A 60,948-nucleotide genomic window follows, 5' to 3' on the forward strand; every position below is an offset into this window, starting at 1 on the left:
CGTGACCTCTTTGTACTGGAATATTTTCACTTGAAGCAATATACTATCTTTTGCTTGTCAAAAAAATTGTAGATACTAGCTAGTAATGGTAACGGGTTTAGCAGTTAATTCCAATGATTGATTGGCAGGTGCTCCCCCATATATGGAGCATCTATGGTGCAGGATAGGGATCTGAATCAGTATAGACCATCTTTATCAAGTACCAGCAAGCAACTGAGTTGCAGCCATCAGTTATGCAAATCGAGCACGAATTGCAAAGGTCCAGCGGAACCTTGCCCTTACATTGTTCAGTACAAGTCAGAAAATACTGCAAGCTCTGGATTTCTGATTGAGGATGTTTTACATTTGACATCTGCCAGCAAAAATACAGCACCTAGTTCTGTGCAGGCGCCAGTCATCTTTGGGTGTGTTTTCATTCAATGCTCTGCCTGTCTATTTTCTTTGTGACTGACTTGCTAGTTGGTATGCATGAATATAATAAGCGATGATTTGTTTGTTAGTTGTTACCAATGGTTGATTTTTTTTCTCTGTTTATATACTTTATTTTTCAAACAATGCAGCTGTGGTAGGAAACAAACTGGTGGCTATTTGGAAGGAGCTGCTCCTGATGGTGTCATGGGTTTGGGACCTGGGGAGATTTCGGTTCCGAGCGTACTTGCAAAAGCAGGAATGATCCAGAATTCATTTTCACTTTGTTTTGATGCCAATGGTTCGGGGAGAATTCTCTTTGGTGACCAAGGACATCTTGCCCAACAATCTACTCCTTTCTTGCCTATGGAAGAAAAGTAGTATGTGTCTCTTTAATTGATGTTGGTTTATTAGCTTTGTGACTTCTAGAGCTGCTCATAAGTCATATTTAGATGCTCTAGCTTTAAAGGGTATAATTTCTTTGTTATCTTGCTTTAGTGTTGCGTATTCTGTTGGAGTAGAGCAATGTTGTGTTGCGCATTCCTGTCTGAAGCAAACTGGATTCCAAGCTCTGGTTGACAGCGGCTCATCTTTTACTTATGTTCCAACTGAAGTTTATGAAAAAATTGTGTTTGAGGTGCTGCTTTTATATTTATTTTTTTTACTTATGTGGAATATGAATTTTATTTTAAAGGTTCCAAAACTTTGACCATTTGATGATAACAGTTTGACAAGCAAGTGAATGCTACTAGAATTGACCTCCAACAGTCCCCTTGGAAGTACTGCTATAATGTCAGGTTTGGATTTTACCCAAGGAGCTTTCTTAAAGCCTTTTTGCTTTATCTCATTTCTGTCAAACTGAATGTCTTGTTTTCTTGTGATGCAAAGTTCATTGGAGTTGCTTAACATTCCTACTATGAAACTCATGTTCCCTCTGAACCAAAGCTTTCTAGTCAATAAGCCAATATTTTCTGAGACTGTGGATCAGGTAAAGTAATTCTACTTCTTGAGGGCATTATACTTTCAAGGCATTTCATTTAGTTAAACTTGGTTAGATGAGAATCATTGAGCCTTGAGGCCATAGAGATGCTTATTGACATGGTTAGCATTTATTCTTTTTACTTAGTAACTTGTGGCTATGTTTTCTATATTTTGAAAATTTATAGTTGTGTTCAATTCTTGGAGGAAAATATTTCTGCTGAAACATATTCTTTCTTAATTGTCATAACCTGGGAAAAGATGTGAGATATTATCAGGCTTTTTGGAAAAATCTGTGCCTCAGTGAATAGTTTTACCACTGCTGTTTGAAAAATCGTTTTACCACTGCCTCCAGAATAGTTTTACCACTGCTTTTTGGAAAATTGTTTCCATAGTGCAGATCCAATTGGCCAAACTGTTCTAAATTTTGCTATATGTGTATGCTTCTGTATAGTATATAGTAGGGTAATTAACCTGGGTATGTTTGGATGAGGGTTTCACAAGACTCCAGGGATTGATGTCAAGCTACGAAGAAATGGACCATAAAATGTACCATGGAGGGGATTAGAGAAACCCATGTGGGAGGGATTTGCAAAACCCTACTTGGGAGGTGTCATCAACAAAACCCTCCCACATGCTTTTGTAATGCTCATGGAGGGTTTCTTTAATCCCCTCCATGTTACACTTTATGGTCCATTTCTTCATAGCTTGACATAAATCCTTTGGGTCTTGTAAAACCCTCATTTAAACATACCGAACTTCCGAAGTATATCTCAGCTTCATGCACTTGTAATTTATATCTTTTAGGATTTATTCTGTTCAAGGGCTTCAATATAAAATTTATAAATACATTGGAATTTTGGGTGCAGAAATATACGATATTCTGTTTAACTTTATTGCGGACAGATGATGAGTATGGCATCATTGGACGTGAGTAGACCTCTATGCCTGTTCCATTCTCTTGCTCTCGTTCATGCACACTATATTTTTATGACCTGGATAGCATTTATGTAGCAGAGAACTTCATGGTGGGTTATCGCCTGGTTTTCGACAGGGAAAATCTGAAGTTTGGTTGGTCCAATGCCAATTGTAAGTACCTAAAATTTACTGCTCATGCTGACTTGAAGTTTTAGTTCTTCAGCTATACACTTTGCTTCTCATCGACTTGAACTGGTTTTGTGAACATGTAAAATCTTTATTTTTTTTTCTTCATTCAACATGCAGAATCTGCGGACTTGTGTGAAGAATGGCTCTTTAGATATGATTATACAGTCAAAAACTTAAAAGTAGAAAATTGTCAGAATTATGTGGATGATCCTATATTGTTAGCTAGCTTATTGCATATGTCACTCTGTCTAAACTGGTTAGGAGAAATTGATGTAGAGACCTCCGGCCTGACTTTTAAGTGCAAATTTGGGCAGGTTTTTCCCTCCCTTTCTGTTCAAAATTTATCGACCTGCAAGCAGGACTTTGGTCCAAAAAGTGGGGCAATACCCTGCCTCCAATTCACAATAAGTAAAATAACAGTCGGATTCTATTGACCTTTTTGTTACCTAATTTTGTGCAACAAATTCATTATAGTTATGTTAACTTGATTTCTATGTATACTGATTTCTCATTTTAATTAAATTTTTACATTCGATTTTTGTTTGAAACAAAACCTTCGGATTGGGCTTTTCATGTTTGGATCAGTGGATCACGTTATTTTAAATACTACATCGCTTGGATTACAGATAAATTTCTACTTAAGGTTCTTAATATCAGTGGCCTCCAAACCCCCTCTTCTATGCATGTGGTAACACTAGCGCTTTTATTCTGCAGGTGAAAATAATATTCACGATAAGAAAGTTAATCCCGCTCCATCGACTAATGGGTCAACAAGCCAACTCCCAGTCCCAACCAATGAGCAACAGAACATCTCCAACCCTCACACCATTGCACCGGCCATTGCCAGGAAGGCACCCTCCAAACCCTCTGCAGCAGCATCCAGGCAAATCCCTCTTCTGCTCTGCTTGACAAGTTCTTTACTATTGCTAATGTGTCTATTAAATCATTAATCGTACCTAGTTGAACCCTTCGCACGTGTAAATAAATTTCTTTATACTATTATCGAGCTCTCCAAAATTCGAATGGCTTTTACTATTCCTGTTGGTTTTTGTATCGATGAGCACTGGGAAGATCTCCTTTTGTTGGTGTATCTACTTTGAGTTGGTAGTTACCTTTGTTTCTGTAGTGTTGTGCATTTTTTATGTTGCTAATGGAACACGTAACGTTGTTTATTAGCTCCCTAGATTTGATTTATCTTAATTTTTGTCATAATATTGACAAGTATCCCAACTAAATTACGTATTCAGATAGGAACATTGACAGAGACATTATAGTTTTATTTTTTAATGTTGTATTATTAAATAAACACTCTGAAAGTCAAGAAAATCATGGTTCCAGGATCTGGTGACCGCTTAAATTATGAGGTAATTACACTAAATAGATTGAGCTGTGTCGGAATTTCAATCCCATGGTGGAATCTGGATTCCGATCTTGATACATTTATGGTTTGAGGATATGATTGTGATGGCTACGCGAGTTCTTTAAGAAAAAGATGATCAGATGGATGAGTTGTTCTTCTAGTCTCTTTCTTTGCTACTTGCTAGTCGATCATCACACACATAATTTAGCGATTGTGACACATTGATTATATAAATCTCTCATTCTGAACACGATACTTTTATTAGGAGATCTCATAAACTGAGACTCAAATCAATTAACCGTGATGATTGGTAAATCTCGTATCATGAGGCACGTGACGTGTAATTAATGAGTAATTGTGACACATTCATAGATCTCATATTGAGAGGTTTGCTCCGATTTACGAATTTGCATTTGGATAGTTGAGGTTAAGATTTATATTTATTTATAGTTATACTATTATTTTTGTTACAAGATTTTTCATTTCTACCCAACCCGTTTTTGGCTAAGGCAAGTAGGTTGCCCCTCTTGCAAGAAGCCTACTCATATGTTTCTTCTAATCTTGTGGTCAAGTTATTTTTCTAAATATTGGCTACCAACTGCATCTAATGTCTTGTTCCCTTCACATATTTGTTTGTATAAATAAAAATACATTTTATTCTTTATGTTAATATGATTTAGGATTTGGAATATTCACTTTTGAGACACATTTTGACATCAATTTTTGTGGGACTCACTTTGTAATATATTTCAACGATTCACCTGTCTATTTTTTATGTCTTATCTCAAAAATCATGCCTATAAAAAATCACCAAAATATGAAACCTATTTGACCGTTGGATTAAGTTTAGTGTTTCTTTGTAGAACTGTATTCATCTATTTTATTTTACTACAAATGAATATTTTAATAGTTTTGAATTTGTCTAATTTTTTACAAGGATTATCTATGAATAATGTATTAAAATATAAATGATTTGAATTTTTGAATTACACTACAAGGTAAGCCCTACAAGACGTGTGTCAAAAACGTGTATTTCCGAAACCTATATATATATATTGTCAATGCCTCACCACTTTAATATTGGGCATCTTCCACAGTACCCAAAAACCATCCTCGAAATGAACTTTGCAGAAAGGGATAAGAAATAAACCCTAGACGACGGAGGTATATGTCATGACCCGTACGTGTGAAGCCATGCATGCATGCACCAATTATGAAGCCAACACTGAATAATGTGTGTTCCTTCGATATTTATATACCTACCAGAATAAAGGTGCCACCTGATGTTATAAAAGCTCATAATAATTGGTCGACAAAGTTTAATAATTGGTTGATAAAATTTGGTGACGAGGACACCAATTTATAGGGATATAGCACACAGTCCATTAGCTAGCTAGGCATGACGGTAAGGGACATAGTTATGGAGATTATATGAATATGGCACCATTGGACGCTTTCATTGGCAGGCCCCGATGTTTGCGGCTTCACACTTTCTTCCCTACTGATAAGTACTTATATGAGTTCACGGAGGAAGTGAATGGTTTTTCATTTGGACACGATTATAAGAAGATTAGACTCTTCTATAATCCTACCATTTTAAGGAGGATTTGAATGGATAATTTTATCATTTTTCTCTTTAAGTGGTCATAATTTTATTATTTTTCTCTTTAATATATATTTATTTTAATATTATATATTTCGGTCTCACTATTAGAAATAAGGCGTTGTCTTACGAATTTTGTTTAATGAATCGCTTTTGATCAGGTAAAAGGACTTTACTTGACGATTTTTTCAATTAGTAAGGCAAAATTGGTCAACATTTAGTATTTACTCAAAATCTTTAGAGCAAGTCCAACCCTTCTTCAATGGCCCGGCACCAAGTGAAGAAAATGGCCCGGCACTGAGTCCATCAGCTCCAGCCCGGAAAATAGGCTGGCACCCAGCCCGTGCTAGTCAAGAGGCCAGCCCAAAATGGACAGACCCAGAGGCCGGTCCGTTTCTTGGCGCGTGCACAACACGCGGTGGAGATGGCGAGTAGCCGACAGCGTCTGCAGGCAGTGGGGCCCGTAGTGCAGGGCAAGTGGACTGAGTCTGTGAAAGGGCTACGTGGCCCTCCTCAGAGTCGTTGGATTTCCAACGGCTAGTTTTTGTAGGCCGTTGGATTTCCAACGGTAAAAAAAATTTAAATTTAAATTTTAAATTGGACCGTCCGATCACAGATCAACGGTCCAGATTAATTACAACATTAAAATTTATTAAAAATTAATTAAAAAATGTCAAAATTTTTTTAAAAAATACAGAAAATTTAAAATTTTTTTTTTTCTATAAAAAATGTTGGGATTGGTTTAAAATCTTAGCGGAAATCTATTCAAAAAATAGTACGTTCGGATAATGACATGTGGCGTGACGAGATTGGTTAAAAATCCTATCCGAAATTAAAACTATTTTTTTTATTATTTTATAAAAAAATTATTTAATATTTTAAATGGACTGGGTGCCAGCGCATTTTTAGACTAGGTGCCAGCACATTTTTTTTGGGGTGGAGATGCTTTGGCCTATTACTGTTCATTGGGTCTATTACTGTTCAATTAAGTGGATAAATGGGCTGGGTGCTGGTGCAAAGTGGATAGGGGTGGAGTTGCTCTTATGACCAAAGGCAGTCGTAAGGTAAGGTCAAATTCAATGGGCAACTTTTTGGCGCCAAAAAGAAAAAATGAGGCATAATATCTGAAGGTTTGCTTGATGAAATTGAGATTCATTGGTTAGATTTACGTTGCCCAGCGGCCCAGCTCATGGGCACAAATGTCAGGTCGTCAGGAAAAGACCTACAATGATGTGTAAAAAAAATCCACCGACACGAACTTTGCTTGACGATTTCTTTGTGGTTGCCAGACGGAATGGTTTGTCAGTAGGGGTGGGTTCGGTTCAAAACGGTTCGGTTTTTTGCCAAAACCGAAACCAAACCGAAATTTCGGTTCGGTTCGGTTCGGTTCATTTTTTTTTCGGTTTTTTTTCGGTTCGGTTTTTTTCGGTTTCGGTTTTTTCCGGTTCGGTTTCGGTTTTTTTCGGTTTTTTATTTTTATTTTTAAATGATGTAAATGGAAGGAACCTACCTATCAACCTCCCAGTTCTCATATATCAGAGAATTGAGAGCCTCAAAATCCTGAATATATTCAAGTAATTCAACTACTTGTGATCAAGCAGAACGAATTCAAATTTTCAAAAGTTAAGCAAATACATAAACATATATTCTTCAAGGAAATGTACATCGTCAGGATTCAAAATTCAAAAACTTTAAAATTTACAAAATCATGAAATAACTCAACAAATTAACTGATCGATGCAAATCGAAAAAAAAAAAGCAATTGGGTTCTTCTAAATACCATAATCGGACTTCAATAGCGCGTGCCCAGTGCCCACATTCAAATTCATAGTCAAGTCCACAATAGATCTAGAAAATTCCAAAACATATTTAGAGAAAAATACAAACTTTTTCACCTTAAATTACATAAATTTCAAATGGGTAACCATACAATTAAAAACCTATGAACTGACAAATAAATAAAACCACAACCTTTGTTGCAGCGATATAGCCATGATCGTCGCAAGCTCTTTCAATTCCTCTTTTTGTCGGATCTAGAAAAGGGCGAGGGAAAATCATGGTTTGGAAGAAGGAATCCGCGAGGAGGACAGGAGAAGACTGGAGAGAGAGTGATTTGGAGGAAGAGAGGAAGGAGAGGGAGAGGGAGGGAGAGAGAGAGAGAGAGAAAGAGAGGAAGCAAAGGCAAAGAGGAAGCAGTGGACGGAACAGAGAGGTGTTTGAGATCTGAAATGAAATGGGAGTGAGACAGCTAGGGTTTGTAAAGTTAAGAAATTTTATAAAGCATTAAACATAAGAAACCTATAAATAAATTACTGGTACAATTATAACAACACAAAGCCTACAGTCAAGTTGGCTTGCAACAACCAACCCAACCCATAGGGAAAGGGTTCAAACCCCGACGGCAACATGTATTTTTTAGTATTTATATATGATTTTTTTTTTCGGTTCGGTTCAATTCGGTTCGGTTTGGTAGTTTCGGTTCGGTTTGGTTTTCGGTTCGGTTTGGTAGTTTCAGGCAAACCCTTATTTATCAAATTGGTATGTGCCTTCTTCTTTTTATTTGTTGAATAAAGTTTTATTGAATGTGTGATTAATTAATTTTAAATATTGTAGGTTTGTGATTGGATTGGAAAAAAAAAAAAATAATTAAAGGAAAGGCATGTATTTGTCTCTTAACTATAAATTAGTAAGTTTGAGTTTGTTAATTGTGGGTTATGTGAAATTTTGAGTTTGCATGTTACTGAAAAATATGTAGCATAGGCAATCATTAGTCTAGGAAATCATGGTGTGAAATTTGTTAAAATTGTGTTCGTTTATATAAAATTAATTATGTTCATTAACTTCATATTATAAATTCAAAAAAACTTAGACTCGTTTGAGAGTCTGCTGGATGCGTGTGTAGATGGAATATGCGGCTTCGCGATTTATCTGATTCTTGAATTGTCCATTTCCGACAGTTCGGAAGTGCACTAGTATGTGTTTAGTGTTTGCAGTAAACGTGGCTAAGTTTTGTTTGTCGAAAGTTCGGTTGTATCTCTTTAATGTTCTTCTAGTGCATACTATCCGAAACCTTTTCGGAGTACAGAGCAACCACATTGTTCACCTACCATTCAAGATGTCAGGTGTCTCCATGTCAAATTATCAAAGAGATGGGCCAAAGGCCGCTTCCAAAAATATCGATATTGTCCCTAACTTATTAACTACCATTTGCACAGTTCGACAGCGTAGGGTTTTATCAAAAGGCCTCAGAATTATTTGGAGTGGAGTTATGATATTTTAACTCTTTTTTTCTCAGAGATACGGTTTATGTGGGATATTTCAACACGCCCTTTCACATAGGACCCATTTAGTGGGTCCCACGTGAGAGATCTACACATCGACAACCACGTGGAGCTAAGGGGACTAATCCTACAAGCAGGGCCAAGAGACCCACCATCATCATGTGGGGCCAAGGGGACCCACCCATCAAATGGCAATACGGGTCTGCTACTTGGCTTTGATACCATGTCAAATTATCAGAGAGACGGGCCAAAGATCCACTTCTAACAACACCTGATTTGTTCAAAATTTTTGTTTTAAGACCATTTAGCTCACCTCTCATATTACTAGCTCAATCATAGTCTTGTCTTCGTAACTAGGACATACTCAAGTTTGTTGTAACAAACAATCTCTCAATGACCTTTCCAAATTTGCTACTAGCTGTAGAGGAGACATATTGAGACTCAAAAACCTTTAAATTATTTCTCCTCTTTTGTTCACATAACGCAATATCATGACTATTTGCTCTTTAGTTGAAACATCAAGTGATTCATCAACCAAAAGAGAAAAAAAAAATGCACCTTCAATATCTTTATTGATTGCATCAATTGTTTCTATGGCACAAGTATGGACAAGATCTTTTTGAATATCAGAAGAAATATACTTCAATTTTTTTAGAGCATTCTCAAACACAACCTTCCTAACGATCATTAGTTCCAGATAATTCCCCAATTTCTTTATTTCAACGATTCATCGTGGCCACGAAAGGAAGACCTTGTCGCAACAACCATCTAGTGCAATCAAGTGTGCCACTCAATAAAATGTGATAATTAAATGTGAGCTTCATTGGTTTTCTTGATCAAAAGGGCAAAATGTAGCATCGTTTGTTATACCATACTCCAATCACTCAGATAAATCAAACCAATAGGTGATAAAACATCGATTGTCCCTTCCTTATAACTTTTCTTTGCATTTTGTGGGTTTAGGTTGACAAGGACCCATTTGTAGATAATGTCTACGGATTGCTTTGTGATAATTAGGCTTATAATCAATCATTCGAGGTCTAAGTCTAGGTTCTACAAGAAGATTAGTCAATATTTCATCCAACTCAGTGACTTCACTTTGTTGTGAACTACTCAGAATATTTAAAGGAAGATTTTGGACTAACCTGGATTTGAAGGAGGATTACCCAGAATATTCGAAGGAGGATTTAAGCATTGTTTCATATAGTATCGTTCCATCACAGTAACTGTATATGAGAAAAAAGAGTCTTAGACTCTTAGTCCTACAATCTAATATGACTAATAACTAATTAAACAACAATTCAATTAATCAATAATCATATCAAATAATCAATGACCATATTAAACTATATCAATTAGACAAAATTTCATATTAAATTATCAATTAGGGATTTAAATTTGAATTTTTTTTAGAGATTTACCTCAAAATTGGCGATTCTTGGTGGTGGGACTGACAATTGACGACGACGTGGAGGGCGATGGCCTATGAAGAGGAATTCGGCGCATGGCTAAGAGGTGGTGCCCTATTGCTTGAAAGTTGGGCCAATACTGCCAGAAGCTTTTGCCTTCTTTTTGTCTCGAGTCTATATCCAACTCACTAATTGGTTGTATAATTGGGGACGAGTAGCTCCCTATTATGTTATATACATATTTTTTTATAAAGGAAATGATGCCGTTTCAAGTTTCAAGTTTCTCATTTTTTTTTCTCGAGTCTAACATGACGTTGCTTTGGCTTGGGTGTTAAAAAAAAAAAAAAAGAACAGCAACAGGGAAGATTGCAGGTTTTTCGTGCAGCTTCAAAGGAATTGGAAGGCGGATTATTGCTTTTAGGGTCGGTTTTCGACAACAGAAGGTGTAGCCGCACCTTCTTACGCCTCTATATAGCTTTGCCGATGGATGTAGTCAACCCAACTCTTTTTGATACCTAATTCTATGTAATTGTTGACCCTAAAACCTACTTAGCCTACATAGCGTCCAAGCTGAGTAACTAATGAGCTAACTACGTCATTCGGTTGAATATGGGGCTTGCCAACTCGTCGACCGAGTTCGACCGGGGAGTAAAATGAATGTTGATGTGGTGTTGGGTGCACTGCTGACTTCTTGATCTCACGACTACGGTCGAGGAAGGAACACGTCTTGGCCTTCGAGTTCGAGAGTATGAAGACAAGGCTGCTAGTTCTGCGAAGTTCAGTATCAAATTCGACTTTCAATGTGCCAAATGTAGTAACCTGGTAACACCTCACTTCGTCAAGAAAGCTGATGAGATGACCTCAAACAAGGACTCGGAAATCCTTGTTGACTGAGACTTAGATAAATAACCAGTCGGTCTCAAAGCAGTGCTGTTTATCCCAAACTGAAGGTGCTTATCGGTCGGTTGGTTCTACGGCTCCAGTGCTGTTTATCCAAACTGATGATGTTGCTAGTTGCCTCCACAATGTTGTTTATCCAAACTGAAGATGTGTTGGTATGGAAAAAGAAAATAAAATCTCAAGATGTTCGACAGGTTTGCGTAGGACAGTTGTGTGTTGAATTGGAGGGGCCTTGAATGATGCACCCCCCTCTCTATTTATAGTAGCGAGCGATTTCCAAATTCACTTGGACTGGAATTCCTCATCCCAATCCAACTTGGCCTTGACCAATCTAACCTCTATAGGACTCTGAACCAAGCTCTTTAATCATTCAAATTCATCCATTGAATTTTGGCATCTTTTCTGATTCAGAAGCTTTTAACCTCTAAAGAATCCCTCTTGCATTAGGATTCAACCATCTAACCTTTATCCAGGCGAAAATCATATTTTGATAGGACTTGGCCGAACTATACTAGGCTCGGCCCATGTTAAGATATTCTCGATACTCCTTATTGGATCGAGAACTCCAAGCTACGGCCCAAAATATCATTTTGGGCCCAAACAGTAGTATATTCATTCAACAGAAAAGAAATCTTAAGATATACCTCTATCATCGATCTACTTAATATATATTCATTCAACTTAAATAACTTCATATATCATGCACTATGTATACCTAATTAATTTGGCTTTTGATTACATAACCAAAATTGACTTCCATTGAAATAGGACGAGAAAATTCAACCATGCAATATTTTACTTTATCCATCCAAAAGGTTTTTCTTTTTCCCCTTATTTTCAAGGTAGCTAGATTTCTTAGAGCAAACCGACCAATTTAATTTAATCAGATATAAATCTAATCTAAAAAAATCCCAAACTGTTGGCGTGACTTAAGAGCAAACTCCTAATTAATTAAACTGTCAAGCCAATCCCTCCTCTCCTCCAAAGGGAACGGATTGATGGAGGAGCTTAATTAAACCTTAATTAGATTTAGTTTCATGGTGGTTTCAAAGGACAATGTTACAAAGATCCAATTTTTTAAAACCAAATTGGTAAATCAAATGATGTGGCTGTTGATAATTGAATTATTACTCAAGTATTGATTAACTTACTTATTTACTATTGGTGACACATCATTTGGTTTGCAAATTTGATTTACTGGATAATGCTAAGGAGACTTGATATTTAAACGAAATAATGTGTCACCAATAGAAAGTAAGCACATTAATTAACGTTTAAGTAATAATCTAATCATCATCTACCACATCATTTAATTTATAAATTTTGATCTTTCTAACATTATTTTAAAATTTTTAATTTCCCTTAAATTACTCTCTTTCAAATGCTCATAATCAGAGGACTCACAATCCTTGCTGCCACCTGCCAAAGCAGTCATGCACATTTGTAGCTTTAAATTTCATTTTTTTTATTCTTTATCTACTCTCTCTGTTTTTCAAACAGTCGCACCGCCCAATCACCAGTACACGTTCACAAGTGGACAGTTTGCTAGTGAACAAGTATATGAATGGTGCAACCACCAGCTCCATTTTGGAGGTGATTCGGCCACCTGGCTGATAGTCAGCCGTTGATATCTGTGTGGACCACCAAGATCTCTAACGTGGTAGCCGATGATGCCTTTGATTATTTGTTAACGTGGTAGCCGTGATGCCTTTGATTATTTTGTGGAATATTTTTGTTATGAAATCATACGTGTTACAGAGAGATTCAAAGTTCCGACAAAGCGTTACTCTCAAACTTTAAATGTGTTGTTTACCTTTTCTACTTTCGTGTACCCTAAGCATTGAAAACTTTCAACACCCAAAAACATCTGGGTTTAATTTGCTGGCGAAACTAGATGGCCAGGGCGGATCCATTCATGAATTCAGGTGGTCTGGGGATAACTAAGAAGTTCTGATATTTTTGTATGTTATATGTTAAATAATAAACTTAATTAAAATATAACCCAAATTCTCAATACAAGTATAGTTTTATTTAGGATAAGTTATATAAAACTATCTAAACTATTAGGTCATTAACAGTTTCATACCTCGTCTTTAAAAAGTTTCAATGTCATACCTCATTTACGAATTTTTTACAATTTCATACATTCCGTCAGTTTTCTGTCAATTCTTCAAATTAAAATATTAAAAAAATAATTAAATATTAAAAACTAAAAAATAAAATTATTTTCCTTCACCCCTTCTTCTTCTTCGGTTCGTCCCGTGTCCCCCCACACCCTCCCCAAGCTTCCTTCACCACCCCACCCTCAATCTCCACGCCTACAACCCACCCAAACAGTCCTTTAACTCCATCACCGCCGCCCTCTCTTCCTCATCCTTCAAATTCAACCCCACCATCGCCTTCCCTAACTCGCAGCTCGCCTACGCCAACACATTTGGGTCTCGATAAGGAGGAGGGGAGCGACTGGGATGAGTTTCCAAAGCGGAAATCGGTGGGGAGGGGAGGGCAAAGGAGCCAGGAATCGGACACCATTGAGGACGACGAAGCTAGGGATGGGGAAGAGGGGGAGAATCGATGCCGACGAGGGGGTTGATGCAGGAACATCGGAGAGGGGAGGTGGAGAGCCAGTGGCGCTTGAGAATAGGGGAGAAGGTGATAAAGGGGGTGGTGATGAGGAAGAAGTCGTCGGCGCCGAAGAAGGAGGAGGACTAAGGGGAAGGTGGGGGTGGGGTGGCCGAACCAGAGGTTGGAGATGGGGTCGAAGGCGAACGACTGGTTGAAGTTGGAGAAGGTATTGTGGAATCTGGGTTTGGGGAAGATGGGAGGGAGAAGAAAGGGTGAGGGGGATAAGGGGTGGGTTCACCTTTAAAAAAATTATTAATTTTATTTTATTTTTAGTTTTTAATATTTAATTTTTTTTATATTTTAGCAGAAGAATTGATAAAAAACTAACGGAATGTATGAAATTGTAAAAAATACATAGATGAGGTATGACATTGAAAGTTTTTAAAGACGATGTATGAAACTGTTAATGATAACTTACTTAAATCCGTCTAGGCCTCATCTTGAAGCTAGGCCTCATCTCGTTGCCCGAGTAGCACTTAGCATACCTTGATTGAGATTACTTGATGTTAGAATCCTGGATCCGCCATTGACAAGGTTTACTTAATTAATTCAAATATGCACCAATTTAGCCAAATTATACTCGAAGTACCTTTGTCCTTCATTGGTTATTTTAGGGGCTCACTGCGTTGTTATAGAAAATGACTTACATGAAATAAGTTCACTGTCAAATGACTTTCTATTCTAATAATGAATTGTTATGCATACGCTTCTTTCTACATAACCATGTATTATTACAACGGAATATCACAATAACTCTGAATCTAGTTCATGTTGATTAGTCTCATTTTCACGGCCACATAATTAATTCAAAAATGTTATTTTTACTATCTATTTGTATTATCTCTCTAATACAAATGAGACATACATACGTTAGTGGACTCTATCTCGATTAGAAAGATTGTAAAAATAATGATACAAATAGATATTAAGGGTAATACTACTCTAATAAATTCCAATTTAAGAAGAGATCGATTAATTATAACGATAGGAGCAAAAGTGCCTTACTAATATAGCATCTTTAAAAGGAATATTTTCTTTTGAGTTCTCATCCTCTTAAGAGAAAGGGAATCCACATGGATTGTATGAAGGTCAGTTTCCTATAGTTTCTAGAGCAGCTAGCTAGGCTTGCTTTTTAAATTATTTACTTGTTTTTTTTTATTAATTTCTCTTGGATATTAATTTCTATCATCTGTTCAACTCACTATAAAATCCAAAGAATAGAAGCTAGCAAGAGCACAATACCAAGTACCGGTGTCCTCCTCTTTCCAGTCACCCGTTCACCTTTTCTATTGCCTCCATAGCTCTCCTCTTTCCTTTCATGCACTTATTGGAAAAGAATAAACTAGACACGATCTTGTGGTATATATATGTAGCACTCTTCTTTATCAACACCCATCTCTTGCATTTCTCTAGTAAGTTAGCTCCTGAGTCCTTACATCTTCAAGTCTTCATCGTTCATTTTTTAGAGGAGGATTTCGAACTCTGGATCTTTAGCTATATATAAATATTTTCATTAGTAGCTAGCTAATATACATATATAAGCTTGTCCAAGACCAACAATTAACCATTCTAGCGTTTTGAACAATAAGCTGAAAAAATGGGAATTCAAGGAACTTTGGAGTACTTATCAGATGTACTAAGCAGTGCCAAAAAAGGCAAGAAGAAGAAGCAAATGCAAACGGTGGCCATAAAAATCAGGATGGACTGTGAAGGTTGTGCCCGCAAGGTCAAGAGTGTCCTCTCCGGCGTAAAAGGTGGGATTAATAAATTCATATTTTTGACAATGTTTGCTTATTAGACTGGTAATCTGAAACTTTAGACGAAAATTAATATGATCAATGATCTTATATAAGTTCTAATATATATATCACTATGATTAATAGGCTATCCTAGCCGCGTTTTAGGGAGTGTGTTGAGTGCTGTCCATGTCAAAAGAGCATCTTTGCCATAGTGATTTAAATAATTTTGGGCATCTCTCCTTCCTATTCACAATTAGTTCTAGCGTGGAAACTCAACTTCCTCAGGTTTGGGTGTGAATTAATTCACTTTGATGATTGTTTGTAGGTGCTAAATCTGTGGACATCGACTTGAAGCAGCAGAAGGCAACTGTGATTGGATATAACGTTGAGGCAAAGAAAGTGTTGAAGGCTGCTCAGTCAACAAAGAAGAAGTGTGAGTTGTGGCCTTATGTTCCGTACAATCTGGTTGCTCATCCTTATATTTCTCAGGCATATGACAAGAAGGCACCTCCTAATATGGTCAGGAAAGTTGCCGACACTTCAAACATCACTGAGACTGCCATGGACGACCGCTACACAGTCATGTTCAGCGATGACAATCCTAATGCCTGCTCTATCATGTAGCTAGATTATTAATATATATAATCAATATATCTAAAATAATCATATTTATAAATAGTGGATTAATTAACGAAATAGTGTGGTATGTGGGGTTGATATACGTGGGTTTTGTTCAGGGAGTTCGATTATTCAAGCTGTTGATTTATCTCTTTGGCTAAAGCTGTCATATTTGCGTGGAGCCTTTTGTGATTCAAGAGTAATATTACTAGCTCGTGTCTTTTTTTCATCTCTAGCAATATTGTAGAGATATCGAAAAGTGATTATAATTTAAGACATAAGCCCACATGTTGCTGGACTGAATATGCAAAGAACCTGCCCCTTTCATCCTAAAACACAAAAAGACAAAAAAAAAAAAAAAAAAAAAAAAAAAGAGGATAGTGTTACAGAAAAATGGTTTTTCACATAAATATAAATTAAATTATTTAATGCTGTTCAAACGAGTGATTCAAATTTATAGTTTGATAATATAAAAGTGTCTAACAAAATAAATCACTTTTTAGTTATGTGCTATAGATTAATTAATTTATTTGGTCATAGAGATTGAGCATGCAAGACGTTTATGATTTCTTTAGACGAATGTTCATATGTGAATGGAGCTTTCAATGATAGTTACTAGAATAATGCTACATACATATATGAGAAATTTTTTATTATGATTGGAATACTGATGATATACCACGTGTTTTATATAAATAGTAAAAAATTGTATTTTTTAAGTTATTAACTTATTAATACATATATCTCATATTTTATATAATAAAATGTGATGTACCATAATCTCTCTACATTTATGATCTATGATCTATGCAAACGCGAATAATTTCTGAACTTTTGAATCTCAAAACAGTGTTTTATTTGTTTGTATTATGACATTTTGAAGTTTGAACCTTTCATTTTTTTGTGATAAGAACCTTTCTAACTAAAGAAAACAACATCATGTCATATTTGCATCCCCAGATTCTCTCGTGATTCTTTTGGTGATGATCTTGATGATTCGTGAATTATGTTTGTTCATCGTATATCATACGGTCAGTTTTTATCAAGTACCGTTTACGTTTATTTTTAAATAAAAATATTTAAAATAATTTTTGACCGCACAATTTACGATGAATAAACAAGATTCACGGATCTTTGGGATCCTCACAAAGAGGATTTGGCGAGGATCCGGACTCTATTTGCATCTCCAGATGAGCGTGCATATTAGGATGTAAAACACATATACATCTCTTGTAGTAGAGATCTTGTGTTAAAAAACTAATAATTTAAAAAATAAAACTTCAATTTACTTATATAATGACACGTGAAGTATCAACCGTGGTCTGAACACGATGAAAAATGTTGGTCAAACATTTCTTCGATGAATAATTTTAAGGAGAGTAAAATATGCATCATCTTGATCGAAAATTATAGATAATAACTACGTAAAATTTCAACTCCCTTGACACCTATTTTACAAATTCAAAAAGAAAACACAATTTGCATTTCCCAAAATATAAATAAAAATTAAATGTGATTTTTACATCTGATTAGGGAGTTAGTGAGACTAAATTCAAGAATAAATTTAATTATTCAAATAGACGAGTTAGTGTGGATCGAATTGAGATCCAAAGGTATTGGTTGGATGAATTAGTGTGGGTTGTTATGAGACAGCAACTCATATCTAATCTCAATTATTGTATGTTGGTATGTGGGGCTTTTCTAAAAGGCGCTCTTATTTGTACTGTGGCAAGGGATTTGAAATTTCCTATATAAATTTTTGGATAACGTTAAAGAGACTAAATTTATAGATTAAATTTCGTAAAGAGTAATACTAGAGAGATTAAATTTTTTAAACCAAATTGCTAACCAAATAATGTGTCACAAATAAGAAATAAGCACGTTAATCGATACTTAATTAATAATCCAATTATCTCCAACCACATCATTTAGTTTGCAAATTTAGTTCAAAAGATTTAGTCTCTCTAGCATCACTCTTTCGTAAATTAAATGACATAGAAGTTGATGAATGGAGCAATGCTAGGTTGACTAAATTTGTAGGGGTAATGTTAGAAAAACTAAATTTGTAGACAAAATTTTAGAAACTAAAGAATATGGAAGTTGATGATTAGTTTATTACTTAAGCATTAATAAACATGCTCATTCATATTGATGACACATTATTTAGTTTGTAAATTTTATCTCCAGAATTAGTTTTCCTAACATTACCCAATTTGTAGACAAAATTTCTAAACTAAATGATGTGTCACCTAAGAAATTAGTATGTTAATCAACACTTAAATAATAATCTAATCATCAACTTCCATGTCATTTAGTTTACAAAATTTAATCTCTCTAGCATTACCCTTAGATTATTATTTAAGTGTTGATTAACGTATTTTTTTTCTTATTGGTTACATATAATTTATTTTATAAATTTAGTCTACTTAGCATTACTCTAAATTCTTAATTCATATTTGGAGTTAATATTAATTAATAATTAAGTTTACGTGGTGTTGCAAGAAACAAATTATCGCTACTAATTTATCCAGGAAGATCTAAGAAAGTTTGGTAATTTGCGTATTTTAATTAGAAAGATATTATGAATAACTCATTAATATTAAGCGCGGTCAACTACTGTATGAATTTATGGGAACGTAACTTTGAAAAAAGTAGAATAACTCATGATAGCTATTCTGCTTTTAGGGTGTGTTTGTTACACCAGATTATCTCGGACTGGACTAGTTTTAGGGACTAAGTTGGATTGGCTTAGACTAGACTAAACTGGACTGACTTAGTGAAGCGTTTGATTCAGTGTCGGACTAAACAACATGTTAACAACAAATTCTAATATTATATTTTTTTCATTCATATTTTATTAATATTTTATATTATTTAATACAAATTTAGTAATATTTTATTACTTCCATTGTCTATTTCTTTTTTTCATTCTGGAAACCTCCCATCTCCCATCCTAATTTTTTTTTACCTCTTATCTTCCTTTTTCTTCCTAATTTTGCTCCGACCCTCTCCCTCTCTTCATCTTTTTCTTTTCCTTTCCACTATCTCCTCCCTCAAAACAGCGTCATTCATCATCCCCCTTTTGTTCTCTCTTTTTTTCCTTTTCCTTTTCTTTGATGTTGTGATTCCTCTCAATTATTTATGGCACCATAGATTCTGATTTCCTAACTTCATTTCCCATGGAAAATTGAAATTGTGTAGAGACTCCTCTCTGCAGCGCCATGGATTTCACAACTACTATGTTTCTCGCCCATCGTTTGATTTTCTCAGAAAATCTCTTAATTTTTTGGGAAAAATGAAGAATTTTTCTATTGAGTTTGTTGTTATCGAATTGATTTTTTTTTTCTTTTCAAATTTTGGTGGTTGGATGTTGAGAATTAGGCGGTGGGTGTGGTAGGTTTCAGATCTGGGTATAGGTGGCCAGAGTTGCAAAGAAGCAGACGACTTGCAGCGTGCAGACTTCGTATGCAGAAGGCTTTTAGGTTTGGTGGTGTGATTTCGGAGTGAGGACATAAAGCTAGCAATGCAAGCAGTAGCAGAGAGAGGTCTTAGCAGTCCCATGGTTATTGGGGGGGGGGGGTCTCACTAAGACCTCTTAGCGAAGGGTTTTGTCCATGCAAGTCCCCTTTAGTCTCATTAATGTGAATCCTAGCATGAAACAAACAGGGTATTGGACTAACAGCTAGTCCAATCTAGTCTAGTCCCACTTAGTAAGGGTAAACAAACGCCCCCTTAGTCTCTGTTTAAGTATAGGATTAAGACCATGTTGTTAAGAAATGAACCACAAAATTTTAGATAACGAGGAATAGATTCGAGAGAGATTTGCTTATCACTATTTAAAAGATGTTATTTGTAAATTTCTCTTGCTCGCCTTATAATTTAGCATCAATCTATTGGGACTTTTCTTTTTTCTTTTTGCCCAATCTTGGGACTTGAAAATCTCTTACTCGAATTGCAAATGTAAGGATAGTATAATAGCATAAGTAAGGGTGTCAAACCACAGAGACTGTTTAGACCTCTACAAATTACTAGCTTTATGTGAACCCTAACTAAACAATGAAAATGCAATTTGAATTTAGATTTTTCAATTGAAAACTAAAATAACTTAAAAATGCAAGAAAGATAAAGATAACTGATAGGTTGATTCATAAATAATGGGAATGGAACTAGGGATACCGATTTCACCATTACAAGCCAATTCCATGAAAATTAAGTCAAAATGCATTCATCTCTCCAATCTTCAACTAGGGTTTGTTTTACTCATTTATGATCATCCATTTGATGTGTGGTTGTGATCAAGTACTGCTAATTTGCAACCTAGTTGTGATGTTCAACTTAGATTACCAAATAAGAATCCACTAAGAACAAGAGACTTCAAAGAACCAAAGAAATCACATGGTAGGATGTATGCAAAGCAGTTTCTTCATTCGTTTACATGTCCACCATGATTAAGCATGATGTGTATAACCTTGGTCAAATAATCTGTAAGAAACCCTAATGGTGATCAAATGTTAAGATAAACAAACAAATTAAACTATAAAATAAGTGAATGAAACAAGAAAACAAATTGATGAATCGACTACTTTAACTTAATAACATAGAATAGTTTACAAGGCTACATCGAATTCTCTTGCTATAAACTTAATACATATCATGATCACAAAAAAATATAAATAAAAAGCGTAACATGAGTGAAATTAAATTCATAGAAGAAATCCCTTGAAGCAATTCTAATGTGGAAATCTTTCAAGAATAGCACGACTGCGTGGTTTCTTCGGTGGCAGCGGCTGGTGAAGGGAAATAGAGTTTAGTTTATGGAAGAAAAGCCAAAGAAAGAGAAGAGAGAGAGCTCTGGGAGTCCCCCAAGGGGGGCTTGTGTAAAAGTGATCTGAAACTCTAGTATTTATATGCTAAATGGGGTTGCATCTAATTGCAAGGTGATCCCAACCATTAAGCCAAGGTTTTTAACGTTTTTCCTTATTTGGCTCCTCCAATTCATACTAGATATTCTAATTCCTTTCCCATTCTGCTTTTGATCTTCTAACCAGCCAGATTTGATTTGAATTCTTTATTTGGGCTTCAAAACAGGCCACTAAACTTCTTTCTACATTTGAATAAGGGTCAACCCCAAAAATGACATGTTTTCAGTTCTTTTGACTTCAAGTTGATCCTAAAATACATGTTACTACACATTGATACAAAATAGGATTAAATGCAATCGGTTTTACTCTAAAACGTCACAAATAGATTAAAAATAAATAACATAAATGCATGAAAAATATGAGTTATCACGAAGGTAGCCAATCTTTTTCCTTTTTTCTTTATCAAATCCTGCCTTAGTCTAGGCATGATGAGAAAACACATAAATTGAACGTATGGTGGCACCTGAGTTGGCAACTTTCCTCGCAACAGAATACATAAATAATATCAAAACCTACTATTTTACCATATAATACATAGAGAATATCGAAACCTACTATTTTACCGTATAATTACAAAGACCAAACCTATACATGCACTATATTTATTTGTTAATTGTGGTCTTTGTAATTGTACATACATTTTACCATATAATTACAAGGAACATACCTATACATGCACTATATTTATTGGTTAATTATGGTCTTGGTAGTTTTTACATTACACTATTTATCCATGTGTTCATGTTATGAGAGTATTAATTAATTTCACATTAGGAAGAAAATGGACATTGTATGTGCTTATAAGTAAGCTACTCTCTATACTGCCAAATAGTGATACTCAACTTTCTTCACCATGTACATATATATCATAATTATATAATTGAAGTTAGGTGAGGTGATTTTTAAGACATTGCATGTACTTATAAGTAATTGAGCTACTCTATATTGCCAAATGGTGGAACCTCAACTTTCTTCACCATGTACATATAAATCCTACTTATATAATTGAGGTTAGGTGAGGTGATTTTTAAGATCAGAGATTTTAGAGAGGTAGCAGTGGAGCAAAAAATAATCCAGAAAGTTCTGGAATTGGTACTTAGGATTTTGCCCACGAATGACTAGAACACCCTCACTAAATTGGTGAGACCCACATTCCCTTCACATGTAGTTCAACCACCAAAAAGACTTGAGCTATTAAGTAAGACTTCTCTAAGCTTCTCTGCTCATGGCAAGGAGATAAAGCAAGGGAATTAAGTTGAATTAATAACTATTTCTTATCTTTAAGCTTTCCTAATTGAAGACTTATTCCTTTAATCAAGAAAGAACAATTTATCACATCCAACTGAGGAGTCTCCAAAGATTAGTCTTAGATATTCCCATTTATTGAATAATATCGCCCCTAAGGATTATTCTCAAGCATCTTTAAGATAATTCAAGATCTTAACGATATTTTCCTACTGCATCCAATGGATGACACACTCTGGCCAACTAGACGCTGACAACATGGGATGATAATCTCTAAACATGTGGCAGGCTACATCTCTCTATAAATACCCCTTTGACACTAATTTTCTAGCAAACTTTTGCTTCACAATTAAGCCCTAAACTCTCTCTTTTAAGAGAAGCTGACTTGGACATCAGAGATCCATCGGCCAAACACCCCCACCCCACTCCTTGGACATGTGGCTTCGATCCTTGATTTTACATGTTTAATTTGATTTGTAGGTACAAATTTGTCAAGACTGAAGATAGATGATTTTTGCTACTACAAATGGGTGGTTTCATTGAGAGCTTGATTCAAATCTAAAAAAAGCTCTCGCAATTATTTTCTATATTTCCACCATTTTTGAATTTTTCTAATGCATCAAATCTTCAAATTTTTTTAATTCTCTGATTCGTATGTGACACACCCCGACCCAGAAAGTCCACTTGGACCCTGAATCGAGCTGTGCTGGCCGACACCTGGAAGGTGACGAAGCCATAAAATGTGATAGTGCATAAAAAGTGAATAAATTTGAATCTAAAAGTGTCTAAGTACCAAAGTGCGCTACGAGTGGGAGCGAACCCATTTCACGCGCGATGTCAGAGCATAAGTAAGGTACAATAATGTGGGTAAGAATTATACCCTCAAAAATATCCATCAATACTAAGATTCGCCACATATTCTTGTCGATACAAACTCAGCAGCTAAAACCTGGAGGGCACCAAACAGAAGGTGTGAGTAAGCAATAAAACCAAGCTTCCCAAAGTTACTACCTCTCAAAAAGTAATGCCCCTAAATGTAAAACCCGTATCGTTTTCCATAAGACAGTACAACATATATACATATATCCAAACCATACTCGGAAATGACCAAAACCACGGTTTGCCATCACATCCACCATACATTAATAAGTAGGCCAAATGAACTAAATCAATACAAAGTGATAAATCAGTCAGAGTCAGCTAAAATGACATGTTCAACTTATCCGTATCTCATCAATCATGGCTAGCATATAAGTCGGAGTCACCTATAGTGACCTGTACGACTTATCCATATCTCGTCAATCCTGGCTAGCATATAAGTCGGAGTCACCTATAGTGACCTGTACGACTTACCCATATCTCGTCAATCCTGGCTAGCATATAAGTCGGAGTCACCTATAGTGACCTGTACGACTTATCCATATCTCGTCAATCCTGGCTAGCATATAAGTCGGAGTCACCTATAGTGACCTGTACGACTTATCCATATCTCGTCAATTCTGGCTAGCCAATAGCTCAATAAGTATACCTGCACACGAGTCGGAACCACCTAAAGTGGTCTGTACGACAGGCCTGGGTGTAATACATATAAACGCTCTAGTGCTACGATCACGTGAAGGCTGTGCGAATAATCGCGGGTCACCTACGAGTCGGAACCACCTAAAGTGGTCTGTACGACAGGACTGTGCACCTACCTTGGATCCAAGGTGAGCGTAAGGTGCGGGAGGTGAACATCACGTGAAGGATTGTGCCCTGGCCACGGGCGGGAGCACTAACACCGAGGTGCAGGTTTATGAGCTCTCAATACATCTCAATATAACATGTGCAACTCATGGCAACCAGTACGACCGTATCGAAGTTGCCTAACTCATAACTGTAGTCATGCTATAACGCAATCGATTCAACTAGTACCATAAACTCACCTGAACTTACCTGGGTGTCCTGAGTTCACCTTTGTACTTGAAAGCATTCCCAATAATTATATGCAAGTAATATACATGTGGATATATCATGATGCAATCTACTACTCAACCATGTCGTAGCATTTTCAATTATAAACAATATGGTGTGAAGTGTACAATCAATAACGCCCTACTTCCAAACTACTTATTTTCAGGGATAATTATCCATAACAACCCAATTAACTCTAATTTAACTAACTAATTCACAAAACTAAAACTTGTCTTTACCAATTTCCTTCGCATTACTCAATTTCCCAAGCAAGGCTTTTGTCTCAAATATTTTATGGCTGCATCTAACGTCTCGTTAGACTGCCTACGTACCCTAAATAGGGATCAAGCCATTCGTAGTTCATATAGTACTTCAAGCATTCACAATAATTATATATGAAAGTAATATGCCTAATCAATTTAAAGGTGTCGATAGAACTCTCAATAATATGTACGATAAAAAGGAAAAGATGCACTCACCTGGAGTTCATGCTATGATTCTCTAGCGCACGCATCGAGGCGTCCTGAATGATTGGTCCCTGTGACCAATTATCAAATCACATCTCAGAACTCTTATCCGTAGAATATGTAATTCACATAAAAAACAACCTCAACGACATTCTAAAATAGTTTGAGACCCATTGACCACAAGTCAACCGTCGATCAAAGATCGACGGTAGGGTTTACAACCCTGTATAACCTGACCCGGAAGATCCGCATATCAGATTTCCAATCCGAAACTTCCAACGATCCACAATATGTTTCTAGAATAACATAATAAAATTTCATTACGATCCAACGGTCAGATCTCCGCCAATTGCCTAAAACAAGTGACCGTGAACATTTATTTTACTAACTTACAAATCCAATTCGGGAAGATCCGTACATCGGATTCCCGATCCATAAATTCCTATGATCTTTAAATATTACGTATTATAATGTACCCAAGTTTGGTGACGATCCAATGGTCGGATCGTCGATTTACATTTTCGTCAAGCAATGTATCGTAACGAATTTAGGTTCCAACGATCAACCTATGTCATTCAAATAACAAAACTGAATTCAAGACATTCGACATAGCCTAAAAATAGCATTGGCGGCCCACTGGCCACGCGCCGCCGCACGCGCCGCCGCGGGTGGCGGTCGGCCGCCCTGACTCGCCGGAAAATCCAACTATTTCCAAAAATTCTCAAACTTCACAGAAATGAAGATCTCAGTGAGTGGAGCAACTTTCATACCTGCCACGAAGTCCAAAAGTGGACGGAAGATGGTCAATTTTGCCCATGAAGCCGGTGGATGCCTAAAACTTCCTGACGTTGATTCGTCGTCTACGGTGGTCCAACGGGGTCAAGGTTGGTTGGGTTTTGCTCCTGGGATGATGGGCTACAAAGCGCAAGTGGTGGCATCGGCAATCGCTTTGCCAATTTGCCGAAAAATGGAGAAGGGTGGCCGGAGCACCATTGATTTTCGTCAACTTTCGTGGCCTCAAACCTCCACATCCCGTGGTTAATCAAGGTGGTTCTTGGGTGGGTTTTGTAGAGGGGAATGAGAGCTTCAAGATGGTGGTGGTGGCATCGAAAAACTCCACCGGAGTTGGCCGAAATCGGCCTTGGAAAATGGACCTGCGGTGGGTGCGGGTATGGGTGCACGGGAAGCTTTTCCCTTTTTTTTTTTTTTTTTTTTTTTTTCTTTTCTTTTCTTCTTTCTTTCTGATTGGGCTTCCCCCACAAAGTGGGGATTGAATTTAAATAAACACTAACCTTGAATAACCAATTTCGAACGTCCGTAACTATACCGTTATAATCCGGACTCGCAAACGGCTTTCGCCTATACGTTCGTACCAATGAGTACTACGAGGATATGCTTAAAGAATAAGTCCCACATCTTTCAAGTCGATGGTCAACGGAAGTCAAAGTCCTTGCCTCTAGGGCAATTTCGTAAATTCACGCTTTTAAAATAAAATAAAAACGTAAAATTTGGAACGGGTTGTCACAGTATGCCCTAGAGAAAGGAGTACATGGTTAGAAATTTTGAAACCAAAACAAACGACAATACCTACGTGGTTGGGTTTTCACGCACTGATGACAACCGCAACGTGACCTTGACCTTGTCGTGTGCCATCGCTCTTTGTGGTTGAGCACATAGGCTGGGTGGCCTCTACTACCAGCATCAGCAACAACAAGTGCTACAACCCAAAAACAAACCTAGCCCGCGTCAGTGTTAGTTGCAATTAGACTTGGTGATCGTGTTATGTTTATCGTGTTCGTGTCGCTTTTGTGACGTACCTAGTATCTTAACTGATTGTGTTGTTTTGAACCTGTTAAAATGAATGGGTAATATGACTCCACCCGAACTCGACTAGTTAAAATCAATGGGTAATGAGACTCAACCTGCTACCCGTTAAAGAAAATATATTTTACTTCAATAAGTAGACCTAACATTTATGTCGTGTTTCCGTGTTCGTGTCGTTTTCTTGACATACCCGATATCTTAACGGGTCATGTCATGTAACATTTGTTAAAATAAACGAGTAATATGACCCAACTTGAAATCCACCCATTAATATTATCAGGTATATGACCCAACCCATTACTCATTAAAGAAAATATATTTTAAATCAATGAATAATGAAAATATGAAAATTGAAATTCGGTGAGGAAAATAAAACGTAAACGACAATCGTGGGTTAAATTTAAATCTAAGGTTTATGAATTATGGTGTCGGTGTTGGATTTTGGAGTTGACCCCTTCAAAAAAGTTGTAAAGCTTGCCATTACGAGTGATTATATGTTTATTTTACATTTTTCACACTTCTACAATAATTATTATTAATTTTGCACTCAAATAAAAAACAATATTCATGAGATTTGGAGGGTTTTAAAAATCTAAATGACCATGTAACCATCATCTAAGCGTAGAGGATACAATCATGATTGTTTATATATGCTTTCACATTTTTCAGACTTATACATTAATAATTATGAATTTGATTTATTTTGAACCCCCTTAAAAATACTGTTCCTGAGGGGTTGTATAGTTTTAAAAATTCAAACAATCCTCAAAGAGTAGAGAATGCGATCACGAGCATTTCATATTTTTTTCACATTTTTTGCACTTGTAAAGTAATTATTATAATTTTTAATGTGTTTGGTATTTTAAAATTATTTGATATTTTTATTTTATAATGTATTTTTAATTTTTTATCTCACTCTTTGCCCCTAGTATACTTTAAAAATAAATAAATAAATAAATAAAACTTAAATTTTTTAATTTATATAGAATAATAATACAATAATACATATTTAATATACAATATATACCTTTTGTTCAAAAAAAAAAAAAAACAATATATACATATACACTATGGCTATTGTGTTTTATAGTAAGTTTTTTTAGTAGTTTAAAAAATTAAAATCATCAAAATAACTTTCTTCTTAATGTATCAAAATGGATTACCCACATGTCACCCTTATGTAAACCTGTTCAGGACCCGTTATTAACGGTGTCTTATTAGGTGACTTGATAATGACCCGATTAGTTCGTGTTGACCTGAAACCTGTTATTTTTGTATCGTTTATGTGTCATGTCAACAGGTTGTGTAAGAAATTGCGAGGCTTATCAATAAGTAATCAAATGAAAAACGACATACTAAATTAGTATCTGCATGCCACATTGTCAAAATATTACTTCAAATCATAAAAACTTAAAAACACATTTGTCTTTCAAGTATTACAAACCCCAAAATAAGAGCCTAATGAAAAAATATTAGTACATTACTACAAAACATCAAATTTCCAAAGATGCAAAATGAAGGGAGTTTTTTTTTAAGGTTGTGAAATCTTTCTCAAAAGTTAGAACCTTGCTAAGGAGACTCAAAGCTTGCATATTGGTGTTCAATTTTCACGAATCATCTAGGAAAATGGTATTGGAACTTTGGACTGATTTATTGTCTTAAAGAGTTAGATTCATAATGTTTTCAATAAGACTTTCCACATTAGCACTTTCTTCCACATAAACTAAGAATAGAAAAACCAAACATTATAAAGCATTAAAAATGTGAGTAGTTTACATAAATAGTTATGAAAATATGTAAAACAATAGTACTATATTATATAAAAGATGTAATACCTGATTTTCCAAAAAGTCAATCTTATGGCTATTGTAGTTAGGTTGTTTTAGTAGTTTAAAATTACAAAACTAACCTTTTTCTTAACGGGTTGAAATGGGTTACCCGTATGTAGACCTTAAAGGGTTCTTAATGAGTAATTTGATAATGACCAAATTAGTTAATGTGTTGACTAGAACCCCTCATTTTTGTGTTGTTTCCTATCAGGTTAACGGGTTATGCAAGAAATTGTCAGGTCTAGATGTAGCCCAATCAGGCAACCCATAGCCTTTAACACAGTAGCATATTCAACGTTGGCCCAAGCCTTCATGTGACCCAGTGCATTGTAGCTGCTTAAGGCATCGGGAGTTATCCTACTCTAATGACCCGTGTTTGAGCACTCGACCTGGAACCACTTCAGTTGAACTAATCACAAAAATGGTCCAACTAAACTGACTGGCGGTCCTTAGACCAGGCCACCCAACTTAGACGGCGAACCAAAAATGAATTGGCAACCATTCCAACATGTTTTTTGACGAATTTGACCCGCTCTAGCTAAAATTTTGTGCCCATTATACACTACACTTCAACCACTCACGAAGATTCCAATCAACCTAGCTCCTTCACCTAGAATGGCAATCCAAACCTATCCCAGCAGATCCCAGATTTGATAATCGCCACCGTATAGTAGGCCACTTTCTTGAGTCAGCTCATCGAGCATATTGAAATGAAGAGCACTCTTGACCAAGTGTCTCGAAACAGGACATGAGCTGATGACGATATCTCTTTCCAAAGGCGACGGGACAAACAACCACTAAACTAGCCTTGAACTAAGCGTTTAGGCAGAGTGCATTCCCCATTTGGCCTATGCGGAAACACTTTCTCCCATCGTAGCGTGCTGAGAATTGTTCATTCTCGGCTTCGCCTGTAAACCAATATACATTCATGGTTAGGTCCACACTTTGACAAACACTCAAGACCTGAGCCTAAGCTCATTGTCCACTTACGACATGGATCACATAGAATTTTTCCCATCTTACACTAGAGCGGGCAATAAAGAGAATAGGAAAAGACATGATAAATCTTAAATTGGCACTCAACTCCAAGTGCACGAGTCGTTCGCTCACCAGCCAGAGATGAACAACGAATTCCGCAGTTGCAAGACGAATGAGAAACCTATCGAAAAAAGTAGAACAAGCCTATATACTACCTGAGGCATTACTGCCTCAGTTGAGGTAAATCCATAAAAAAGTAAAAATGTTCTTAACTAAGTGACTAACGATTTTGCCATTGAAACCGTGGACAAGTACTCTGAAGAGACGTGACTAATATAGGCCTATCACTATTCAGTCTGGAGATTGAACAGACCCATCAGATACACAAGTTCACCATTCTATATGTCAAATTCCAAGAAGACGAGGATCTAAAGAGGCATCTCAATCATTATCACAGTGATATGGGAAACCTTTCATTATTTCCTGAACTACAACCATACATAACCCAAAAAAATCAAAGTCTCAAGCAAATTACTGAACAAGATCTCACAAGCAGATGATTATTTTAGTTGTTTTGCAGTCCCATTTCAACAAGTTGCACTCACAACAGCAGATTCCAAGCTCTTTAGTGCCAGACATTAACCTAATTCTCTAACATTTATATGGGTATGCTTTATAGTCCAAGAGGATAAACTAATTATTCACGACCCATTTGAGTATACTTTCCCCTTGGGAGAGGGTAAATTGCATAGATATCCAGATGTGGATGGTTTCCTCACTGTAACTAGATGCATGACAACCTTCGACATCGTCTTCAGAAATAGCCACCATAGTCTCTTCATAGGATCTGCATACTAGACTTAGCTAACTGAAGGATTCGTGCCCCTAGCTAAATTCGCAAAAACCCGGCTTCTTTACTAGAAGAAGCATAAGTGCAGTACATTTCCTGAATTACTGCCCACGAATTTCCACACAATTGCATATGTTTGCTATGACAAGTTAACGATTTTTGCGTTCACATGAAACTCTAACATGTTGTGTTACGAGATACGTAACTTAAGGGGTTTGTGGCCCCAAAAGTCCAATACATTCCTTGAATTGCTGCCCATGAATTTCCACACAATTATACTTGTTTGCTGTGACAAGTTACCAATTTTTATGTCCACACTGAACTTTATCAAGCTATGCTATGGGCTACGCAGCTCAAGGGATTGGTGACATAACGTGCAACACATTCCATGAATAGCTGCACATGTTTTTCCTTACAACTGCATGTTTGCTGTGACTAGTTAGTGATTTTCGTGTTCACGCACAGTCTTATCGTGTTGCGTATGGGATATGCAACTCAAATGATTGGTTACAGGTGCAGTCCAACTTCCTAAGAAAGACTTCGTCTTATCACACGCTTCAGCCTTGGGAAGTACAAGATCTCATAAGCTCAAAGTCCACTGTCCATCAAACCTCGCCTTATACACACAAATAGGTTCTCATTTCAAATGACTTTTGTTTGAGCAATGAAGTCAAGGACCAGTTTAGTAGTAGTAACATCACATGGTTAGGGAGCAGTAGTGCATAGTGAACTCAGCAGTTTGACGCCCCAAAAATCCAAAACTTGTAGCCTATATAAGCCTGCTAGGAGCGCCTACTTTTATCAAAGCTTCGCACATCTATGGCTAAAGTTTTACAAGATGCTTCAAGTAAGCAAAGTTTCAAGAACATTCAAGTCAATTGAATAATGAAGATAAGGTAAAGCAAAGAAAGCAGTTTATTGAATTTCTAGCAAATTTATAAACTGGCACGAAGTCCACCAAAATTTGCCACAAGCTAAGCAAAGGAGAAACAAAGTCTAGACGAAAAAGAAAAGAAATTTTCTAAAGTCTTCAAAGCAGACTACTCATCAAAAGCTTGGATGACCTTTGGCTCCTCAGTAACCACCTTTGCTTCAACAGCTCGCATTTACACCTCTTCATCTTCAACAGTTCCAATCTCAGTAACTTCACCCTCAACTGCTCCATCTACAACAGCAGAGAAGTTAAACTCAAGCAAATCCTCTCAGGAGATAGAAAAAGTCTTCAAACCTTCTCCAGAGAACTCATAATCAGGTGACCTTCCTTGAAAACGATCCACAAAGCCTAACTTGTAGAAATCGGCCTGAATCTTAGCAAGATCACTTTCATAAATTGCTTTCTTTCTATTTAATTGCTCATTTTCCTGGCAAGGTCCTTATTGACGCTTCGTAACTCATTGCAATCCTTATCCAAGAACTCATTGGCGAGTAGCACGCCCTTCAGCTCTTCATCTTTAGACGCAAACTCAAAAGCAATCTTTTAAAGACGGTTGATCTTTTTGGCAAAAGAAAAAATTTCCTGATTCTTGACAAAACAAGCAAAACAAAGCTCTGAGTTGACCTTCTCTAAATCTTAGATTTTCAGCACGATCAGTTCCCTATCCCTTCTGAAGACGACATATTTTTCTACCAGAGTCGCACCCAACAATCTTCATAATATACTTGTGTTTAAACATAAGAACACATAGGAAGGTTTGGACAGTCTCTCTTTTCCTCTCACTACTCTTTAGCTACCTTTTCAACAAAAAAAAAAAAAAAAAAAAAAGAAGAAGATTTGAAACCCTCCTAGCCACCGCTCCTTGCTCCGACTTGGGGTCGATGGCAGCCTGACTCCCATCTTTTTCGAGCCATCATTCTCTCTTTCCCTTCCTTCTCCACCCTCTGCATCTTCCCTCTTCCCTCATCATTTGCTCATCCTTCCCACCTTTTTCTAGCCCTCTTTCCCTTTTTTCCTTCCATCTCCACCTTCTGCATCTTCCCTCTTCCTTTTTTTCCCCCCCATCATTCCACTCAAAAGGTTTTTTGATTTTTGAATAATTTTTTCTTTCTCTTTTGGTCTTTGTTTTGACTTCCCTTGAGATTTGTTCTTTGAATTTTGTCTTAATTCCCATGAGCTGGTTCAGATTTGAACTTTCTTGGCCATTTCCTGCTCTGTTGCTACTTTTCGTTGCACGTCCTCAACCACCGACCTCTGCTACTTGGCTCGTGTGCTTCTCCTCGGGTGTTGGGTGGCTGTTAAAGTGCTTTTATCACTATTTGGTATGATTATGGGAGCTCTCACTGTGTTGGTGGCTCGCTCACCCCCATTTTCCGTTGTTCGATTGGTTCGTTCTCTTAGTGGTGGTGGTAGCCTTATGATGGAGGCGCATCTGGTCGCTGTTGGTTTCCATTCTAGTCTTACGGTTTTTTTGTTGTTGTTCAACTGGCCACTTTGGGTCCTATCTATTGTATTTTTTATTTGCTGTTTGACTTGTATTTAGGTTGTGAGCTACCTTTTGGACACTCTTGTCCTTGTACTTATCTTTTTATTTAAGGAATTGTTATTAGCACTCCAAAAATCTCATTTTGCACTCTAAACTTTCTACAATTAGAAAGAAAATTACACATGTGAGGAGTGTAGAATGAGATTTTTGGAGTGCTAATAACAATTCCCTTTATTTAATAGAAGTAATTTAGTTTGACCAAAAAAAAAAAAAAAAAAAAACCCATAAGAACACATAGGTACCCATTAATGGAGCTCTCTGGTACCACTTTTTTGTCCGAAGTCACAATTATGGCAAGCACCACATGATCTTGCGTTCAAATTGACCAAGATGATAAAACAACCAAAACAGCAAACAAAGGCAAAAAAAAAAAAAAAAAAAAAAAAAAAATTAAAAGAAAGGATACTACGAGTAAAAAAAATCACACCATATGAACAAGAAAAATGTTAGGAAAATCATATTTTTGTATTATAATGTTGTACTATCTTTTATGTGGTAATTGATGTGTACATACCATTTCAATTAATAAATTTATCTCATTGAATGTTGGTTGTATATATCTTATGTCACATGAGATAGTACACTAATGTGGTATAAAGATGTAGTTTTCCTGATAGTACTCTGAAAAATTAAACAAGATTCAGCATGCTCACTCTAATCCACCATGTTGCTAGTGTTTGATTCACATCATTTTTTTTTGTTACATAATACGTATACATAAAAATTGAAGGTAATATCTGTTAACATCTTATAATTATTTCAATAAATTCAATATATTGTGTGATGGTTATCACAACGTTTTACGGTTTTGGGTCCTATTGTGTTGTGTATTTTGGAAGGATTTGCATGGCACGGGTATATCGTCACGTGACACTTCTGCTAATAATATAAGGATATATATATTATCTTTTTTACAGGTCTTTGAATTATTGGCACGGGACGCCATCATAACGGTGAATTTGTGTCATCCAAGTTGTTATCGTATTTTGGACGTGTAGCTGCAAATTACAATAGAGTGCCAGGCCAGCTACCATAAGCATGTTTAAAAATTAAACTACAGGGAAAGTGTTAGCAACCTTTTTGGTGGACAAACTAAAATTTTAATGATATTAACAAAGGAAGGCAAATAGTGTAATCTTAATTTAAATAAAGTTCTAATATTTGAGTGCTGGTGGAATGTACGTGGTATGAAAATGTGTGAGAAGAATGAAATGAGAATGTAAGTTGCAATCATTTCTGGAACTTTATATAGCTTTATTCTACCAGTCCAGTGTACTCCAGTCCCAAATCCAGTTCCCTACAGCCTACTCTACTATCATCAAACGTTTGAATTAATGCACAGAAGAATACTTGTCCAGACAAAATAGTCATATGTGATGAAATAGGGTTAACACAATTCCTATTAAGGCAGAAAACCTACACTAATTACCATTAATCAATTTCATAATATACAATTGAAAACAATCATGAAGAAAAATCCGGAGTTAACGGTTCTATTCTAACATAAACGTAGATGAAGTGGTACATTATATATTATAATATACAAGTTGATATGTCTCAATTTTAGAATATATTTTCCAATCTCTCTACTTATATTATATACATGGCATACTCCTTGTATTCGGAATACACTGATTTTTTTTTTTGGTAAAGATGCCCAATATGCAGATACGGTGCATGGAAACTCAAAAGGGCTTTTCATGGGAAAGCCAAATAGTTTTTAGGAGGCCAAGATACAAAAACAAAACACACAGAATTTGGAAATAGGTATATAGTTCCATGCGTAATAATTAAAACCACAGTGCATGGACAATGCAAATGACAATGTGCCATAGGAAAGTCAGAAAACTAGAAAATTACGTAACATGTTGCAATTGCATCTGGATGATTGCGGCTAGCCACAGCACCAAACATTGCACACAAATCGTTTTTTATTTTTTATTTTTTAATATGTCAGTGAGAGAGTCTTGTATATGGAATATCTACACCGGTATACGTAGCGTTTTAGTCTAATAATGCACTATCATATATAAATTTTTTGTTCCTGTAACAATGTATTATTGGATATAAAAACCATCACAATAAGTTGACGACAAAAAACTTAATTCATATAACTGGCTCTGTAGACGACGGCCAACCTTCTATCTAAAAATAGATCTCTCCATAAATCGATATTTATCCAAAAATAGATAAAAGTAAGCCTTTGGCAAATAGCCCAGGGGGTCATTTGCGTTGTCTTATACGTAGACCCTTGGTTGGCCTTTCGGATCCGGTAGGAGCATATATTGGATTTAACCAAAGACTGTAAGTCACATTTAGCTTTGAAATTGTCAAAATTAGACATAACCAAAGGGCTAAAAGGAATCAGACTAAAAAAAATTAGGCTAAGTTTGGTCTTAGGGCATGCAATATGTAACTTTGAAAAGTTTAAGTTTGGCCCAAAAAAGTAATAAAATATAAATAAATAAAAAATATAGTCCTACAATGATTTAGGATGGAAAAGTTCAGTCTTGAAGTGATTATTTTTTATATATTAATTTTTAGAGAACTAAAACATAATTAAAGGTTACGTTTAGTCATTCATGATGGCTATGGAAATCTCCGGGACCATTATATCCTATTGCAAAAAGTTATGCCCCAATATTCAACAGCAAGAAGGGCCCCAATTCGAAGAATTACAATTAACCAATGATCATTCCATTAGTCTAATGACCATCCACTCCTTTGATCTCTCTAAGTCCTCCCATCTCTCCTCCCATCCATTTATAACCATATTCCCCTCTCCCTCTCTCTCTCTCTCGTACCCAACCACCCTTCTTTTAAGCTGCTTCTTTTCCATGCATTGTTCATTTATAGGAATTAGAGGATACACTTCATAATTTTCCCTTCTTGAAACAACTTGTCTTAGATTTGTTTTCTTTTTTTGTTCCCTCATAGATTTAGACGCTTGCCAGATCAAGATGGGTCGTGTTAAGCTGGAGATAAAGAGAATAGAAAACAATACCAATCGACAAGTTACATTCTCAAAGCGTAGAAATGGACTCATTAAGAAAGCTTATGAGCTTTCCATCCTTTGCGACATTGACATTGCTCTTATTATGTTCTCTCCCTCCGGGCGCCTTAGCCATTTTTCTGGCAAAAGAAGGTTCTGTTATCCATGATTTCTCACTTTTTATATGTTCTTCACTCATTTAAGAATGATGTATGTGTTGCAGTTGTTTTAATTTTGCATGTAACTTAACATGATTCATGTTCTTTAAAATAGAGAAACTGATGGATATATATGGGAAATTGTTGAGAGTTGTACACTTAAAATTGAACTCAATATGCTTTTTCGGATTTTCATAATCTTTACGATGTGACTAATGTTGGGATTGAAGTAAATAGTCTCCAAAATCATTCAAGGAAGTGGCATGGTTTATACGCATTCATATGTTTTTCTGGAATTTGCACTTGTATTAACATAAGCCTCTGGAATAGGATCTCTGACCAGCACGATTGAACATCATTTGCACCTCTTATTAGGGAGAAAGTAAATATAACTGACAATCGTCCACGCGTATTGAAATGGTTAATCTGTTATTATGCATGTTTATAGCCACCCACTTGTATTTATATATTCAAATAAAGATGTTCATGTTTAGCAGATGGAAATTCTGTTCATATTAAGCTCTTAAAAAGTATTCAAATGAAATAATTCTTAAAAGGTAACAACCATGTTACATTTTTATTTTAATCATTCTATAAGTGTGATTATCCACACAACTTCCAGTTGACTAGTTCCAAAAGCACAGTAATGATTAGATGATTATGGTTTGATAATTTTTTATTGTTCATTTAATCATGTATTCTGCAAGCTAATGGGTTTTTCATTTTATTTTCCCTTTTCCTATTGCTTTCGGTTTCTTAATTAAATTTCAATTCAAATCATCTGTTCTGATAAAAATTTTATTGTGAAATCAGGATCGAGGATGTGTTCACTCGCTACATTAATCTCCCCGACCAAGAAAGAGAGCAGTATGTGTGTTCTTAAAATACAACTTTTTTTTTACTTTATATAATCAATAATAATGTACCAATTTTTCATAAAAATTTGTACGACTTTGTTATATGTATATTATACCCATATTTAAAAATAAAAATAAAAAACAGATCAAGTTTCACGCAAGTAAAATTTGAGAAAAAAAAAAAAAATTCCTATTTGGTATTAATCTTTGCTTGAGAATTTAATTGTCGTTATTAAATTTCTTAATTAACACTGAAATTCAATATTTTGTTGTTGAGTCAAAGTATTCAAATCAATAAAGTTTTAGTTTAACATTTTAGTCAACAAGGACTAGAACCAAAGTTAAACAAACGATTCTATGATTTAGAATTTTATTTATCCATCTGCTATTTATTTATACGTTGTTTTTTATTTTCGCAGTGCTATAATTTTTCCTGATCACAACAAACATCCGTATGCTCTTCGTCCCCTCTAAAAATTAATAGTCTCAAAGTTCATTTTATTAAACCTTAATTTTTTTTTCTCGAACATGAATATGTCAAATAACTTGTTCATATTGATTATAAAAAAATAACTTGTTCATTGTTTTTTTTTTTTTTTGTTTTTTTTTTTTTGTTTTTGATTTTTTTGCAGTGATCTTCAAAACAAAGAGGTCAGACACATGACATCTAGCAATGTACTCTATTGTATTTTATCTTATGGTTTTTTTATATCTATCTTTCAAGACATACTGTTAAATGAAAACATACATATACGACGTCCTTTTTTTTCCTTGCAGTATTTGCTCAGGACCCTTCAGCAACTAAGAAGTGAAAATGATATTGCTCTACAACTTGCCAAGTTTGTTCTCCTCCTTTTCTTACATGTTAAAATTATTAGAACTTGATTAGTTCTCAACCTTCTAAAAGTAGTAAAGATAAAGAAAAACAGTTCTGAAACATTTCCTTATTCCTTCAAGTAATTTTGTTTGCTATATATAGTTTATTGATTTTGTTTGTTTTTTCCTTGTGTGATCTCAACTCTGAATGCTTCGAATGCAAGTAGTCCTACTGCCGTTAGCTCTGAAATTGAGGTACAAACTTTGTCACTTTTGTGATGTTGTTTTGTAGTATGCTCTAGAGCATCGTATATACACAGAAGCATAATAACATTTTCACTTACGTTTACATGGTTATTATTTTCGTCGGGACCTTGACATGGTTAAATTTCACTTTCCTTGTAGGAACTTCAACAGGAAATTGGTGGGCTACAACAACAACTTCAAATGGCTGAGGAGCAGATAAGGTAAAAAAATAAAAAAAAATGAAAACCTGCAAAGTATATATGATTCATGAATATGATAAATGTGTCATGGCCTTATCCTATTGTACCATCGCCACAAAAAAATGCTGATAATAATCACTAGTATTAGTTCTCCAAAGTGAGGTGGGTAAATCTTAATAGTAGCTAAGGGGATGGAGTGTTGGGTTTCCACCCATACGTCCTGAGTTCGAATCTCCTCCATTCCCTGAATAAATTCAATAGTTTTGAACCCTCCCCCTTTGTTAATAATAATAAAATTTTAAAAATAAAATAAGGTGATGGATATGCCTTTACCCATCCCTTTGCCACTGTTGAGTACTGACCCACCTTATTCTGTATAACTAATATTAATGATTATTTTTAGGAAAAATTAGTATCTAGTCTTTAGTTACTAATGTTCTTAGATTAAAATCTTATTAGTTTTCAGATTTTGATCAAGGTACTAGCATTAATGTAATAATGAATTTACATTTCAATTATATAATTTTTAAAATAAAAAATTAATAATTGATTTAAGTTTTTAATACTCACACCTTTATTAAACTCCTAACTAATTTTCAATTCTAAACATTTCCACAAAAAAAAAAAAAAAAAAACATAGAATAAGTTTGTACCCCTTAATTTTTTATAAAAAGGTTTCCAATTTTTTAATGTACCCTTTTTTTTTTTTTTTTTTTTAATATAAAATCTATTCAATTTTTTTTTCTAATCCATTTTTAAACTTATATGGGTACATTCTTTTTCTTCATTTGAGAATGTATCCATGTCAAGTTTAATCAAAGAAATTTACTAATGTTATTAAGCCTAATATCTATTATTTTTTGTGTGGTTTTGAAGAATGTACCTATATTTTGGTACAATCATTTTTTTTGTTAATTTTGATGAATGTACCCATGTTTATACACACACACACACACACACACACACACACACACACACACACAATATATTGGAGAGTATAATTTATATTTTAATAATTTTAATTCACAAATTATGGATTTTTTTATATTTAAAATCTCATTAATACAAACAACTATAAATTTCAATTTTTAATTTAAAAAATATAGTAACCTACATAGAAATACATTATCACATTAGTTTCAGGGATTTCGATCAAAAATTGAAAACATTTTTAATTTAAAAAATATAGTAACCTACATAGAAATACATTATCACATTAGTTTCAGGGATTTCGATCAAAAATTGAAAACCAACAAGGTTTCGATCAAAGAATATTGATAGTTAAGGACCGTATCCAAAGTATCCCTTATTTTTAACTTTTCTTGTAGCGCATGACTAAATATGGAGAAAAAAATGACGATGTTATTCACGTTCTTATTCTGTCATTATGTATTTATTTTGTGAATGCAATTAAATTCAAGATAGAGAAGAAAACAACCATTAACTATGAGAGTTTTTTCACGATCCTTATTTGTCAGTAAGAGGCCATAGTATGATAATATATTCATATATTAAAATATTCATTTAGGGGGCGGTTTAAATTTAATTTACATTCTATTTTCATTTGCCTATATATTGAGCTTCGTTTTCTTTTTTATGTTTATAAATTTATATTTTCCTGGGTGATAAATGTTTATAGGATATATGAGCCTGACCCTTTAAAAATCACATCTACGGTGGAGCTTGAATCCTGCGAGAAAAGCCTAATGGACACATTGACGCGTGTTATGCAGAGAAAGGTTTGAGACACTCGTCAATTAATTTTTATTTTTATCTGGTTTCTTATGAGTAAGAGAACATGAAATATGATCTGTATTTTCAATTTTCAGGAATATTTGTTGAGTAATCATCTATCTTCCTATGATTCCTCAGGAATACAGGTGACTAAGAAACAAAAAAAAATTCTTTAAGCATGTACTTTGATACATTAAAATTAAATATAGAAAAGAAGTCAGATTTTTAATTGTGAGATTAGCATAATCTTGATAATTTTATGGATGCATGTACAGCAAGTGTTGCCAGGCTCCTTCGAGAATGAGGTGGCAGGTTGGTTGTCTAGCGCTGGTCACAACCAAGCCCAAATTTACGATGCATCCGCTCCCTTAGAGCATCAACTTAGGTAGCTAGTTAACTACAAGCTAATTATATTTTATAGGGTTCAAGTTTTAGGTGGTTTCAAAATGGGTCATGAAGATTTAACTCTCACATTGCAACTTGAGATTTTAAAATTATATCAACTTAAACACTCTGTATATCTGATAGTCTAATTCTTCATTAAATTAATGACCTTTTTTTTTTTTTTCTTGTTTTTGTTTTTGTCAATATACAAATGTGGATTACATGTCAAACGAATTACAATGTAATATGAGAGACTAAAGTTTTGTGTTTAATTTTGAAAATCACCCCCGAACTTAAAAGGTGTAAAATGTTGTTATCCATTTTATTCTTTTTTTTTTTCTGTTGTTAAATTGTTAATTAATTGAAACTTTTAATGCTATTTTCTTTGAAATATAGGAATTTGTCATCGACATTGTATGATCCGTTTTCACAAGGACAGAGCTCGAATGCAGATCCTAGTACCATGGGACAGTGTCATGTGAGCGTCACAAATGACAGTGATGGAGAGCTTCCACTTTGGCATCAGGCTTACACTACTTCCTCAGGACACCACTCCACCCTCATTCCTCCAACCTTGTTGCCACAATATCAGGTTTAGTTCACCCTTTTACATATATATGCATGCTATGTATTCATCTTTCAATCTCAGTAGTTGTGCCAAGTACGGTTAATCACCTTACTAGATAGTATCAAACATGACTTTTGTTTAATCAAATCTTCACATTCACAGTCTGGCAACTTCCAACATATATACTAGATTATTTAACAAAAGTTTCTTTTTAACCAAAATGTGAATCATGATTATATATTTAAGGTTTGGACATAATTTGAGCTAATCAATGATTCTGATTCACAAATTATATTTTAACACATTCGACAGCTGCCAAGTAAGAAAAAAGTTCCTACCAGAAATAATTTATATGACGATGAATTTATGTGCATGTTAACAAGCTTTGAATCATGATTTCACATTCAAATATGATTATAATCATCATCAATATAAGGTTATGATCTACTTTAACATTTAATAATCAGATTGTCCACCAACAGAACTTTTTAGTACACTGTGAATCAACTTAACTTATTTGATTGTTTGATATGTTGGAAATTTCCAGCCCAAGTACTGCCTTTTATGATTTTTGCAAGCCATGAGTTGATATTTGTGACTGAGTTGGGATTATACAATTCAAATGCTAATTAAGTAACGTAAATCTAATGTGATGCAATTAAGCAGAATTCGGTGGTAGGCTCCAACATGCCAGAAATAATGCCACATGAGCAGGTGGAGATCCCAGTTGGCAACTCCAGTTTACAACCTTACAACGAAGTTGCAGATTATAATCACGAAAACAAAGTTCCTCAGCTTAATGGACATTGACAATACCAAAGCAAAGAATGGGCAGAGTTCATGACCGTTGCTCCAGATATATTAACTTTAATTAGCTGATGTTGTAATTTGTAGCAAAACATGTAAGTAGGATAATTTAGCAGCTCGCGAACTGCCACTAAAAACTTGTTAAAACAACCAACAAATTTTGCATTTTATACTTTTTTTTTTTATCAACAATTATCGTTTCACTAAATCTCCTCCAACTGACACTGGTGGAGCCAAGTACAAGGCTCCCCTAGCAAATGCAAATTTGAATCTTAAGGCTGATTTTAAGGAAAATAAGAGCTAATAAATGTTAAATAAACTCTCACTTTAACCAATATTATAATTTAATAGTAATAAATTTAAACTTCCATACCATAAATGGTTCCTTACGTTATTCCCTTGAAATTTTTGAAGGTTAGAAGCTTGGAAAACATAGTATAAATTTTTTGCTTCAAATTATTACTTTCAGGTTTACTATTATATAACTTTAGGTAGGCAACAAAAGATTAAAAATTTGATTTCATAGTAATAAGTTTAGGTTAGCTCACCCACTGAAAAATTCTTGGCCACGCCAACAGAATGGAGATTGAATATTACTAGACCAAATGATCAAGCACTTCATATAATTTTTTCGCTTTCTTCTTGTTGCTTGGCACAAGCTTTTGTGCTACATATAGGAATACTTTGTGTTGGTGAAATAGTTGGTAGAGATATTCTGCTTAAACGATATCCTATAGTTTGTGTGACATTCTATTTTGGTTCACATAGTTTCAAATAATCTAACTTTCTTATTTATTACATCAAGACTTGAACTTGAGATGAGCTCCAATTTCACACTTGAACAAAGAATAAACATTCAGACGGTAATGTTACATGTACACCACTAGAAATTACAATTTGTCCTACAAAAGTTTGTCCGACTAACCAAAATTAGTCGAGTTAAATGCTTTTGCCCAATGACTTTTCAAGTTGGTCGGGTCAAAGTGGTCAGCGTTGTTGACTTGTATAGTTTCCTATAGTGTAGAGTTTCCTAGTTTATGTGTAATCTAGGCAAATCCCTTGTAATCTCCTGTGATATCCTGTAATTATTCATTCCCTATTGTGTTAGGATTAGGATTGTATATTATACCTATTTTTTAGAAGAAACATAACAGGAAAGCATTCTTTCTTCTTGGCACCAGAGCCGAGTCGGAAAAAAGAAAAAAATCGAATCCTAACTGGGTTGGTATTGCCTTGCCGTGCCCACCATTGTTGCTGCACCTCTGTCTTGATGAAAACAGCGAGCAACTCAACGTCATTGCTATCTTCCGTTTCTGATCAATTGTAGTGAGCGACGTGTGTCGTTGCTGCCAGAACTTTATTCAGATTTTTTTTTGGTGTTTCACAGATCCCTACCTGTTGCTCAAGGTTTTGCAAGATATCACCAGAGTCTTTGTTGAAGTCTGTCGTTAAAGCTGCTGCTCAGTTCCAGTTTTGTTGTGTATTGACAACAAGTTGATGGCTAACGAAGAGATGAAGGTGGTTCCCGCTACTGCTTTAGTTATGGTGCAGTCAGATAATTCAAGTTTCAACATTGGTATGGTTTTGGATGAGAAAAACTATGATGGGATATCTTCATGGGTCCATCAAGGTACCCGATGAGGACGATTTCAAATATGATGATTGGTTCCCTAAAGATCAGAAAATTAAGAGTTGGCTATTATCGGCAATGAAGCCAAAAATTATGAAACGGTACAATCAATTATCTACTTCGAAAGAAATTTTGGGATTCCCTTAAGGTGACCTATTTTGACAAGAATGATGAGAATATAATTTATTCATTGAATCAGAAAGCATAGCGTCTTCATCATAATGGATGATCTTTGGCTACCTATTTTGGGGAGCTAATTGAGATTTTCTAAGAATTGGACCACCTTAATAAAGTGGCCAAGGAGTGTGAAAACGATATCAAAGTATTTCACAAATCAACTGAGAGACAACGAGTCTAATTGTTTCTTGGTGGTTTAGATGATGTTTTTTTATCAATTGTGTGAAGAAGTGTTATGCAAGGATCCCCTGCTTGGACTTCAAGCCACTTAAGCATATGTTCATCGTAAAGTAGATAGAAAAGAGGCTATGAAGAGGGATGCAGACAAGCATGAGCCCGCTACTATGGCAACTAAGGCTTGTGGCCTTCTTCTCAGTCCAACTGAACCGGGTCAAAAAATTGGCTAGGACAAACTCGAACTAGCCAGACAAGTAGGGAACGCTTTCTGGAAAAATGCCAACTATCACAGGCCATTCTCAGAGTTGTTATTTTGAGTTGATTAGATAACCCAAAAATTGGGATAAGACCCGTGATCCACGCTGCAATAAATTTTGTGCCTCTGTCGCTGAAACTAAGAGTGATATTGATCATATAGCGGACAAGGCATAAACTATGATGGTAAGGCACTCAATATTTCTACTCCTGTTCTGAATAGTACGTGGATAAATGATTTTGGTGCTACGGTACATATGACTTGAGATTCTAGACAGGTTCCATCACTTAAAACCTCCACCCAAACCATAGTTAGTGTTGCTAACAGTAATCTTGATCGGTTGTTAGGGAAGGCACTGTTTCCCTTTATAATATTGTGAAACTTGATACTGTCCATATGGTTCAGTCCTTAAATTATAATTTGTTTTCTGTTTCCTAAATTACCTTTGCCTAACAATGTTTGGTTATTTTTTGCCTTATTTTTGTGTATCCAAGGACATTTGGACGCAGAAGACAATTGGTTAGGGTATTAGATCAAGGAAGCTATATTACTTAGAGTTGACGTCAAATAGTTCTGGCTTGTTGACTCAACCTCTTTCAATTGATGATTCTTAAAGGGAGACTAATAAAATGTCGAACATCTGGATGTGGACTGTCATCTTAGGCACGCTTCATTTGGTTATTTGAATAAATTAGTTCCTAGTTTGTTTGTTAAAAACGATGTTTCTTAGTTCAATTATGATGGTTGTGAAATGGCTAAAAGCTATCGAACTTCTTTTTCTCCAAGTTTGTATAAAAGCTTAGTTCTTTTATGGTTGTGCATTCCGATGTATGAGGTCCATCTAAAATAGCTACTCTTAGTAGAGCTCATTGGTTTGTTACTTTTATTGATGATTGTACTAGAATGACTTGGGTGAGTTCATTGAAGTCAAAAAGGAAAGTTAGTTCGGCCTTTAAAAAGTTCCATAAAATCGTCCTCATGCAATACAATATGACAAGTTCTTAGAAGTGATAATGGAGAAGAATATATTAATGCTAAACATCAATCTTTTCTTGATAGGCATCGTATCGTTCATTAGACCATGTGTCCATATACCCCATAGCAAAATGGAGCGGCTAGGAGGGAAGATAGACATTTGTTAAAAGTAGTTACTACCTTATTTCTTACGGCATGGCTCTCATTGCATTTTTTGGGGTGAAGCACTTACGTCTGCAACATACCTTATTAAATGTCTTCCATCTTGCACCATTGACTTCCAAACACTGCTTGAGGCACTCATGTCTCAAACAAGTTGTCCATTAATGAGTAACCAGTCCCTCCAAGTTTTGGGATGTGTTGCATTTGTCCATCTTAACCCGCCCCAACGACAAAACAAACTTAAGCCTTGTGTCTTTCGTTATGTATTTTTAGGCTAAGCCATTGCTCAAAAGTGATACCATTGTTATCAACCTTCAACCAAGAAAATATTTGTCACTATGGATATAGTTTTTCATAAAATGGGATGTATTATGGTTCCTCTAGGCCCTCACTCCAGGGGGAGATGTGAGATGATGAAGTTCGAACCTTTGATTACATTACACAAATGCAGCCAACAATCATGGATGCTGGGCTGCATAAACATCATCCAACACCCATGGAGGATAGATTGCATACACATCAGCTAATGGATCAGTTTTCGAATTTTGGGCCAAGACTCTAGCCCTCAAGTCTTGGGCTTAGACAGTGAGGGGCGCTATAACCCATGACATCCCAGCCAACACACCAACTTTACACAAGGACATAAGCATCAAAATCTAGGCTTGGACATTAGATAGCACAACATGAACTGCATCAGTCCATTCCTTTGGGCTTTCAGCCCATGATGACTAGGTTCTTTAGTCAGCAGCCAATCGAATATGGGTGTGTGGTTTCATATGATTTGGAGCGCAGCTCTACCCTAGAATCATTGATGTCAGTGACGTGTTCGCTGATGATACTCATAACCAATCACCTTCCACTCAGGATACTTCACCCCTCCATCGTCTTCAAGAGCAAATTAATCAAGGTATCCCTAAACCTACTTATGAGGCTAATCCTAAACTAAACACAAATATCATGTGAATAAACTAAACTTAGTATCGAGGGTGAGATATCCATTAAACAATAAAGTCTTTACCTGTCACCTGTTAGAATCGAATAAGTCATTTGAATATCAATTATCTACTGTATCTATTCCTAATTATGTGAGGAAGCCCTATCAGACTCTTGTTGGAAAGAAGCAATGAATAGGGAGTTAAGTTCATTGAAGAAGAATGTTACATAGGATGTAACCGACTTGCCAGTTGTAAAGAAACATGTGGTTTGCAAATGGATTTATATTGTGAAATACAAAGTAGAGGAATAATGGATCGTTTCAAGGCAAGGTTATGGCAAATGGGTACACACATAAGTATAGGATTGACTACATTGACACTAGTGGCGAAAATCAATATGGTTCTTGTGTTACTATCCTTAACAGCAAATTTAGATTGGCTGCTATAATAGTTTAACATGAAAAAAATGACTTTTTACAAGGACATCTGACTGAGGAGACTTACATAGAACTCCCACCAGGGAGTAACGTCCTAGATATGCATAGAAAAAAGGTGTATAGGCTTCAGAAATCTTTGTACGGGTTAATGTACTCCCCAAAAGGGTGGGTTAGAAGGTTTACAAGTCTAGGAGAACATTTGGATATAAGTAGAGTAACTGTGATCTCACGTTATTCTTGAAATGTCGAAACGGAAAGCTTACAACACTCACTGTATATGTGGATGATATGGTTGTTACTGGCAATAATCCTCATGAGCGTGTAACCTTATAGAAATATCTATTTACAGAATTTGAGATGAATGATCTTGGGTCTCTGAAATAATTTTCTAGGGATTACATGTCAAAGGGCAAGTCATGAATTTTTCTATCATAGAAAAAGTATATTATTGACCTGTTAAAAAACCACTATGTCAGCATGCAAATCCATGACTACACCACTGGAAGAAGGAATGAAGCTGAGCATTGACCCAAACCAAGTAGCAATCAATAAAGGAAGGTATCAACGAGTAATGGGAAGATTAATATATGTGGCACATACTAGACTAGACCTTGCTTATACACTGAGTGTACTTAGTCAATATATGCATGATCCAGAGGAGAACAACATATGAATGCGATTACAAGGATAGAGTCATTTGAAAAGAAGTCCAAGGAAAGGGATTTTATTCAAGAAAAATGGTCATTTCAAAGTTGAAGATTGTACAGATGTTGACTGGGCTAGTTCACATGATATGCGCTCAACATCTGGTTACTTCACCTTTGTTGGCAGAAATCTGGTTACTTGGAGACGCAAAAAGCAGGATGTAGTAGCGAGGTCAAGTGCAGAAGCTAAGTACAGAAGTATAACTCTTGGTATTTGTGAGATTTTATGGCTTAAGCTACTATTACAAGTTTTGGATGTCAAGCACAGTCAACCAATGAAGTTTTTTGTGATAATAAGGCTGCTCGTGATATTGTTCACAATCCGGTGCAACATGGTAGAACCAAGCATGTAAGGTTGACAAGTTCTAAAAGGCCCCGTCATGCAAAGGCTTAATTAGGTTTAGTGTTTTGGGTTTTGAGTTTTGTCGTTGCGTAAATGGTATATCCGTTGAGCAAAGTGAATGGTAGCGTCGGCATATTAAATTCCTTTGATGATTTTTGCATTCTACGAGATTAGTTTTCAGAATCCAACTGTCAAACATATTTGTATATACTTCGAGATTTCACACTCTAAAAATCCCCAAAAGCAAACATTCAAAGGTTAGGTAAATGGATGAAATCATTTGAAAATTAGCGATGAAAAATCATGATTTAACGGTGTTTTAGCTCTGATTTTGATGACTTTTTACAAATACAATCCCCAACCCTAGAAGAACACAATGAATGAACCTGGTCATCAATTTAAAATATTTACACTATTGGATACAACAAAATCTTACGTTCTACTTAATGGAAGTATAGAATAATGTGTTTTGGAATCTATTGTTTTGATGAGACACGCATTCTATGAAACTAGTTTCCACGATTCAATAAAATCAAACATTTTTATATATACTTCGAGATTTCATATGCCAAAAATAGAAAAAAAACAAACGTTCAGAGATTGGTTACCGGACAAAATCATTTGACGGTTAGAAAAAAAATCACAATTTAATGGTCCTTTTAGCTCTCATTTTAATAATTTTTTACAAATATAATCATACGCCACTCACGGTACTCAGGATGAATGCCCAAGGCGATGTGCACTTTCTTCATATCTGCCGAAGTTCCTGGAGTTAAGCCAAATTCCGAATCTACACAAAGTAAGAAAGACAATCAGTAAATTGAAGTCATGAAGTAGCTCAACAAAAATTCAAGCAGGCCAGGAATGAAGCAGTTCACCTACCACTGATAAAAACGGTTGGGACACGCAGCTCAAGAGTGGAGTCAGATACCCACTCTTCACTGACCTCCAAGGTGTCTCTCGCCTACTCATGATCACCTTTGCAGGAAGCATCTAGCAGTCTATGGCAAGATCTCAGCTGCCCCACGCCTTCATTGTCGCCAATTTCGAAGAAGTGCCAGAACTCATTTATGGTCAAGCCATGATCAAGGAACCTACTCAAGTTCGAGAACCCCACCATCGCACGAATTGCATTCGGAGAACACTAAGCAGGCGCATGATAGGTGCATTATTTATCATATTTTCATAATAATTATCCCTATGTTTTGTTAAGGAATTGATTATAAAGAGCCTTATTACTTTCCTTTTTCTCAATTTCAGCCAATTTACGCATGCAAAACGTTTTTGGTGATAATTCAACTTTTTGGGGGATTTTTGATGCAAGGCCAATTGAAGAATGAAGCTAAGAGGCTGAAGATTGTTATGTCCAAATTTCATAATTTTCCATGGAGCCATTCATTCCCGTTTCAAAATGAATCCCACAGAAGTTATTTTCCAGTTAGAATTGCGCAGCAGTGGGAGAATGAAGATTTGAAGGCTTTTCCGATTTTTCCTAGTGACATGTGATATATTCTTGGAAAGATAAGATATAAAACTATGTTTTCCATATTTTTACAGAATTTTCTAGAAGATAAATCAACCCCAAAACTGGTGTGCAAGACAGATGACATGTTTCCCAAGTCAAGAAGGATTCTTTCCTAGTTTGTGTCATTAATTGTTTAGGAGTTTCTTTTATTTTAGGAGACTTTCTCCCAGACCTTTTAGGGTTTTTCTAGTATAAATAAGTGCCCTAAGCTCTCTCTAAGATATCCATCCATCCACCCCCGCATAACCCATACCACCCCACCATACTTTACCATTCACCATCCCCGCAATTTGTGAAGAAGAGCTTAGGGACGTGCTTTGCCATGGATTACGGGTTCTATCTTTCTTTTATTTTTATTTTTATATGTAACTAAGTTATTTTCTAAGGTTTATGATGAAGCCATGACATGAATATTTGCGAAGTACTTTGTTGATTATTATCCGATTATATGCCATGTTACATTCTTAATCTTTGTGGGTATTTTATTCTAGGTTCGAGTTTCTAATGATTGATCACCTTTAGGAATTTTACATCTAGAGATTTAGATAAATCTATGAGGATGACCAATATCGATTAGGTTTATTGGAACTAAGATTAAGAAGAGTAGACAAACTAGTGAGGATGACCAATATCAAGCGAGTCCTACTTGGTTGACATGATTCTTCTATGCTTTATGGGTTTTTATGTGTTTAGTTGTATGCCTAACCAATAGGATATAATTATCATGTAGAGATACAAGAGTTAATGCCTAACCACGAATTAATTCATAACATTGGCATGGTAATTGGATAGTAATTGGCTCTAGGAAAAGTAAATAGGATTGTTATCGGTGGATTCATAACCTTAGGTTTTCTTGTGTCATTTGTTTGATTTAGTTAATTGTCTTTTCTTTCTCTTGTTAATTATAGTTTTAATCAATTACTCAATTATTCAATTCAATCTATCCTTTGTTTGTTTAATTAAGTCTAGCGTGATTAATCGGTTAAATTGGTGTTAAAGCAATCCCTGTGGGATCATCGACCTCGTATTTGCATATATTACTACAATTGATTCATACGCTTGTGAGTTTAATTTGGTTTAGATTAATTTATTATTTAGGTTAGTTTAAATATACATCAGTGCACATTTCATGGAGCAGATCAACTCCTGGAAAATATGTGGCATGGGAAAAGTAAATCCCAACACGAAGTAGTACAGATGGAATTTGATAGCTATCTTCCTAGTAGTGGCACCCTCGCCGCATGGTTCATGGTTGTTATCATATTTCACCCGCTTGACGCAAACCCCAGACGGAATCGTATGCTTGTATGCCTCAAGAAAATCCCGAAACAGCTTGTCAGAATTGATCTTGACATGCACAGCCTTGAAATAGCCCACCTTGCCATAAGAATCACCTTGATGGAACGAAGGTGGAGGATATTAGTCACTTTTGCAATCAAAGGAAAACATCTCAAAGTCCATGCAAAAATTACGAAGGAAGATATTTAGAAGGAAGTTTAAAAAACAATAAAAAAAAAGGAAAAGAAGGATCACAAAGCCCAATGTTCGAGAGCCAAGCCCTACGGCCCAACTCATCCTCACGGCTAAGCCACAAAAGGGCCCAGCCCTCACTCTCTCTCCCCTACACCTTGCTCGCCCTGCTAAGTCCAACACAGGAGGAGGCCCGAGCCTCCTTCCTTTCTCCTTCGCGTGCCCAGCACTCCAAAAGCAAGCTCAGGCCTCTCGGCGCAAGTCACCAAGAGCCAAGAATCAGCATATGCCGGTCTCTCCCATTTTCTCGCCTCATGCCTACACAGTCTTGTGACTAGCGACCCAAAAGGCCTGGCCCTAACGCCCAGCCACCTTGGCCCAAGACGAGCCGTCCACTTGGCCCACGCCAATCAATTCCCGTGCCACACCACCATGCTACCCACTATGCACAGCAGCCCCGTGGCTCCCTTGCCGTGTGCTACCCACACCCTTGGCCCCTGCCGAACCAATTTTTTATAGTCCCAAGATAACCAAAAAATTCAAGAAGAAGAAAATTCAAATTTTCCTTACCTTGGTGTGTTACGGAGAAAATGAAGAACAACGAGAGATGACTCTTTGTAAGGGCAAAAAAAAGAAGAAAGCTAGGGGAAGGGGAAGAAAATTTTCCTCTAGCTTCTCTTCCTTATTGGAATGATGATTGCTCTCCAAATTTATTTAATCCCCTGCTTAAGGTAGAATTAAACAGGTATTGGGGACAATTGGTTTCCTTTTCCTATAAGAAGTATATCTCCAAATCAAGAAAGAATATCAAGTTCAAATTGGGAAACAACTTCACAAGCCCAAGCAACTCGGGATTTCTACACCTACTACCCTTTTCCTGTGTGTAGCCCAGTAGGTGTGGGGGCATTTGTGTGGAGTCTAAAACAATCCCGAAAATTCTAGAGGCGACACGTGGACTTTTTTTGCTCAAGAAAGACAAGATTATCCTCAATAAATGGGCAGGCTCCTCAGATACTACCACGCGCAGTTCGCACCCTTGAAGGTCTTAGTAGCTGAATAAGACTACCCACAGCTCACTTGCCCTTGGCAAGGAAAAGTCAAAGCATTAAAGATAAGGATTAATTACCCAAATCCTATCTTTGATACATTCACAATTGAAGATTAACTCCAATCAAGTAAGTAATCCCAATTTAAATCAATTAGGGATCTCAAGATATTATTTCCTATTCAATATTTTGAGAATATTTCTCCATAAATTTTGGCCAATAGGATGCCTCCACGTGTAGGGTAAAACCCTAACACTAACACTATGGCCGGCCCTTTCCCTATAAATGCCTCATATTCTACTAAACTTCAGAAGCTTTTGCCACCCCAAAAAAGCCCTAAACACTTTACTCTCTCAAAGAAACTGGCTTAGGCATTGGAGATCCATTGGCCTAAACCTCCCCCCCCCCAACCCCAAACCTCGTGGGCGCGTGAGGTTTAGGTCCTTAATCAAAGGTGTTAGTTATTTTGCAGGTGCATTTTCGTCAAGACTGAAGATGGCAGAAATTTGCATCAACATACCGCATAGAATGGATGGTTGAGAAAACAAGCTTGCATGGTGCAACACCTCATTCAAAGTTTCAACACTTCATTAAGAAACCTTATTAGGAAACTAGATCTAGTAAATATTGTGTTAGATTTTTTGTATCGTCTCTTTTTTTTCGCCTTTCACTCCAATCAATTTTTTCCTTCTACAGATACGGTGCTACATTTTATTGCTTAACGTATATGTGACATTAATTCATCATTATCGCTTACAAAATTAATTAGCTAATAAAAAATCAGAATTCTTTAATTAAGAAACCTCGTTAGGAAACTAAATCTAGTAAATATTGTGTTAGATTTTTTGTACCGTGTTTTCTTTTTTTCGCTTTTCACTCCAATGAATTATTTCCTTCAACAGATACGGTGCTACATTTTATTGCTTAACATATGTGTGACATTAATTCATCATTATCATTTACAAAATTAATTAGCTAATAAAAATCACAATTCTTTTTATTAGTGTGTCATAGGGTACAATTATATTTATATTCCTGACCCTTGAAAGCTCAAAATCAACTTTGAATCGGACTCAGTTAATTTAATTTCTATCCTCAAGGGTGAAATGGACCCTGAAGCTACGATCGCTTGCATTCTCTTTTTTTTTTTTTTTTTTTTTTTTCTTTTGAGTACATCAATAGTTTTATACTAAGAGGAGGGGGAGTTCGGCAAAATCACAAAATGGGCAGCCTAATGTGTTATCGAATTCGCCATCTACGAGATTCAAACCTAATACCTCTCACTTCTAAGTAAAATGAATACTACCAGACCGTAGTATTAAATGACTGCTTACATCCTTTTTGATATCCGTAAGTTAGCTTTCCGAATGGATTCCATCGAGTTTGCCTTCGCGCCCCACACTTTCCATAGGGCGGCTCAACCGTAAGGGTCTTCATAGATGGGACTTATTGTTTCTTGAATTTCTATTCAATACTCTTGTTGAGAATATTGCTATTCGAATTTATTAATAAATCCTATTCTATCGTTTTGACAAAAATAAAAAAATTAAATAAATAAAATAAAAAATAACAAAATAATAAAAAACTTTGATTTTATTTTGTCTTCAACGTTTGCAAGCTGAATAATCATTTGACCTTCGCATATGCAAATGGATATTTATGTCGTTTTATGGCATGTAATAATCTGATTTTGAGTAGTGTAATTTATACCACTTTTCTTTTGTCGCCTTCCACTTAAGCTATGGAGGATAATCCCAAGGAACAATGAAGCTTCATAGGGTTTTTTTTGTTCAAGTGCAGGTAGTCTGCATCTTCACAGACATGTCTATTTTACCAATACTCTCTCCAAGACAGTGCCCGGATCGTTACACCTTTCATGTGGGTCAGAACTTACTCGACAAAAAATTTCGCTACCTTAGGACCGTTATAGTTATGCCCGCCGTTTACCAGGGCTTCGGTTGCCAGCTCTTCTATCATCAGGTCACCAACTTCCTTAACCTTCCGACATTGGGTAGGCATCAATTTATTTTTTATCATTTTTGTTTCATTAGAATTTTATTCTACTTAATTGTAATTGATTCTTATTCAATCCACAGGAACCAAAGTAGGAACAAATAAGAAAAATAAGGTGTATAACTAGAAGTTCAGTTTATACACCTTATTTTGCTTATTTGGACAGACCAACTAGACTTCTAGTTATACACCGTATAAGCAAAATAAGGTGTCCTAGCTCTACCTGTGTGATATTGTAACTAGTTATCAATGTGATATCGTAACTAGAAGTTCAGTTTATACACCATATTTTGCTTATTTAGACTTCAGTATAACTAGTTACGATATCACATTGATAACCTCTACCTGTGTCCTAGCTCGTCTGAGAGCTAAATTTGCCTCAATTGTTTGTCTCTTGCCTTCAGCTTTCCTCAAATCAGCTTCCGCTGTTTCAAGAGTTTGTTGAGCTTCTTGTGGATCAATGTCACTACCCTTCTCTGCATCATTTACTAAAACCGTGATCTCATTATTGCCTATTCTAGCAAAACCACCCATTAGAGCCATCGTTAACCATTGGTCGTTAAGGCGTATTCTCAAAATACCGATATCTACAGCTGTGGCAATAGGCGCATGATTTGGTAATACGCCAATTTGTCCACTATTAGTAGATAAAATAATTTCTTTCACTTCCGAATCCTAAATGATTCAATTCGAGGCAGTACACAAAGATTTAAGGTCATTTCTTCAATTTACTCTCCATTTCTAAGTTCCTAAGGTCGTAGCTTTCGCAGTAGCTTCATCGATGTTACCTACCAAATAAAAGGCCTGCTCAGGAAGGCCGTCTAATTCTCCAGAAAGGATCAATTTAAACCCTCTAATTGTTTTTACCAGAAGATGCACCTGCAAAACAATCGACACATTTGATCAAAGACCTAAGCCTCACGTGCCCACAAGCTGGGGGGGAGGGGGGAGGTTAGGTCAACAGATCTCCGATGCCTAAGTTAGTTTCTCTGAGAGAGTAAAGTGTTTAAGGCTTTTTTAGGGTTGCAAAAGCCTTGAAAATTTGGTAGAATATGGGGTATTTATAGGGCTAAGGCCGGCCATACAGTGTTTAATGGAGAGATATTCTCCAAATATTCCCAAGATATTTAATAGGAAATAATATCTTGAGATAATGGAGTAATTATCCCTAACTGATTTAAATTAGGATTACTTACTTGATTGGAGTCAATCTTCAATTAGGAATGTATTAAAGATAGGATTTGGGTAATTAATCCTTATCTTTAATTCCTTGCCAAGGGCAAGTGAGTTGTGGGCAGTCGCAATCTTGTCTTTCTTTAATAAAAGTCTACGTGTCGCCTCTAGAATATTTGGGATTATTTTAGGCTCCACAAATACCCCCACACCTACTATGTTGCACATAGGAAAAGGATTGTAGGTGTAGGAATCCTAAGCTACTTAGGCTTGTAAAGTTGTTTCTCAATTTGAACTTGATCCTCTTTCTTGATTTGGATATATACTTCTTCTAGGAAAAGGAAAACAATTGCCCCCAATACCTATTTAATTATGCCTTAAGCAAGGGATTAAATAAATTTGCAGAAAAATCTTTATTCCTAAGGAAGAGAAGCCAGAGGATATTTTTTCTTCCCCCTCCCTTAGAGTTCTTCTTTACTTGTCCTTGCAAAAGGGTCATCTCTCGTTGTTGTTCTTCTTCTTCGTGCCACACCAAGATAAGAAAAAATTGAATTTTCTTCTTCTTGAATTTTTGGGAGCCTTGGGGCTTGAAAAATTGGCTCGGCAGGGAGCCGAGGTGGTGAGTGGGGTGTGGCAAGGAGGCTACCATGCAACAGGTGGTGTGGCATGGTCGGCAAATGCACGGGGGTGTTGGGTTGGGTGAGTGAGGCTCTAGCCCTTCTAAATGTGCTTGGCAAGGGCCAAGTTAGGTGAAACAGGCTCGGGCCTGTAATAACAGGCGAGAGGGAGCGAATGAGGTTGGCCGAGAGGCCTTAGGGCTAGGCACGGAAGAAGGAAGATGAGTGGTGGTGTGGGCCTCTCTTTCGCTGGGTTGTGCGGTTCAAGCCGCGTCCGTGCTGCTCTTTGCGTATATATATATGTGTATATATATATATATATATATATATGCATATATCCTTCTTTTTTTTTTCTTTTTTTAATTTTTTTTTTAGCAAGTTGTCTTCTAAATATTTTTCCTTCATGCTTTTTGCAAAGACCTTGAGATGTCTTCTTTTGATCACAAAAGTGACGAATATGCTCCATCTTTGTACCGTCAAGGTGGTTCTTCTGGCAAGGTGGGCTACTTTAAAGCTACCCATGTCAAGATCAATTCTGATAAGCTATGTTGGGATTTTCTTGAGACGTACAAGCATGTGATTCCATCAGGGGTTCGCGTTAAGTGGGTGAAAGATGATAACGGCCATGAACCAAGCGGCGACGGTGCCTCTGCTAGGAAGAGATCTATCAAATTGCATCCGTACTACTTTGTGTTGGGATTTACTTTTCCCATGCCCCGTCTTTTCCAGGAAGTGATCTACTCCATGAGGTGCGAACCTGCTCAGTGTTCCCCGAATGCAGTTCGTGCAATGGTGGGGTTCTCGAACTTAAGCATGTTCTTAGATCTTGGTTTGACCATAAATGTGTTTTGGTACTTCTTTAAGATTGGCCACAATGAAAGTGTAGGGCAGCTGAAGTCTCGCCATAAGCTGTTTAATGCTTCTAGCAAAGACGATCATGAGTGGGAGAGAGACAACTTGGAGGTAGGCGGAGAGTGGGAGTCGAACTCTTCTCCTGAGCTGCGTGTCCCGACTACCTTTATCAATGGTAAGTGAACTGCTTCATTCTTGTCCTGCTTGAGCTTTTTTTTGTTGAGTTGCTCTATGACTTCAATTTATTGATCGTTTTTCTTGCTTTGCGTAAATTCAGAGTTTGGCTCAACCCCGAGGACTTTGGCAGATATGAAGAAAGTACACGTCACCTTGGACATTCCTGCTGAGTACTGTGAGTGGCGCTGGCTGCTCAGCCCTCTTCGTTGGGAAAATGGTGGCCTGCCCCTGAGAGAAGAAATAAAGCACATAAAGGATGAGGCGTTGGCTTGCCTGATCGCTTCTGTAGAGCCTGCTACTAATGGTGGTGGAAAGAAGAAGTCTTCCTCACCTGTTTATAAGCCATCGGTTGAGAAGAAGCTAAGAACTTCTTCTGTTGCTCGTGGGAGCTCATTTGCTGCCGAGAAGCTTGTCATTGATCTAACTTCTCCCAAGGGAGCGAAGATGACCGTTGAGCCTAAGTCTGTGAAACCTGTTGCTCTAAAGGTTACTACATCTATTGCTTAGAGACTTGCCTAGCGGAAGAGTTCGGTTGTACCTTCGGTGTCCAGGCTTGTATCGAAGTGTCTGTCGAAGGCTACGTTTGGTTGTACTTTTAAGAGGCTTGCTACTATGAAGAACGGGAAAGTGGATTCTACTACTAAGGTGGTGTCTGGGCCTGCTCCTCCTTCTACCGTGACTGACTCGTCTGTTGAGAAGGGGAAATCTGCTCGCACGGGCAGTTGTGAAAGATCCACCGAGTTTGAGGCTGGAGAGTTTCCTGAGGTTTATGCACTACTGAAGGTTGACCTGCTTGAAGACGTCAATCAATGCGCTAAGTTTGTTGACAGTGTTGGGAAAGTTGTCATCCACTCAAACTCATTTGCAAAGTATCTTACCTACTCGAGGAGGTCTTCCCTGATTGCTACAATACATAAGACCTTGATCCTGGTAGCTAAGTCTATGCGCGTTGATCAGGATGTTATTAAGTGTACTAAGGAGGCCGAAGTGACGTTGGCGGTTCAGCTTCGCTCAGTTGCTGAAAATACCGAGAAGTTCGAATCTGAACTCGCCGTTTTGAAGGGGTCTGATGTCTTTGCCCCCACTTCTTTGCAACTGAAGATCACTCGTTAGGAGGTCACCCATTTGAATGCTAGGCTTAGTGCGACTCAGGTGATGTTGAAAGTAGCAGAGAAGGAAGTCAATCGTGTTTCTCCGGTGGTCGAGGACCTTGAGCGTGTTAATTTGGAGGTACGATATCCTTGTTTTTCCAAAGACGAGGAGCTTATCTTCATGCATGCTGAAATGTCTCATCTCAAGGAGGTTACCTGTAAGCTTGAGTCCAAGGAAATGGATCTACAAGGCGCGCTGTCTGCCAGCAAGAACCTGAAAAAGGAACTGGATGAGCTGCAGGGTGCTCACATTGGGCTTGTTAAGCAGAATGTGTAGCTGAAGAATGAGAAAGCTGGTCACAAAGTGGCGCTTGCTTCTTGTCAGGTCGATTTCTACAAGCTTGGCTATGTAGACCATCTTCAGGGCAGGCCGTCGGATTATGAGTTTTCCGAGAATGACTTCGAGACTTTTTCCATTTCTCCAGTTGATCTACTTGATTTCTTATTTGAGGCTGCCTTTGGTAGAGCAGTTGAGGGTCAAGCAATCCAGGCAGGGGATGCTAAGGATGAACTGATGGAAGCTTTGGCTGCTAGGAGTAGTGTGGCTGCTGAAAGCGTGGCAGTCGAGGAACCAGTGGTTACACAGGCTGCCAACGAGTAATAGTCATTTTGCTTAGACTTAGGAATTTTTTTCCTTTTCTTTTTGTTCTGCTTTACTTGAACTTTGTTGGCCTTCGAGCTAGTTTATCAATTTGCTAGAAATTTAATAAACAGTTTTGCTTATTTTTGCTTCATCCTTCTATTTTTCCATGTCTTTTGCAAAACTATTCCATAGGACAGATGGCTGGGTGAGCTGCTTCAATGAAGCAATTGATCCCACGTTGTAACTTAGGTTTTAGTTTCGGCTTCGAGGCTTTGGGAGCCTTGCCTGCTTGAGGCGTCTTGCAAAACTTTGTTGTAGGACAGGCAGTTGAGTTGGCTACTTCGATGGAGCAGTTGACTCATGCGATCACTTTAGGCTTCAGTTTTGGCTTTGGGGCTTCTAGAGCTTTACCTGCAAAAGGAAAAAATGCTGGATTTCCAACTTATAGAGTCGGCGACTGAACTCATTGTCTCCATATGAGGCAGGCAAGTTCGCGTAGCTACTATAGCTCTGAATCTCGGCTTTAAGTAGCTTCGTGAGCTTTAACCTTCCCGAGGCATGTTGCGAGATTTTTGACTTATAGAGCCATCAACTGGACTCGTGCTTCCCATAAGAAGCGGAGGAGATCCGCATAGTTGCTATAGTCATGACACTCGACTTTAGTGGCTTCTTGAGCTTTAAGCCCTCCAGCATGTTGTGAGATTTTTTACTTATAGAGTTGTCCGTCGGACTAGTGCTCCTCATAGGAAGCAGAGGAGGTCCGCGTAGCTGCTATAGTCGTGATACTAGACTTGAATGGCTTCTTGAGCTTTTAGCCCTCTCGGTGCAGGTTGTGAGATTTTTTACTTATAGAGCCGTTACCCAGACTCGTGCTCCTCATAGGAGGCAAAGGAGATCCGCGTAGTTGCTATAGTCGTGGCACTCGACTTTAGTGGCTTCTTGAGCTTTTAGCCCTCCCAGTACATGTTGAGAAATTTATAACTTATAAAGCCATCAGCTGGACTCGTGCTTCTCGTAGAATGCAGAGGAGGTCCCCGTAGCTGCTATAGTCGTGACACTCAACTTTAGTGGCTTCTTGAGCTTTTTGCCCTCCTAGGGCATGTTGCGAGATTTTTGACTTATAGAGCCATCGGCCTGACTCGTGCCTCTCGTAGGAAGCAGAGAAAGTTCGCATAGCTGGTATAGTCATGACACTCGACTTTGTCCCAACAAAACTAAACCATAGACCGTCAACTAAAATTGCTGCTTGTAAATAAGTAGGCGAGTCCGCGTAGTTATGGCAGGTGTAAGTTTCGACTTATGGGCTGCCTTGGGTTTTTAGCCGTCGTGTTGGTGGTGCGATATGCCTTAAAACACCAGGGAGTTCGTCTAGCCACTTACGCTTCTTGTCTGAGAGTGTCTTCTTGAGGTAGTCGATGATGGTCTTGTTAGATGTCTCGGCCTGCCCGTTGCCCTGTAGATATCGAGGTATAGACATATGCTGCTTAATGCCATATTTTCCAAAGAACTTCGCCAAGTCTTTACCCATGAACTGTGGACCATTATCAGCGACGATTGAGTGTAGAATGCCAAAGTGGTAGTTGATGTTCTTCCAAAAGAAGCACTCTATGTTCGTCTGGGTAGTTATGGTCATGGGTTCGGCTTCGACCCATTTTATGAAGTAGTCGGTTGCTACGATCATCATGCCTCTGCTCCCAGTAGCAAGCGGCATTGGTCTTACCAGGTCAATCCACCACTGTATGAATGGCCATGGGCTCATCTGCAGGTGGACTTCGTTGGCAGGTAGTGCAGGCACGGGCTTGAAGTGTTGGCAGCTGTCTCACCTTTGTACAGACTCTTTAACGTCTTGATGTATGGTCGGCCAATAATAGACAGCGTTGAAAGCTTTTTGCGCTAAGAAGTGGCCTTCAGAGTGATTTCCACAAATGCCTTTATGGATTAAGCTAAGAATCTTCAGGTCATTGATGTGAAAATTAACTTGACACACAAATTAAACCCTATTGTTGACAATTGTAGTATATATGCAAGTAGGGATCGTTCTAGACCGGGGATTAACTAGGGATGCTAATAACACAAATAAGACTCAAAAACACTAAACTAGACTTTATAGACTCAAAACTAACTTAAAACACTCAAAACAACAATAAACAATAAAAAAGATTCAATTCTAGACCTAACAAGTGATTTTGACGAAAATAAGACTTAACTTGACTCAAAAGACTAAAAGAAAATAGATTTTGACACAAATAACAAGACTAAATGAAAGGGGGGTTGTTTTTGACGAATTTATAACTTAAAACAGAAACTTTGTCTAAAACACTTTGCAAAAACGAGTTTAGGTGAATTAAATGGGTGAAAGGCTAGTTAGAGGGTCCTTCTCCACACATGACATATGCATATAAACCAATTTCTAGTTATTATTCATTTAGACTATGAATGACAACCCCCCAAGTTAATTGCATCGCACAAGTAACCATCAAATTTTCCTTATTTTATTGAATTGGATGGAATATGCATCGCAACCAAATTAGCTTTCTCAAGTTCTTTATATGAAACGCATAGTAAAGATACATATCAAAAGTCATTAAGTTCTATGAAAATCATAAGCATTGACAAGGCATTCATCACCATGAAACGCATGAGACTCATACCAAGGATTCACTTAACACGATTGTAACTACCAACCTCCATTACTTGTGAATATAAGTGAATAACTATTACGTGAAACTACCTTATACTCTAGCATCAAATTCATGCATGCAAATTAAGTGTCGACCCTCAATCAACATACATAAACAAGTTTTGATAACTTAGATAAGCAAATCACATTCAAGACTTAAGAAACAATAACTCGATATAATCAATTCATATAAAACATATAATCATGGCTTCAAATTCACCTCCAACTAAAAAGAAATTAGTTCCACATGTTCATCATAATTGAAAACTAAATTAACATAAACATTGAACTAAAACTAAGGATAGAATACACCTAGAAACACTCCACACTCCAATGGCAAATTTTGAACCCTCCTTGGATGGCAGATTGCACAAGTCTTCTTCTCCTTCCTTCCTTGCTTGTGGCACTAAGCTGATGTGGTGTGAATTATGGTGTTTTATGGCTGAATGTGTGAATGAATGAATGAGTGAATGGATGGTTTGAATGGTGCGGAAAATGCTTGTATTTATAGGCTAGGTTTTGCACAATTT

General features: G+C 36.5%; 3 protein-coding genes and 1 long non-coding RNA gene across 6 annotated transcripts in view; 3 read left to right on the forward strand and 1 right to left on the reverse strand.

Moving 5' to 3' along the window:
• LOC103938883 (aspartic proteinase-like protein 1) overlaps positions 1-3,668 on the forward strand; it is a 5,073-nt gene extending 1,405 nt beyond the window's left edge. The window contains exons 3-10 of one of the 3 annotated variants that reach the window (XM_048583635.1): positions 163-404; positions 561-788; positions 907-1,045; positions 1,135-1,205; positions 1,297-1,396; positions 2,256-2,316; positions 2,401-2,475; positions 3,208-3,668. In XM_048583635.1, coding sequence (XP_048439592.1) covers positions 163-404; positions 561-788; positions 907-1,045; positions 1,135-1,205; positions 1,297-1,396; positions 2,256-2,316; positions 2,401-2,475; positions 3,208-3,443 — 1,152 coding nt within the window. In that variant the 3' untranslated portion in view covers positions 3,444-3,668. Of the gene's footprint in view, positions 1-128; positions 405-560; positions 789-906; positions 1,046-1,134; positions 1,206-1,296; positions 1,397-2,255; positions 2,317-2,400; positions 2,476-3,207 lie in introns of all 3 variants that reach the window. The other 2 variants (XM_009348932.3, XM_048583636.1) reach the window with 2 other exon arrangements.
• Positions 3,669-7,210: 3,542 nt separating this feature from the next.
• LOC125476945 lies at positions 7,211-7,890 on the reverse strand. The gene is made up of 2 exons (XR_007258228.1): positions 7,428-7,890; positions 7,211-7,304 (listed from the first exon to the last, which is right to left on the reverse strand). It is a non-coding gene; the product is annotated as an uncharacterized LOC125476945 (long non-coding RNA).
• A 6,856-nt stretch (positions 7,891-14,746) lies between these two features.
• Positions 14,747-16,257, forward strand: LOC103938882 (heavy metal-associated isoprenylated plant protein 24). Its single transcript, XM_009348931.3, has 2 exons — positions 14,747-15,425; positions 15,736-16,257. Exons 1-2 carry the CDS (start codon positions 15,269-15,271, stop codon positions 16,032-16,034), a joined length of 456 nt encoding a protein of 151 aa, XP_009347206.1. The 5' UTR covers positions 14,747-15,268; the 3' UTR covers positions 16,035-16,257.
• Positions 16,258-35,533: 19,276 nt separating this feature from the next.
• LOC103938888 (agamous-like MADS-box protein AGL104) lies at positions 35,534-41,413 on the forward strand. The gene is made up of 12 exons (XM_018645383.2): positions 35,534-35,718; positions 36,537-36,590; positions 37,000-37,032; positions 37,213-37,255; positions 37,358-37,419; positions 37,624-37,651; positions 37,802-37,863; positions 39,482-39,581; positions 39,672-39,722; positions 39,852-39,961; positions 40,357-40,552; positions 41,195-41,413. The coding sequence occupies exons 1-12, from the start codon at positions 35,534-35,536 to the stop codon at positions 41,336-41,338; spliced, it is 1,068 nt and encodes a 355-aa protein (XP_018500899.1). The 3' UTR covers positions 41,339-41,413.
• Positions 41,414-60,948: the final 19,535 nt, after the last annotated feature.

This window comes from the organism of the source record quoted next, unplaced genomic scaffold (assembly GCF_019419815.1).
Source record: "Pyrus x bretschneideri cultivar Hongxiangsu unplaced genomic scaffold, Pyrus_bretschneideri_v1 Contig2, whole genome shotgun sequence".
NCBI classification, from domain to species: domain Eukaryota; kingdom Viridiplantae; phylum Streptophyta; class Magnoliopsida; order Rosales; family Rosaceae; genus Pyrus; species Pyrus x bretschneideri.

What these genes read in the sequence shown, in the direction of transcription:
- LOC103938882 (XM_009348931.3), top strand. Translation starts at nt 15,269, where the DNA reads ATGGGAATTCAAGGAACTTTGGAGTACTTATCAGATGTACTAAGCAGT. An exon ending in TGTCCTCTCCGGCGTAAAAG is followed by an intron (nt 15,426 to 15,735) that starts GTGGGATTAATA and finishes GATTGTTTGTAG; the next exon opens with GTGCTAAATCTGTGGACATC.
- LOC103938888 (XM_018645383.2), top strand. Translation starts at nt 35,534, where the DNA reads ATGGGTCGTGTTAAGCTGGAGATAAAGAGAATAGAAAACAATACCAAT. An exon ending in GACACATGACATCTAGCAAT is followed by an intron (nt 37,256 to 37,357) that starts GTACTCTATTGT and finishes TTTTCCTTGCAG; the next exon opens with TATTTGCTCAGGACCCTTCA. An exon ending in ATGATTCCTCAGGAATACAG is followed by an intron (nt 39,723 to 39,851) that starts GTGACTAAGAAA and finishes ATGCATGTACAG; the next exon opens with CAAGTGTTGCCAGGCTCCTT.